Below are 72,089 nucleotides of genomic sequence, written 5' to 3'. Positions count from 1 at the left end.
GTCGATGCACCCCTTAATGAATCGATGCACCTTCAAATTTGGTCTTAGTGCATCGATGCTCATTCATAGTGCATCTATGCACATGTCAATAATAAACTGGTTTCATCCGAAAATTCCACAACTTTTCATTACATTTCCTCATATCAAACTCCTTTCGTACTACTAAACTCAACTATAACCATTTTAACTAACTTTTATCATTCCAACACTTTAGAATTTCCCATATCTCCTTCAAATTCTTAAAACTAAGAATCATACCAAAATTTCTATGTAATCCAAACTTATTTCTAACACTTATAACTTATTATTCATACCTATGACAAGTCAAATTCAACTTGTAAATCCATTTATACATCCTTATTCAAAATTTCACTTATCCACTTCCTATCTTTAATCCTTTATAACTTACAAATCTTTGAGTTTTTATGACCTTTTTCATCTCCATCATCTTTCCTAAATCTTCATTAATCAAACCCCTACTTTAAAGGATTAACCAAAAGAAATCAAACTCACCTTGAGCTTGAGACTTCACGTTTAGGAGAAAAGAAGAAGAAGAAGAAGATGAATGAATTGTCTGGAAACTTTTATTTCCCACAATTGTGCTCCACGTGAGTTATAAGATAGCCTAAACAATATTTTATTCATTCACTTGTTCAATGACCATTTTATCCTTTACTTTCCTTCATTTGCTAATTAATCCTATACCAACATCTTTCAATTAATTCATTCACTTTTCAATTTATTTAATTTGGTCATTGAATTTAAAAATATTACACTTTAATCACTAACCCGATATTGAGGATATTACAAATCTCCCCCTTAAGAAAATTCGTCCTCGAATTTTCATTGCACGAACAAATGAGGGTATTGATGCCTCATATCCTCTTCACGTTCCCACGTTGCTTCTTCTACCTTGTGATTTCTCCATATAACTTTGACCAAAGGAATAGTTTTATTCCTCAGTTGTTTCACTTCGTGAGGTAATATCTGTACTGGTTCTTCTTCATAAGTCAGGTTAGATCGGATCTCAATATCTTCTGGTGTCACGATATGAGAGGGATCATATATATATATATCTTCGAAGCATTTAAACCTGAAAAACATCATGTATATTTTCCATCTCAGGTGGCAAAGCTAGTTGATATGCCACATGTCTTACTCTCTTTACAATCTAATAAGGTCTAATAAATCTAGGACTCAACTTTCTTTATGTCCAAAGCAATACTTTCTTCCAGGGAGATACTTTCAAGAAAACCTTTTCTCCAACTTCAATTTCAATTTCTTTTCTTTTAAGATCAGAATAGGACTTTTGTTGATCGAATGCCATATTGAGATTATTCTGAATTTCTTGAACTTTCTCTTCCACATCTTGAATCAAATCCGACCAAGAACACTTCGATCTTTAACTTGTTGAATGGAAATAGTTGCAATAATCCTGACAGAACTTGGTGCTCAGCTTTAACTTTGACATATTAAACACTTAGACACAAATTTGGTGATGCTTTGTTTCATCCCTGACCACTAATACCGATCCTTCAATTCCATATACATCTTGGTTCCACCCGGATGCATCGTCAATGGACTGCAATGAGCCTCTATCAATAAATCTTTCTTCAATTTCTCATCGTATGGTATCACAATTCTTCTTTTATAATATAAATTCCCATCCGACTTAACCTCAAAATCCTTAATTTCTCCATTCTTTACTTGCTCTATTCTTTTCAAACACTTTTCATATTTACTTTGTAATTCTCCAATTTGATCCAACCACGTTGGTTTAAGCTTTAACTCTGCACATAGACCACCGTCTCCAATTAAAGATAATCTTGCATCCATAGCTCGTAAAGCTGTAAACATTTTTCTGCTCAAAGCATCTGCTACCATTAGCCTTTCTGGGATGATAGTAAATTTTCACATCATAATCTTTTAAGAACTCAACCCATCTCCTTTGTCTCAAATTAAGCTCTTTTTGAGTTATCAAATACTTCAAACTCTTATGATCCGTATACAAGTAACAACGTTCTCCGTATAAGTAATGACGCCAAATCTTGAGAGCAAACACTACAGCATCCATTTCCAGATCATGTGTCGGATAATTCTTTTCATGCAGCTTTAATTACCTCGAAGCATAGGCCACCACATTACCTTCTTGCATTAGCACGCATCCCAAGCCATTATGGGACGCATCACTATACACCACAAAATCTTACTGATTCAGATTGAACCAATACAGGAGCTTCTGTCAAAATTTTCTTTAAAGCTTCAAAACTTTCTTGGCACTTCTAAGTCCAGATAAATGGTACGTTCTTTCTCATCAACTTTGTTAAAGGTAGCACTATCATCGAAAAATTCTTAACGAATCTTCGATAATAACCGACAAGTCCAAGGAAACTCCGAACTTTAGACACATTCTTTGGAACTTCCCACTCTAAAATGGATTTAATATTTTGAGGATTCACTCGAATTCCTTCTACAGAAATCACATGTCCAAGGAACGTCACTTGATTCAACCAGAATTCATATTTAGAGAGTTTAGCATAAAGTTTCTTTTTTCGTAAAATCTGTAACACCTTCTTCAAGTGTGAACTATATTCTTCTTTGGACTTTGAATACACTAAAATATCGTCAATGAACACTACCATGAACTGATCCAAATAGGGTTGGAATATTCTGTTCATGAGATCCATGAAAGCAGCCAGTGCATTCATAACTCCAAATGGAATCACGATAAACTCATAGTGACCATATCTCGTTCTAAATATCGTATTTGGAATATCCTTCTCTTGAATCTTTAATTGATTATAACCAAAACGTAAATCAATTTTCGAGAACACTGAAGCTCCCTTTAACTGATCAAACATATCATCAATTCGGGGAAGGGGATACTAATTCTTGATGGTCACTTTATTTAGTCAATGCAGAGACGCATTGAACCATCATTCTTCTTAACAAATAACATTGGATCTCCCCAAGTGACATACTTGGTCGAATAAATCCCTTCTCTATCAACTCTTACAATTGCTTCTTTAATTCCAGTAACTCTTTCGGAGCCATACGATAAGGTGTCATTGCAATAGGAGTTGTTCCCGGTATTACTTCAATTTAAAATTTTACTTCTCTATATGGAGGTAATCCTGGTAATTCTGCAGGGAAAACATCAGGGAACTCTCAAACTATTGGAATCTCATTAACTCTTTCTCTTTAGCTCTTGTATCTATCACATTCGCAAGAAAACTTTGACATCCTTGTAGCAATAACTCCTTGGCTGCCATTGTCGATATCACATTTGCTAAAGGATTAGTATTTTCACCACTCACGTTCACTTCTGTTCCTTCTGGGCTTCTCAAAGTTACCATTTTCAATCTACAATCAACATTTCCATAATAACGAAACAACCAATCCATTCCCAGAATTACTTTGAATTCATCAAAAGATAATTCCATTAAATTAGCAGGAAATTCAATTCCCTAAATCCTTATAGGACATTCCTTACAAACCTTATTCACCCGAGCACTGTGCCCTAAAGGGTTAATTACTATTACCTCATTACTCGTAGCTTCTAACGGAATTCTCAATTCTTTTATTAATTTACTGGTAATATAAGAATAATTGGAACCCGAATCAATCAGCACCAATACTAATTTATCATACAGCTGGAAAGTACCTGCTATAATATCGGAATCATCACAGTCGTCACTTGTCTTTAAATTGTACACTCGTGCAGTAGGCCAAATTTCAGGTTGTAAAGAGGATTCAAATTGATTCCTCCCTCTACCTCTTCCTCGTCCTCGTTGTGAGGCATAAATATTTCTTTCAGGTGGTACAGGCTCACGAACCATTAATGGATAATCACAGATAAAATGCCTGACATCTCCGCATCGAAAGCAGACTCCAGAAGCCATTCAACATGTTCCAAAATGTTTTTTCCCACAGTGCTGACATTGTCTTACTTGACCTTGAGTGACTCTCCTAGTACCAGATCCCACTGACTGCTTTTGTCGAGCTGTCATCTGACTTGCTCCTCTAGCTGAGGATGCAATTGATTCTGATCTAGCTTGAGGTCAAAATCTTGAATCTCTTCCTCTTTTTGGTGGTGATGTGCTTGAAGAAGCACCAATCCTCTTAGATGTCTGAACTCTTGAGTCCCCAAATCTCTCGTTTTGAGCTCTTTCAAGAGCTTTAGCACGATTAATCATCTCTTGAAATGAGGACAAGTTCAATACTATTAGCATGTCTTTTAATCTAAATCGTAAGCCCTTCACAAACCAGTAACAAGCATCTTTTTCTGTAGTCACAAGCTCCGAAACAAACTGACTCAACTTATTAAATTCATATTCATATTCGTATACGGAGCGATTCATCTACTTCAAATTCATAAACTCCTACTTCATTTGCTTGATGAATTGATCTCCAATGTATTTGTTCTTAAATTATTCCGAGAACAGAGACCAAGTTACTTGATCACTTGACATCTTCATGGTGACATTCGTCCACCATATTCTAGCTTGTCCTCTAAGTAAAGACACAGTTCCATCTAGCTTCTCCATGTCAGAACAGTGGAGACCATCTAACATGCTTTTCAAATCATTTAACCAAAGATCCGCTGCATCCGGACCTTCCTCGACTTCTCCCTTAAATTCAGGAGCTCCTAATCCTCTCAACTCCTTTGCTAGATTTACTATGTGAGTTGATGGAGTAGGAGGTTGGAAACGTGTCAATACTGCATCTAACGTTCTAAAGAACACATCTTGATCATCTACAAGCACTCCATAGGGTGCCTGTTCTTCACCTTACCTGGCCAGGGCAGGTGAATTACTGCTTTCAGCAGGCCGATCATCCCTCGCTTCACTTTGAGAACTATTATGTTCAGACATCTATTAAGACACAACCATATCATTCTATTAGCAAAACAACATACTCATTACTATACCAGATCAGAAGTTATCACTATTTTATTGGCATGTATACATTATAAGACACTCTAGACTTCGATTTATAACAATTGACTAAACCATAGCTCTGATACCATTAAATGTAACACCCCAGCCCGTACCCGACCCGGATACGAATCTCAGATGTCACATTAACTTTTAGATCCATATTCTTACAAAATTTCAAAAACATTTGAATTTATATTAAGAAAATACGATCATATATTGTTGAATTGTGTTTGTTATAACCAATTTAAGAAAATATACGTTTTATGAACAGTGCTGTGAACAGTAATGAACAACGTCATGAACATTTCTACAGTGCATCGATGTATTGCTACAGTGCATCGATACACCAAAATTTCGAAGCAAAATTGTGCATCGATGCACTGCTACAGTGACTTTCGTAAAATGTACATAAAACTCATAAAAATTTAATTATTCATTACTATGCATTTAATTTACATAAATACGTTCAAAACATCACAAAACTCGATCAGAGCATAAATACTTAATTTACCTACTTTGTTTACATGCCAGCCTATTTATCACATGATAAAACATATTATCTAATCTACTTCTGATCTGACCTTCAAGTGGAGATATGTTGTTCTGCTGAGCTTATAATGGATCTCTCTACTTTTCGGTACCTACGTGTAAAACACTTACACGCTAAGTCATAGACTTAGTGAGGCATAATAATAATGATAATAAAATATGATGAAAATGTCATAATGAAATGCAATATCATGAAATCATACATTCAATTCATACAAATTGCATAATCATGTATCTTACCCATAATCTGATCAAATTAACCATCATGAATTCATATAATAGGTTCAATAGTTTCAATAGATTCAATAAGTTCAATAAATTCAATAGCCCATGATACAATACTGAGAATCTGAGGTATATGAGTACTGTGAGGTTGTACACTATGCTGTTACCACAGCTCGTATAAATTTGCACCGAAGTGCCACGTAAATGCACCGTAGTGCCATATAAGATTTGTCCCTAAGGACCACATATAAATTCCTTAAGAATCATATACATATACCAAGGATCAAGTAGGTGTCTCAAAAGACCTCATACATGTTCCAAATAATACATATATGTCCCGAAGAACCACGTAAAATTTGTCCCGAAAGACCGCGTAGACCCTCTACTCTTGGCATGCCAACTATACCTATAGTTCTCATCTGCATAACATGGGCTTTCACAATTCACATAGTTTATATCGCATAGACATATCATTTCCATACCTTTATCACATAGACTTATCATTTTCCATACTTTTATCACATAGCTCATATCACTTTTCTGCATATTCATGTTACATAATGCATATGATATGAATTCATGTCATGTATCATAATATGAAATGTAATCATGTATCAAAATATTAAATCTAGACTTATAACAAGCCTAGAACTGAATATAATACTATATTCATGCTATACATATGCACTCACCTATATTTCTTTGCCTTTTCCTCGATCGATCTTACTTATCACTTGTTCTGGAATTTGTTTAAGCTCGATATCTACATAAATATAATTTTCAAGAAAATTATAAGAAGCCTAGACCTTATAATTCGATACTAATAACTTGAGATAATTTAATAACCCAAAAATTCAATTTTCTTTTAGGGGTGTATCAATGAACTATAGATGCATCGATACCTAAATTAGGTTCAAAATTCCCATGCATCGATGCACCCCTTAATGAATCGATGCACCTTCAAATTTGGTCTTAGTGCATCGATGTTCATTCATAGTGCATCTATACACATGTCAATAATAAACTGGTTTCATCCGAAAATTCCACAACTTTTCATTACATTTCCTCATATCAAACTCCTTTCGTACTACTAAACTCTACTACAACCATTTTAACTAACTTTTATCATTCCAACACTTTAGAATTTCCCATATCTCCTTCAAATTCTTAAAACTAAGAATCATACCAAAATTTCATGTAATCCAAACTTATTTCTAACACTTATAACTTATTATTCATACCTATGACAAGTCAAATTCAACTTTTAAATCCATTTATACATCCTTATTCAAAATTTCACTTATCCACTTCCTATCTTTAATCCTTCATAACTTACAAATCTTTAAGTTTTTATGACCTTTTTCATCTCCATCATCTTTCTTAAAGCTTCATTAATCAAACCCCTACTTTAATTTGAAGGATTAACCAAAAGAAATCAAACTCACCTTGAGCTTGAGACTTTATGTTTTGGAGAAGAGAAGAAGAAGATGAAGATGAATGAATTGTCTGGAAACTTTTGTTTCCCACAATTTTGCTCCACATGGGTTATAAGATAACCCAAACAATATTTTATTCATTCACTTGTTCAATGACCATTTTATCCTTTTACTCTTCCTTTATTTGTTAATTAATCATATACCAACATCTTTCAATTAATTCCTTCACTTTTCAATTTATTTAATTTGATCATTGAATTTAAAAATATTACACTTTAATCACTAACCCGGTATTAAGGATGTTACAGTAGTCCTCTATCCTCTTGCGTGTTCTCCACATAAAGCTAACTTGTAGTGGAATAAGATCCCTTTTCGTTCCCCTTTTCCGTGGCATCTTTTAATTGCTTGGGAAGAAAAGTCTTTGGAGAAGTATGGGTCATCCCAGTGACAGTAGTGAACGTCTTGCATCAAGTTATTCTTGCCCTGGCTATTCAAGTATGGAAGCAAAACACCACTAACGAAAAAATTGACAATATCAACATACCACAAAAATGTCGTGAGAAATAATAATTTCCCATCATGGAATTTTTTTCTTAATCTTTATTTTATTCTGTAGTTTTTTCACAATTTCTGGCCTAGAAAAATGGGCAGCTATATGGGGTTTAGGATGAGTAAATTCAATGAAATCCAAAGGTTCAAATTTCATACCTAGTCTAGCTATGGGTAAGCTAAAGTGACTCATCCTCTTTGGAATATCATTAAGCTCATCTTCGTCTTCTTCATTGAGCTTCAAGTAATCACCAGTGCTTGAAAAATTGCCATGGCAAAATTCTACAGCTTCTCTTTGTCCATCAAATCCTGCTGGTAGGGGTTTTTCTTTTGACGTGACATTATTTCGCCTACCATCATTGGGTTTACTCATTGAACCTTCAGCTTTGATCTTCAGCGAAGGCGAGTCCTCTTGCAATTGAGATTCTTCATGCACAATCTTATAGATGGGTTCTTCGAGTGTTCCACCCAAACTTAGCATCTTTGTAGATCTGGGTGCCACTCCCTAAGGTGAATGTACTAAATTGCTCCTTGTATTTAGCCTTAGTGACTTCAGTATCACTATACAATCTGTTTGGTTGGTATTCTTGTAATGCCGTGGCAGTTTGACCCACTTGCATTTCCAAAGCTCTCAAGGAAAATTATGACTTTACAACCATGCCCTTGACTTTATAATAATTCTTCTTGACTCTTAATAGATGTGTCGTGATCTTGTAATAGAGCCTTTGTAGTTACCATAAAGTCTTGCATATTGGCCTCTAGAGAACTTGTATTAAGTGAAGATCTTGTCCCTTTATTAAAAGTATGTCATGGTATATTCGTTTGAAAGGCTAGGGGTTCATCCATATACTGATGCTGAGGGAGATGAAAGACATTACGAGTTCCTTGATTTTCCCATGAGAAATTGGGATCCTGACTCAATCCTTGGTTGTAGGTGTTAGAGAAGGGATGTTATTGCCTCCATTGAAGCTTCCCACATGGTTGATGGTCTTTTGATTGTTTAGGCATTCACATTCATCGTTATTGCCATGACATAACAGATATGCTGAGCTTGTAACCTTTACTTCTTTCACCTCATTAGAACGTTGTAAATTCTTCAACATATTGGTGATGGTATAGAGTTGGGCCGACACTGCATCTTCAGCTCGTAACTTGAATGTCCCAGATGCCTTTCTTCTAGTTTCAAACCTTGAAGAGGGAAATTGATAATCATGATTACCAATTCGATCAAGAATGTAAAAAGCCTCTTCTGGTGATTTGTCAAGCAAAGTGGCATTTTTCGAGGCATCTAGCATCATCCTCGTGCGTGCATTGGCTCCATTGTAGAACATCACGACTTGAGTCCAGTTATGGAATCCATGGTTGATATATTTGTGAAGCAATTCTTTGTAGCGGTCCCAACACTCATACATCGACTCGTCATCAGCTTGATGAAAAGATATTATGGAATTCCTAATATGGCTATTCATATTGGGTGGATTATGCCGTAGCAATTTTTTTTTGCACAAATCAACTCAAGACCTTATCAAACGAAAGGTAATCCATTGAGCCATGCCCTGGCGTGATCTTTCAAAGAATATGGGAATAACTTCAATTTTAGCACATCTTCATGCACACCTTGTTGTCGAAAGGAGTCACAGACCTCCAAAAAATGATCAAACATGTTACCTTGCATCCTCATGATGAGCATCACCAAACTGTCCAATCAAGTGCAACATGTCAAACATAACTGGTTTGAGCTTGAAGTGGGTTGCCTGAATCTTGGGAGCTATAATAGCATGTTTTAGGTCGTCCAAGGTGGGAGATAAGTGATCTCTACTAGTTCGTGGTCGAGCCGTATTCCCAACATTTGGAATTGTCGTGACATTTAGAATTGCAGGATCCTTCACCTGATTTTGAAAAACATGAGCCTTATATTCAATATGAAATAATGGTTCTTTGGGTCTTTAACGAGTCATACGACAACATAACACCTGAAAAAGGTAAACAAAAAAACAAGTAAATATGTACAAAGAGAAGAAATAAAATGGTGCAACAACTAAACTTAACATCGTCAATTGCCAATCCCCGACAACGACATCAAAAACTTGTTGCGTGTTGTGAGTACTATAAAATTATATGCAATTAATGTGCAAGTATACATAATCAAACAAGTAATACAATGATGAGTGAGTATCGTCTCGACAGGGATTGGAAGGATATTGAGTAACGTTTATGCACTACTCTAAAATATTTAAGAATAGCTAATGGTATTCACAAATGATTATGATGAGGCAAATGAAATGTGTATATATGGTGGAAGGATAGTAATGTGAATGAGTAACAAAAGGAAATGTCATAGAAAAGAAAATGGTAAAGATAACAACTAAATGAAATAACTGATAATCCTCACACAGGAAACTACTTCGGGAATGAGTGATGGGGAATGATTTAAGGATGCTAAAACTTATCTCTCTAGTAAATTTAATCTATCTAAGCTTCAATTGCTCAACGGAGTTTACTGAAAGTGCTCCCGCTATCTCTAGTCAAAGAAACCTAATAGAATAGAATGTCACAGCATCTCCTCTCAGTATCAACTATAGCAGCCTACGCTATTGATAAAAACTACCCTCTTAGTCATTGAAATCCTATCTAAGTCTCTCTCAAGCACTAAGGGATTATGATATAGTACTGCGATGATGGGTTTAAGCTTAAGTAAACTACTACACCCCATTGCTTATGTGGATCTTACTTGTGTTTGTCACGAATACTCCAAGCATTAATGACTAAGTTTCTCTCGAACACTTAGCCTTCACCTAAGTAATGGACACTCTCATACCTCATACAAACTTAGAAGATGAAGCATTCATAAGAAAACAAGTAAATGCGAAAGATAAACTTTAATCTACCATTAAAACAAAATCATGCATCCATAAAATCAACCCCACCAAATAAGGTTAGTTCATGGTGGGCTCGAATATTCCATGAAATAGAACATGAAAATCATTCATTCCAAACAACTTAACTAAAATAAATGAAAGAAAACGTAAAAGAGATGGAGGAAAAGCCTTCAATACGCTGCCAGAGCTTCCCTCAGCCACCACGAACTGCTTTAGCTCGTTACCTCTTCTCAGGCTCCTAGCACGCCACTCCTTGAGCTTCACCAATGGAGGAACACCCAAAAAAATGGATAAAGAAAAATGGTGGAAAAGATGATAATTTTTCTATCTTGGCAACCTTATCATTTTATTTCTTGTGTGGTTTTCATTTTATAATAAAAATATCTACGGTATTCTTGAGAATTGTGCATTCAAAATACCCATTATGCCCCCAATTTCATTCCTTGGTTGTGAAGTTTATCTCTACGGTGGTAACAGACCCCTTCAGGCGGTTACAAGCACCATAATCGTGCTTTGATAACTATCCTTTTGTGAAAATATATTTTTGTCCTTTTCTGCGCCATAAATGCCAAGGTATTTCAATCTGCTTCAGCAATGTGTGATGCCGCTACACTCATTCCCAGCTCGCCCATTTTTCTTGTTATTTCCTACACATCACTAAAAACCACACATTCCTCCTCATATAGCACCTTAATAAAATAAAATAACACAACCACCACAAATGCAATTATATGCAACTACATACATCTAAAATGACCTATGACAACTGATGGTTTCAAAGGGTCTGAAGAACTATGTGGAGGTGCCAATCATGCTCATCCTCTGATCTCGAATACACCAGAATATCATATATGAAAACCACCATGAACTGATCCACATATGGGTGGAAAACTCTATTCATGAGATCTATGAATGTCATCGAGGCGTTGGTGAGTCAAAACGGTATTACCAGGAACTTATAGTGACTGTATCTTGTTTTGAACATCATATTTGCTATATCCGCTTCCTTAACCTTTAACTGCTAATATCCGGATCTTGAGTCGATCTTAGAGAAGACACACGCACCCTTGAGCTGATCAAAGAGGTCATCAATTCTTGGTAAGGAATGGTGATTCTTGATGGTGAATTTGTTCAACTATTGGTAATTGATGCACTACCGCATTGACCCATCTTTCTTCTTAACGAAGAGAATCGGTGCTCCCCACGATGAGATACTTAGTCGGATGAAACCTTTCTCCAACAACTCATGGATTTGAACCTTCAACTCTTTTAGTTATGTCGATGCCATGTGATAGAGAGTAATGGACACTGGGGCAGATGTAACAACCTAACTCTTACCTGACCCGAATACAAATTAGAAGTGTAACGTTGACTTTTCAAACCCTTTACTTTTAGAAAAATCATTAAAATTTTAAACTTTCATTAAAATAAAGTGAACTAAATTACATAAGTATATTCAAAATATAACAAAATCGATCAGATCATATATGAATTAAAATTGATTACATGCTAACATAATTAATACAACAAAATGATGTATTGTTTGAATCACTTCTGATCTGATCTTTTGTAAAAAGTAGGTTGCCTTGTTGTATCCTAACTCTGATCTTCTTGCTTCTTGATACCTACATCATGAACTTGCAATTCAATCATATTGGCATGCAAACACATTCATCCTATAACTACTCAATCATAACACATATGATTATTCGTTAACAAATAACAACATGTCATCTTATAAGAAAGTAAATTCTTTTATATCTTTTATATGCCCATGTACATTACTAATAACTTAAGTTATGTGAGTGCATTAGGTTTTACACAAATGTTATCACCACAGCTCGTATAAGTTTGCATTGAGTGCTATATAAAATTATCCCGAATGACCTCATATATGTCATAAAGTACCACATATATGTCCCGAAGAACCACATAAAAGTTTCCCTAAGGACCACATATATGTTCCAAAAGACCAAATATATGTCCCGAAGGACCTCATATATATTCCAAATGATCACATATATGTCCTGAAGGACTACATAGAATCCTCGACTCTTGGCATGCCAATTATACCCACAGCTCTCATCTCACATAACATGGGCTTGAATATTTATATGTTTCATATGTTCATATGGTCTAATTCATCATATATTCATGTACTCATTTAACTCATATCATTTCTCATGTAATCACATATGTTCTATCTCATGATATATATCATATGTGCATATAATCACTTATCTTATATCATATAGTTTATGTTTTGTTCTATTATGTTCACATGGATCACATAACATATATCATAACATATAAACATATGTCAATTATGTGTGTACTCATAATGATCATAACATATGTATGTTCATAACTATGGACCATGAAATCAAGAATAGGAAATATACTTATCACAAGTCTTGTTTCCATAAAACAACATCTATACTCTGGTATGCACTCATCTTAGCCTCACTTAGTCCAATAAACTCCTATGACTTTTATCCTTATGAAACTTGCTTATGTTCAAGATCTACACAAATGTACATTTGTTACGGATATTAGAATTTTAATCCTTATGAATCGATCAACAATAACCTAAGTTAAAAGAAATACTTAATTTAAATTTCCACTTGAAGTAGTATCGGTACCCAAGGTATGGTACTGATACTTCCTTTACTGTGGTATCGATACTGTGCTATGGTATTGATATATTTTCCCATTTCTGGAATTTCATTTCAAAAACGGATCGATACTTTCCTAAGGGTATCGGTACCATGGGTATCGATACTACCCCTTAGGTATCAATACTCCTTGAATGACTTATCATATTTGGATTATGTATCAATACTTATTCATTTAGTATCGATACCCTCACCCCAAATATAACCCCTTTTTGTTGAAGTATCGGTATTGGATGAATAGTACTGATACCCTTGCCCATAATTCACCCATACCTACTTATACTTTCCATTTTGAACTCCTTTCATGCCACTAAACCTAACTCAACTTACTCAAACCATCTTATATTCGTATAACACATCATCATCTTCAATATTTCATCATAAATCTTGAAACCAATAATTTTACTAAATTCCCAACATGTTCTAATTTCATTTTAACACTTTATACTTCTTATTCTAACTGATGACAAGTCAAATTTAATCACAAACTTCACTTACTAACTCCTTTCCACAATTTCACTTAACCACTTATTATATTAAATCCTTCCTAACTCCTCCATCTTTTGGTTTTAAGACAACTTAAGCTCTCCTTAAGCTTAAGTATTATCTAAAGAACATAAACCAAGTTTAAATTTAAGAAATAATCAACCAATATGACACTCACCTTTTTCAAATGAGGTTCACGACTGAAGGATGAAGAAAACTCTGGAAATCTTGATTTTTGCCTTCCATAATCTCCACGTGGTTATAATATAATCATAACCAAATTTTTAATTATTTTCCTTATCAAATGACCATTTTGCATTCTTCTTTTTGCTTTTCAGTCCTACATAAAAATTCTACTTAAGTCCCTGAACTTTTTAATTTACCTAATTTAGTCATGAAACTCTAAAATTTACAATTTGGTCACTAACCTAAAGTTTGGGTTGTCAAATATCTCCCCCTTTAGAAAATGTGTCCTCGAATTTTCACTACACAAAGAGATGAGGGTACTGATTCTGCATATCCTCTTCACGTTCCCACGTTGCTTCATCTACTTTGTGATTCCTCCATAAAACCTTAACCAATGGAATAGTATTATTCCATAATTATTTAACCTCATATGCCAATACTTGCACCAGTTCTTCCTCATAGGTCAAGTTAGGTTGAATTTCTATCTCTTCTGGTGTAATAATATGGGAGGGATCAGACTTGTATCTCCGAAGCATGGAAACATAGAAAACACATTAATATTCTCCATTTCCGATGGCAAAGCTAATTGGTATACCACTGGTCCTACTCTCTTAACTATCTCATAGGGCCCAATAAACCGAGGACTAAGATTTTCTTTTCGCCCAAACCTTAGTACTTTCTTCCAAGGAGACAATTTTAGGAATACTTTATCTCTAACTTGAAATTCAATCTCCTTTCTCTTAAGATCAACATACGACTTATGTCTATCGGATGTCACTTTGAGATTGTTCTGAATCATTTGAACTTTTTCCTCCACTTCTTTAATCAAATCAAAACCCATAACTTCTCATCTTTAAGCTTGTACCAATTCAAGGGCATATGACACTTTCTCCCATATAAAGCTTCATAGGGAGCCATCTTAATGCTTGATTAGTAGCTATTATTATAAGTAAATTCAGCAAGTGATAAATACTTCTCCCAATCCATTGAACTCTATTACACAGGATCTTAACATGTCTTCCAGGATTTGGATAGTCCACTCGGACTGTCCATCTGTCTGAGGATGAAACGTTGTGCTAAAGTTCAATCGAGTTCCAAATGCTCCATTTAAAGTCTTCCAAAATCTCAAAGTAAATCTAGGATCCCGATCAGAAACAATCGAAACAGCACACTATGCAGTCGAATAATTTCCTTGATGTACTGCTCAAAATACTTATCCATGGAGAAATCAACTCGTACAGAATAAAATGCGCTGACTTTCTCAATCGATCAACTATCACCTAAATCAAATCTTTTTTATTTGAAGTCAAGGGTAATCTTGTCACAAAATTCATCGTCACATTCTTCTATTTCCATTGAGGAATGAATATTGGTTGCAACAATCCTGACGGAACATGATGTTCAGCTTTGACTTGCTGACAAGTTAAACAGTTAGAAGTAAATTTCGTAATACTTCTTTTCATTCCTGCCACCAATACCGACTCTTAAAATCCATATACATCTTGTTTCCACCCGGGTGCATCGTCAATGGACTACAATGAGCCTATTTCAATATATCATTCTTCAATTCCTTATCATCTGGAATCGCTACTCTCCCTCAATAATACAGAGTCTCATCAGACTTTATCTCAAAATCTTTAATTTCTTCATTCTTTACTTGTTCCAATTTCTTCAAAAAACTTTCATCTTTGTTTTGAAATTCCTTAATTCGATCCAACAAGGTTCGCCTAAGCTTTAATTCTGCACACAATACACCATCTCAATCTATAGACAACCTTGTATTTAAAGCTCATAAGGCTGCAAACGTTTTTCAACTTAAGGCATCCGCTACTACATTTACTTTTCCATGAAGAAACTCAATTATCACATCATAGTCCTTTAGGAATTCCACCTATCTTCTCTGCCTCAAATTTGATTCTTTATGAATCATCAGATACTTCAAGTTATTATGATCGTATAGAGATAACAACATTCTCCATATAAGTAGTGACACCAAATTTGAGAGCGAACACTACTGCAGCCAACTCCAAATCATGCGTTGGATAGTTCTTCTCATGTGGTTTCAATTGTCTTGTGGCATAAGCTACCACTTTCCCTTATTTCATTAGAACACATCCCAAGCTATTATGGGACGCGTCACTGTAAATAACGTAGTTCTTGCTAGACTCAGGTTGAACCAATACTAGAGTTTTGTCAAAATTTTCTTTAACGTTTCAAAACTTTCTTGACACTCAGGAATCCAATCAAACGTTACATTTTTCCTCATCAGCTTGGTCAAAGGCAAAGCTATCATCAAAAAGTTCTTAATGAACCTTCGATAATAACCCACGAGCCCCAAAAAACTCTAAACTTCAGACACATTCTTGGGAACTTCCCATTCTAAAATGGCTTTTATCTTTTGAAGATCAACCCAAATTTTTTCTACATAAATCACATGTCCTAGAAATGCACTTCATTCAACCAAAACTCACACTTAGATAGTTTGGCATATAGCTTCTTATCTCGTAGAATCTGCAACACTATCCTCATATATGTATTATGCTCTTCATTAGACTTTGAATACACCAGTATTCGTCAATGAAACAACTACAAACTGATCCATATAAGGTTGAAACATTCTATTCATAAGATCCATATAAGCAGCAGGTGCATTCGTTACCCCAAGCGGCATAACAATGAACTTATAGTGGCCATACCTCATTCTAAAAGTCATTTTCGGAATATCGTTTTCCTGAATCTTCAACTGAAGATATCCAGGCCATAAATCAATCTTAGAGAAAACTGAAGCCCTCTTCAACTGATCAAACAAATCATCAATTCTTGGGAGGGGATACTTGTTCTTTATAGTCACCTTGTTGAGCTGTCTATAATCAATGTAAGACGCATTTAACCATCATTCTTCTTAACAAACAACACTGTAGCTCCCAAAGGCGACACGCTTGGTCAAATAAATCCTTTATGTAATATTCGTGTAACTAAACTTTTAACTTACTCAACTCTTTTGGTGCCATTCTGTAAGGTGTCATTGTAATAGGTGATGTTCCAGGCATTACCTCAATCTGAAATTCCACTTCTCTATCCTGAGGTAATCTTGGCAACTCTGTAGGAAATATATAGGGGAATTCTTTAACTATGGGAATCTCTTCTAGCCTTTCTCCTTGGCTCTAGTATATATCACATTAGCAATGAAACCTGACATCCTTGTAGCAATAACTTCTTTGCTGACATCACTGATATTACATTCGCTAACAGATCAGTTCTTTCACTAAACACTATAACTTCTAATCCTTCTGAACTAATCAACATTACCCTCTTCAGTCTACAATCAACGTTGGCATGATAATGATATAACCATTCCATTCCAGGTATCACCTCGAATTCATCAAAGGGTAATTCCATCAAATTAGTAGGGAATTCAATTCCCTGAATCCTTATGGGACACCCTCAACACACTCTATTTACCCGAGCAATGTGTCATAATGGATTTGTCATTATCAAATCACTACTGGTGGCTTCTAACTAAATTTTCAAACCTCTTACCAATTTACTACTAATATATGAATAAGTAGAACCTGAATCAATCAATACCAAAACACATTTATCATACAATTGGAAAGTACCTGCAATAATATCTGGATCATCCTGGTCTTCATTGGTCTTTAGATTGTAAACACGAACAGTCGAGCGTACTTCCTATTGAGTAGAGAATTCAAGCTGATTTCTTCCTCTTCCTCTCTAAGACATCGAAGTAGATCGCTTCAACTGTACATGCTCTCTAGCCATCATTGGACAATCTCGGATAAAATGTTTGGTGTCCCTACATTGGAAACAAGCTCCAGAGATTATTCAACATACTCCAGGATGATTTTTTCCACAATGTTGACACTGTCTAGCTTGACCCTGACTAGATCTCCCAGTTCCAGACCCTATAGATTGAGTCTGTCTGGTTCTCATCAGATTTGATCCTCTAGCAGAGAATGCAACTGACTCAGACCTCGTCTAAGATCAAAAACCAATATCTATGCCCCTCTTTGATGGTGCAGAACTCGAGGAATCACCAGTTCTCTTGGACATCTGAGCTTTTTGTTCTCCAAACCTCTCATTCTGAGCTCTCTCTAGAGCTTTAGTATGATTAACCACTTCCAGAACGAGGACAGATACAAAACAATCAATATTTCTTTCAATCTATGATGCAAGACCTCGACAAAACATTCACATGCATCATTTTCGGTCAGAATTAGCTCAGCAGCAAAGCAACTTAATTTATTGAAGTCACATTCGTATTCATACACATTGTGATTCAACTACTTTAAATTCAAAACTCTTGCTTTATTTGCTTAATAAATGATCTTCTATGTACTTGTGCTTAAATTCCTCTAAAAACAAAGACCCTATTACTTGGTCATTGTCATTCTCAGGGTGACATTTGTCCACCATATTCTCGCTTGCCCACGAACCAATGAGACCACTCCATCGAGCTTCTCCACCTCAGAACAGTGGAGTCCATCTAGCATTATCTTCACATCATTAAGCCAAAGGTCCATAGCAACATGACCTTCTTCGGCTTCATCTTAAAATTCTGGAGCTCCTAATCCTTTCAAGTTATTCGTAATATTTATTCTCTGATTTCAGGGAATAGGAGGTTGGAAACGCGTCAGAATGGTGTCCAAAGTCCTGAAGAACATATCTTGATCTTGTACATGCACTCCTGAAGGTGCAAGTTCTTTACCTTGCCTTGGTAGGGTAGGTGAATTACTACTCCCTTCTGGTATATTATCTCCCGCTTCACTTTGGGAACTCTCGTGTTCAGAAATATAATAAGACATAATCATATAATTCTATTAGCAAGACAACATACTTGTTACTCTATCAGATCACAAGTTCTCACTATTTTGTTGGCAAGTATAATTTTAAAGATACTCTGGATTCGGTTTATGCCTAGAATCGGCTAAACCTTAGTTTGTTACCATTAAATGCAACACCCCAACCCATACCCGACCCAACTCGGATATGAATTAGAAGTGTCACATTGACTTTTCAAACCCTTTACTTTTACAAAAATCATGAAAAAATAAAACTTTCATTAAAAAGTGAACTAATTTACATAAGTATAATCAAAATATTACAAAATCGATTAGAGCATATATGATTTAAACTTGATTACATGACAACATAATTAATACAATAAAATGGCATATTGTTTGAATCACTTCTGATTTGATCTTCTGTAAAAGGTAAGCTGCCTTGTTGGATCCTAACTCTGATCTTCTTGCTTCTTGATACCTATATGTGAAACACTCACAAGCTAAGTCACAGACTTAGTGACGCATATAATACAATAATGTATTATCTACATCATGAACATGCAATTCAATCATTTCGGCATGCAAACACAACCATCCTATAACTACTCAATCATAACACATATGATTATTCGTTAACAAATAACAACATATCATCTTATAAGAAAGTAAATTCTTTTATATCTTTTATATGCCCATGTACATTACTAAGAACTTAAGGTATGTGAGTGCATTGAGGTTGTGCACAAATATTGTCACCACAACTCGTATAAGTTTGCACTGAGTGACATATAAAATTATTCCAAGGACCTCATATACGTCCTAAATGACCACATATATGTCCCGAAGGACCATATATAATTGTCCCTAAGGACCATATATATGTTCCAAAGGACCAAATATATGTCTCAAAGGACCTCATATATGTTCTAAAGGATCACATATATGTCCCGAAGGACCATGTAGAACCCTCGGCTCTTGGCATGCCAATTATACCCACAGCTCTCATCACACATAATATGGGCTTGAATATTTATATGTTTCATATGTTCATATGGTCAACTAATTCATCATATATACTTGCACTCATATAAATCATATCATTTCTCATGTAATAAAATATGTTCTATCTCATGACATATATCATATGTGCATATAATCACTTATCTCATATCATATAGTTTATGTTTTGTTCTCTTATGTTCACATGGATCACATAACATATATCATAACATATAAAGATATGTCAATTATTCATGTACTCATAATCATCATAACATATGCATGTTCATAACTATGGAGCCATGAAATCAAAACAGGAAATAGACTTATCACAAGTCTTGTTTTCATAAAACAACATTTATACTCTGGTATGCACTCACCTTAGCCTCATTTAGTCTAATCAACTCCTATGAATTTTATCTCTCTGTTGATCGTTCCTAACTCTTCGATCATTTTGAAACTTGCTTATGTTCAAGATCTACACAAATGTACATTTGTTACAGATATTAGAATTTTAATCCTTATGAATCGATCAACAATAACCTAAGCTAAAAGAAATACTTAATTTAAATTTCCACTTAAAGTAGTATCGGTACCCAAGGTATGGTATCGATACTTCCTTTACTACGGTATCGATATTGTGTTATGGTATCGATACACTTTTCTGATTCTGGAATTTCATTTCAAAAATTGTATTGATACTTTCCTAAGGGTATTGGTACCATGGGTATCGATACTACCCCTTAGGTATCGATACTCCTTGAATGACTTATCATATTTTGGCTTATGGTATTGATACTTATTCATATAGTATCGATACCCTCACCCCAAATATAACCCTTTTTTCGTTGAAGTATCAGTACTGGATGAACAATATCGATACCCCTCGCACAGAATTTATCCTTTTAACTCAAAATTCACCTATACATACTTATATTCCATTTTGAACTCCTTTCATGCCACTAAACCTAACTCAACTTACTCAAACCATCTTATATTAATATAACACATCATCATCTTCAATATTTCATCATAAATCTTGAAACAAAGAATTTTACTAAATTCCCAATATGTTCTAAATTCATTTCTAACACTTTATACTTCTTATTCTAACTAATAACAAGTCAAATTTAATCTCAAACTTCACTTACTAACTCATTTCCAAAATTTCATTTAACCACCTATTATATTAAATGCTTCCTAACTCCTTCATCTTTTGGTTTTAAGACAACTTAAGCTTTCCTTAAGCTTAAGTATTATCTAAAGAACATAAACCAATCTTAAATTTAAATAAATAATCAACCAACATGACATTCACCTTTTCCAAATGAGGTTCACGGCTGAATGAGGAAGAAAACTCTGGAAATATTGATTTTTACCTTCTATAATCTCCACGTGGTTGTAATATAACCATAACCAAATTTTTAATTATTTTCCTTGTCAAATGACCATTTTTCCCTTCCATTCCTCCTTTGCTATTCACTCCTATATAAACATATTCCACTTAAGTCCATGAACTTTTTTACTTTATTTAATTTAGTCACTAAACTCTAAAATTTTATAATTTGGTCATTAACCTAGTGTTTGGGTTGTTACAACAGATCATGGCATTACCTCAATGCCAAACTCTAACTCTTAATCTGGTGGTAACCATGGTAACTCTTCTGGAAAAACATCTGAAAAGTCTCTGACTATTCGGATGTCCTCAATCCATAGAACCACTACTCTGGTATCGATTACATGATCCAAAAAGGCTTTACAACCCTGATCTAACATTCTTTAAGCTTTAAGAGTCGTCACAATCATTATATACTTTTGTTTTTGCCAAACATTGCAATCTGTGTTTCATCTTCTTTCATGAGTTTAAGTGTTGAAGCTTGCACCTTAACCTTACTTCATGATATAACAACCAATCTATGCCCAAAATTAGATTAAAATCTCTTAAAGGTAGCTCCATAAAGTCAGTAGGGAAGGTTTCACCTTGAATTTCAACATGCCATCTACGGTGAACCTTGTCCACTAAGACATCTAATCTTAAAGGGTTATATACTCTGAACCCTATCTTAAGTTTCTCAATTGGGATACTCATCTCTTGAACTAGATCATAACAGATATAGGAATGGTTGGATCCTGGATCGATTAATACAGTGACTAGAAGAGAAAACATTGTAAAAGTACTTTGAAATAACATTTTCTATATCGTAATCCTCCTAGGCTCGGACTGTATACTGACGAGTAGTAACTCTGGGCTCTGAACTAGCCCCTGTTAGCCCACACCTCTACCAATCTGAATAAATGATAAGCTACCACCCCTATTAGATCCTCTACCCCTCAAAACTGTAGGAGTTGACCTCTGCGTCGAAGCTGGTGTCATATCTCAGCCTCCAGTCACTCTCTAATGAAATAGTCCAAAGAACCATATATATAACAACCTTTGGACCCCTGATGGCACGCCTCTGTATGCTTCCAATCATAAACTGAATAGACAGACTGAGATGGTGCCTTCAACAAACCTCTAGAGCTCACTACCGAGGTAGTGACTAACAGTCTCCTACGCTGATCAGATCTAACACCTCCTCTACTCACCTGATGAGCTGGTCTACTAGAATGGCCCTGTGAAGCTCTCTAAGAACTTTAAGAGTCTCACACTCTCTTCGATGACTGCGATGGCTTAGATGACTCTACAGCCCCCTGATCTGACTGTAAGTAGCACTCATAAATGTAACTTCTCTTCCTAACACCCTTTCTAAGGCCTTGTCCTGGTGGACCAAATCCGAAAAAACTCTGGGGGGTATTGACAGATAGATGAGTGAGGATATCATGGCGGAGGCCCTCCATAAACCTCCTACATAAAAAATACTATGACGATACTAACTCTGGTGCTTGCCGACTGAGTCAAAGGAACTCCACCTCATACACAAACACAGAACGGTCTCCCTGCTTTAATTGCAAAAATTATTGCTCCCAGGTAGGTCGCTCAGGCTCTACGGACATCTCAACTGTATCCTACCAGTCTATTGTGTCACCCTTTAGAAAGGAGGTGACTACTCATGCATACCCTCAGGGTTAGGCGTAGTTGGTGAAGGGTCCTTTGAGTCTCCCTCAACCACTGATCATATATTATTGGGTCATCATCTCCTAATCCATGAAATTTTATGGTCCGATACCTCTTGAATCTATCAACAGGGGACTCATATGGAGATACAATAGGTGGTGATGGTTTATTAAGTGGGGCTACTGGTGTCCTGGGTAAGGCTCTAGCTATGCTTCTCTGGGTAGCAGTCATCTCTCTAAAGAAAGCTACCTTCTCAACTCTCGTATCCTCAGACTCCTCAAAATCTATCTCGGGAACGAAATCATCACCGATATCACCCACGAGGGAAGCTCTACTATCATTTCTACCTCCTAACTATGACCAAGGCTCCCATCTATATCTAACTCTAAATATTTAAACAATAAGAGGAGTTAATATCGCTATTTTAAAAGCATAAGTACTCTTTACACCTATAAAGACATGTATACTCATAAACTTTTGCTAACTCTGACCTGCAGGTCCTAGGAACCTCTAAACCTGACACTGATACCACTAAATATAACACCCTAAACTAATATAACATATAGTCGAGCGATCAGAATGCCACGCGGAACCAATGGAGTGGCTAACCAAAATTTTCTTTTAATTTTTCCGTTTTTAAAAATGACCATTTGTAAACACTCATGCTAAAATAAATCAACTACAATTTAAATAAAACAGTTTAAATTACGAGCTTCCAAAATAATACTTAAATCATACAGACCATAGTTTAAAATGAGTTAAACTCATACAAAAATATATAAATCAGGGTTTACAATTATACATACCCTCTAAAGATGAACTCGAGATGTACTCTACACTATCTGGGTCTGGATCACTGCTGTCAAACAAGTCCTAGTACTGCTCCTTGACTAACCTACTTAATGAAACAAACTCCAAACGATGAGCTAACTAGCCCAGTGCCACACTAATAACTAAGTCATACTAAAAATGTTCATGTCAAGCTCAAGCTAATTGATAACTACAACTGTGAGTATACTCTTATACTACACTCTATACTCTATGGTAGACATCATGGTGTGGTTGAGGGTTTTGCATCTTAGAGCTCACACACCCCTCTAGTCTACCGAGGTTGGTTGTCTGGAATCTCTGCATCGGTCAACCCCCTCGAGTAGCCTACTCATTGAGTGTCAGACTTTGAGCCAAACTAGTTAGCTTTAAGTGCCTCACGCACTACCTAAGGATATATTCGGACTAAATCTATACTTTTGATAATGCTAGCATTTTCTAAAGGAACTAGGTGTCCTGATCGTTTCCTAATCATCATCCAAGGCTATTTTTATGTCATCCTAATTGATCTTATTTCTAAGTGTAATATTAATATTATTAATATTCTCACTTGCAGTCTTATTTCATGATAAAATGAAATGTTAGGGTACCCGAGTCTAATTCCCTTAGAACTGACATTTTTTCCCAAAACAGACTAAAAGTATCGATACTCTTATAAAAATTTCGATACTTTATATACGTATCGATACTTTTAAACATTCTATTTTGCTCAGTTTCGAAATTTTATGTGAACTTCGAAAATATGACCCAAAGTTTCGATACTCTTGAAAGAGTATCGATACTCTTGCCCATAAACTCACGAATCTACCCAAAACAAGGAACAAGTATAGATATTATCCCTATAGTATCGATACTCTACCTGTATAAGTCATAAATCAAGTTCTAAAAACTCTATTTTTCAATCCCAAAGACCTTAGTGAGGTAGCCAAACGTGCTTAAAGTTTCATTTAATCAATAATGGTCATAATAAAGGCTTTAAACACATTTATAACTCTAAAACAAGAATTTCATCATGAAAATGCTTATCATTTTCAATTTAAACATTTAAATTATCTTGAACTTCTAATAACTCACTAAGAGTATATAAGAATTGTAAAGGTGTTTTTTTGCTTCCTTGGTGGGTAGAACTCTCCTCAACTCAACAAATGCTCAACTTTTCTTTGTCTTTTGATTTGGAACTCTCTCCTACTTCCTTCACTAAACAAGATAAGAAAATAGATTACTAGTCCATCTAAAGGTTGGATACATTCTAAATAACTCCTTATAACCCAAAACATAGCTAGAATCCATAAATTCTCACAAACTTCTTAAAACACATTTTTTCTCCATGGATAAAAACTAGCGAAATGTAGCTTAAAATGAAGCTTGAAGAGTGAGGGTTAATGATCTTACCTTTTCTCGACCTAAATTAAACTTTAAGTCCTAAATCCTTCAACTTGAAGATGGGAGAAGAAAAGAGAAAAGATGGAAGAAGAAGATGAGTGTTGGGTGGGAATTGGGGAGTTATTCACTTTGACCTCATAAAATAAATGAGTTTTCAGGTTTTTAAATAAGAATTGGGTAATTACACTTTTAGTCCCACTATTTTCTATTTCATAAGACATTCATCTCTTACCAACTAACTCTTAGGCCCATACTCAAGACCAATAACACTAAACTGGGTCTTACTATCTTATACGGTCCAATTGGGCTCAACTTTAGGTTTCGGGTTGACTATAACTACTCTGAGATACGGTGTAACCCCCTCAGACCAATTCTGGTAACCAATCTGGAGTGTCTATTAGGGCCACCGGAGCGATACACTGTACAAATAACGAAAAATTTAAAACTTTTCTTAAAACACGTAAACTCATAAAATTATTTATGAGTGCAAAATAAAATTTATCAGTATTCGAAATAAAACAGATTTTCAGACTCATATATAAAACAAAATACAATTACATTCCCCCTAATCACAAGTACCATCCTCTGCAAGTAGCACCAGAAGAACTCCCTTATTAATGTTGATAGATGCACTGGTAGAATTCTTTTAACCTGCAATGGTGAGTAATAAAGTGAGCTTGGGAAAGCTCAGTAATACAGAACTACCAGATGATGCTACATGATATTTAGATAAATGGAAAGCCACATAATTTTCTCATTGAATCAAACGTATACTAGTTGCGGAATAATCTGGGGTTCCAATAGTAGTTCATCGAGTTGAAACCATAAAGATCACAGTTCATAGGAAGCATTCAAAGTATGACATTTTCAGGAGATCGAAGAGGATGTCTAGTGTGTTCCAATCAAAACAAGTGAAACGATATAAATCTTTTAAAACCATAATTGAACCCCCAACCAAACTCCATTATACAGTTCCCCATAACTGCATCCATAGGGCTTGCCCTTACCACACAGCAAAAGGGGAGCCAACCTAAGGATATACCTTGGGGCCTATGGGCCTACCCAAGGATATCCTTAGATCCGTAGGGTTATCTTAAGCACAAAGCAAAAAGGAAACCAACCTAAGGATATACCTTGGGTCTACCCAAGGACATCCTTAGATCTGTAGGGTTACCTTAAGCACACAGCAAAGGGAACCAACCTAAGGATATGCCTTGGGCCTACCCAAGAGTATCCTTAGATCTGTAGGGTTACCTTACGCACACAACAAAGGAAACTAACCTAAGGATATGCCTTGGGCCCTACCCAAGATATCCTTAGGTCCATAAAGACTTACAGCCGAATTAGGGTTGTGCCTTCATACTCCAGATTCCTATCCATATAAAAATCCCGTAGAAATCAGTTTTATTCGTAAATCATAATACATGGATCGTGATCTAGTAATATATCATAACCGAGATAATAAAATAAATCTTATAACCAATTTCCACCTGTACACCATAAGTTCTTAAATGATTAACCCAAGGGCGTGCCTTGGGCCCCAAGAACTTACCCAAAGATCACCTTAGGTCCGTAAGAAATTTCCAGCTCGATCAGAGCTGTACCTTCAATCTACTCATATAATTTCCCAGAAAAACAGTTCGAGTATATCCATTGAAACCTAAAACCATAATTCATAAACCAGTAATTTCCGTGATTACATAAATCAGAAACAATTCATATTTCTCGATAAAAACAATAATCATAATCATATACCATGTTGCCATGGTTAATAAACCAGTAAATTAATACTTACGTTAAAACTCACTTCAAAACATATAAAAATCCTCCTGTAGTATATATAGAACACACTAGAGGGTCCAAGTATTTCTCAGAGTCATTTTGTAATCATCAATATGGATAACAGTAAACTTATGCAATTTGATAGGATTCCAGGAACGAGGTCCTATTAAAGAGAATTGATTACTAAACGATCTAATTAGACCTTTAAGGTTGATATTTTAGAATCCCACTATGTTTTTATATGCATCCGAAATAACCAGAGTGATTTCAGTCGATAAAGAAGAAACAATATTCAGGGCAATTACCATCCATGACAATCGATCGAATTATCGAACAACTTGAGCTAAACAACTCTTAGAATTAATACGTGTAGATTGGTCAATTCATTGCCCTCCTGGTATTCACTCTATAATACTAACAATTCTTGTCCATATATGATCTTCAGAATCATCGTTAAATATACCTTAAGGAATCGAATAGGTATCCCTATAATTTTTACTTCCTTTTCACATTACAACAATATCAAGAATTGATGACGTATTTGATTCTTAGTTCATAACCCATAGCGACCATACATCATACAAGTTCATTGTATTTCCAGACTCATCAAATTACTTACTAAATTCTCTGTCATTAAGGTTACTTTGTTCATTTAGCAATCAATTCTATCCCTGTTACTTCAGAGTTTTTCAGAGTAATTCAGACACTTCTGAGCTTCAGATACATATTGTAGTTCCGTTCAGTTCACTTTGGTTATATACTAAAATCATTTGGTATTCGTGGTTGATTTATCTCACGAATATCCACTTCTTAATATCGAATGCGCTCTAGCGTTGAGTTGAGCTGAGTACTACAATAATTATCATCAATCCAAACTTGAGGAGACGAACAAACATTCAAGTGGTACCTATTCTATTCAGGTACTGACATAGCATTAGCGTTGGTCAACTCACTTAAGTTGAGTTCCATAACTTTTAAGGGTAGTACAACACCCATGTTTATTTGGATTCCTTAATGAATCCAAAACATTTACTTAGTCTAGGCCACAAGGTCATTTTGCTCATTTTGGTGCTCAATGTTTTTCCATTCATTTCAAAGCTTGAGGATATTTATTCATTCCTGAGCTTGGTGATATTCTTGAGTTATTTCCATTACAGGGGTATTTTGGTCATTTTATAGATCTAGGTATTTCAATCCTTTCCTTCTGTCTGACCTTATTATTTAATTCATATTTATCATCTATTTCAGTCGTTTCAAACAATTCTGACAAAAGAGCACCCTCAAAAATTATTCTTCAGATATTTACTCATAACTCGGAGATTTACGGCTTATCAGGAATTTTCTATATAAACGTGTGAACTTAATGATTAAACTAGTAATTCATCGATTTAGGCATGACTTCTTGAGTACTTTTCCATTCAAGGCCAATTCGGGTTATTTTTCCCTTTCAATGGTAATCTCGTAATTTCTTAACCATATAATTTCGGTATTAAAACACTTAACAAAGATAATTATAATTTAGAGATTCTAAGGTTAATCATTTTTCTGGATAATCTCTAAACTTTAAATTATTCCTTATCAACTTCTAGTATCTTGTACAAGTCATCTTGGTAAAAAAATTTCTCTAAAAAAACTAGTATTTTCCATACACATCAGTAGTTTCATCTGATCGAAATTTCTTTACAAACTTCTTATCCAGCTTTTAGTATCAATTCTTTTCTTTTTACAACATAAGAGTATTTTCGTAATTTTACCTAATCAAAGTATTCTCATAATTTATTGCTTAAACATATTCGATTCGAGTCCATCCATAAACAAAAAGGCATAATAATTCAATCATATACATCCATTCATTTTTCCATTTTCAACATGTTCTATAAAGCATAAAGAGGTAGTAATATATTACATCGATTTTTGTGCCATATTGATCGACCATAAAAATTCCATTCGAACACCCTCGATCTTGAAATCATCTTCCAATAATTCCTTAGATGCATATCAACAAAAATTACATAAAAATGGAGCTTAATTTTCGAAAAATTGATCGAATCGGGTGATAAATCAGTAAAAAACAACTTATCGGGTTCGAATTTGGTGAAATGGACCCCAAAAACATATTCAGGACGTCAAAAAAATCAAAATAGGTATACTCGGTCAAAGTCAAAGGTTGTTCAACGCCCGGTCAACGCCGGTCAAAGTTCTGGTCAACAGTGGTTAACGCCGGTCAACGGCAACGCATGTCAACAGTCGATCGTTTTACACAAATATCACCCTAACAGAAATTAATTACAAAATTAACACCCCTACGCGCAGTAGGGGGCAGATTTATAATTCTCTCCAAAATAAAATGGGTAAATCATGGGTTTAGTCACTAAATTTCCTGCACTTCTTAAAATGGTCTGCAAACTTTACGATTTTATAATTTAATCCTCAATTTTCCTCCCAAACTACCAATTAAATCAACCACTTTATAATTCTTAAAATTTAGGCCCTAAATTGGGGTGTGACAATTCCCCCTCCTTAAAAGAATTTCGTCCTCGAAATTCATTCATGTCACAGAATTACAGAAATGAAACATCCATCAGTTCTTTCATATCTTCAAGTAACTTTTACATAAATGTGAGTTCTTTACAAATCCTTAACCAGCTGAGCATACATTCTTATCAAAACTTTTCCTCTTTTTAAGAAATAATCAAAACAACTTTATCCTTGTGAAATCAATTCAGCCTTGGTTACGAGAATAGGCTCATAAAGCAGTAGCATATCCCAATTTCATTTTCGGAGTCAAATCAACATTTCTCGAATGAGTAACTCTCACATTACTCGCAAGGTACTTTACAGAATTTAGACAGACGTTATTGGTATTCCTTTATACAAGGGTAGAGCATTAACGGATAAAACTTAGGTTTTCTTGTTACATATAGGGACTCAACCTTAGAGTTATGGCTAAGAGAAGTACGATTGTAGTCTAGGGGCATGTACTGATCAGACATCTTTTGAAATTTGACCAGCCTGCCTATCTTGAAAATTTTGACTCAAACCATAGCTCTGATACCATTAAATGTAACCCCCTTAGACCGATGCGGGTAACCCGATCCGATCTGGAGTGTCACATTAAGGCCACCGGAGCGACACACTGTACAAATAGCGGAAAATTTAAAACTTTTCTTAAAACATGTAAACTCATAAAATCATTTATGAGTACAAAATAAAATTTATCAGTATTCGAAATAAAGTAGATTTTCATACTCATATATAAAACAAAATACAATTACATTCCCCCTAATCACAAGTATCATCCTCTGCAAGTAGCACCGGAAGAACTCCTTTATTGATGTCGATAGATGTATTGGTACAATTCTTTTAACCTGCAATGGTGAGTAATAGAGTGAGCTTGGGAAAACTCAGTAATACAGAACTACCAGATGATGCTACATGATATTCAGATAAATGGAAAGCCACATAATTTACTCATTGAATCAAACGTATACCAGTTGCAGAATAATCTGGGGTTCCATTAGTAGTTCATCGAGTTGAAACAATGAAGATCACAGTTCATAGAAAGCAATCAAAGTATGACATTTTTAGGAGATCGAAGAGGATGTCTAGTGTGTTCCAATCAAAACAAGTGAAACGATATAAATCTTTTAAAACCATAGTTGAACCCCTAACCAAACTCCATTATGCAGTTTCCCAAAACTATATCCATAGGACTTGCCTTCAGTACACAACAAAAGGGAAGCCAACCTAAGGATATACCTTGGGGCCTATGGGCCTACCTAAGGATATCCTTAGATCCGTAGGGTTACCTTAAGCACAGAGTAAAAAGGAAACCAACCTAAGGATATACCTTGGGTCTACCCAAGGACATCCTTAGATCCGTAGGGCTACCTTAAGCACACGGCAAAGGGAACCAACCTAAGGATATGCCTTGGGCCTACCCAAGGGTATCCTTATATCCGTAGGGTTACCTTATGCACAAAGCAAAGGAAACCAACCTAAGGATATGCCTTGGGCCCTACCCAAGATATCATTAGGTCCGTAAGGACTTACAGCCGGATCAGGGTTGTGCCTCCATACTCCAGATTCCTATCCATATAAAAATCTCATAGAAATCAGTTTTATCTGTAAATCATAATACATAGATCCGGCTGTACACCATAAGTACTCAAATAATTAACCCAAGGGAGTGCCTTGGGGCCCAAGAGCCGACCCAAAGATCACCATAGGTCCGTAAGAAATTTCCAGCTTGATCAGAGCTGTACCTCCAATCTACCCATATGATTTCCCAGAAAAATAGTTCGAGTATAACCAGTGAAACCTAAAACCATAGTTCATAAACCAGTAATTTCTGTGATTCCATAAATCAGAAACAATTCATATTTCTCGATAAAAACCATAATCATAATCATATACCATGTTGCCATGGTTCATAAACCAGTAAATTAACACGTACGTCTCATTTCAAAACATATAAAACCGTCATGTAGTATATATGGAACACACTAGAGGATCCAAGTATTTCTCAGAGTCATTTTGTAATCATCAATATGGATCATAGGAAACTTATGCAATTTGATCGGATTACAGGAATGAGGTCCTATTAAAGAGAATTGATTACTAACCGATCTAATCAGACCTTTAAGGTTGATACTTTAGAATCCCACTATGTTTTCATATGCATCTGGAATAACCAGAGTGATTTCAGTCGATAAAAAAGAAACGAATATTCAGGGTAATTACCATCCATGACAATCGATCGGATTATCGAACAACTTGAGCTGAACAACTCTTAGAATTAATACTTGTAGACTGGTCAATTCATTGCCCTTCCTGGTATTCACTCTATAATACTAACAATTCTTGTCCATAGATGATCTTCAGAATCATCACTAAATATACCTTAAGGAATCGAACATGTATCCCTATAATTTTTACTTCCTTTTCACATTACAACAATATCAAGAATTGATGACGTATTTGATTCTTAGTTCATAGCCCATAGGGACTATACATCATACAAGTTCGTTGTATTTCCAGACTCATCCAATTACTTACTAAATTCTATGTCATTAAAGTTACTTGGTTCATTTAGCAATTAATTCTATCCCGGTTACTTCAGAGTTTTCCAGAGTAATTCAGACACTTCTGAGCTTTGGATACATGTTGTACTTACGTTCAGTTCACTTTGGTCATATACTAAAATCATTTTGGTATTCGTGATTGATTTATCTCATGAATATCCACTTCTTAATATCGAATGCGCTCTAGCGTTGAGCTAAGCTGAGTACTACAATAATTATCATAAATACAAACTTGAGGAGACGAACAAGCATTCAAGTGGTACCTATGCAATTCAAGTACTGACATAACATTAGCGTTGGTCAACTCACTTAAGTTGAGTTCCATAACTTTTAAGGGTAGTACAACACCCATGTTCATTTGAATTCCTTAATGAATCCAAAACATTTACTTAGTCTAGGCCACAAGGGCATTTTACTCATTTTGGTGCTCAATGTTTTTCCATTCATTTCAAAGCTTGAGGATATCTATTCATTCCTGAGCTTGGTGATATTCTTGAGTTATTTCCATTATAGGGGTATTTTGGTCATTTTATAGATCAAGGTATTTCAATCCTTTCCTTCCATCCGGTCTTATTATTTAATTCAGATTTATCATCTATTCCAGTCATTTCAAACAATTCTGACAAAAGAGCACCCTCAATAAATTATTCTTCAGATATTTACTCAGAACTCGGAGATTTACGGCTTATCAGGAATTTTCTATATAAACGTGTGAACTTAACGATGAAACTAGTAATTCATCGATTTAGGCATGACTTCTTGAGTACTTTTCTATTCAGGGTCAATTCGGGCTATTTTTCCCTTTTAAGGGTAATCTCATAATTTCTTAACCATATAATTTTGGTATTAAAACTCTTAACAAAGATAATTATAATCTAGAGATTCTAAGGTTAATCATTTTTCTGGATAATCTCTAAACTTTAAATTATTCCTTATCAACTTCTAGTATGTTGTACAAGTCATCCTGGGTATAAAAATCGGTTATCCAGATTTCCTAAATAAAACTAGTATTTTCCATACACGTCAGTAGTTTCATCAGATCAATATTTCTTTACAAACTTCTTATCCAACTTTCAGTATCAGTTCTTGTCTTTTTACAACATAAGGCTATTTTTGTAATTTTACCTAATCGAAGTATTCTCATAATTTATCGCTTAAACGTATTCGATTCGAGTCCATTAATAAACAAACATGCATAATAATTCAATCATATACATCCATGCATTTTTCCATTTTCAACATGTTCTATAAAGCATAAAGAGGTAGTAATGTATTACCTAGATTTCTGTACCATATTGATTGACCATAAAAATTTTATTCGAACGCCCTTGATCTTGAAATCATCTTCCAATAATTCCTAAGATGCATGTCATCAGAAATTACATAAAAATGGAGCTTAATTTTCAAAAAACGGATCGAATCGGATGATAAATCATTGAAAACCAACTTACCGGGTTCGAATTTGGTGAAACGGACCCCAAAAACGGATCCAGGATGTCTAAAAACGTCAGAATAGGTATACCCAGTCAAAGTCAAAGGTCGTTCAACGCCCGGTCAATGCCGGTCAAAGTTCTGGTCAACAGTGGTCAACGCCGGTCAACGATCAACGCAGGTCAACGGTCAACAGTCGATCGTTTTACACAAATATCACCCTAACAGAAATTAATTACAAATTTAGCCACCTTCTAAAAATGTTTACAAAACTAACACCAGCGTTTTATGCAAATATCACCCTAGCAGAAATTAATTAAAAAATTAACACCCCCTACGCGCAGTGGCGGCACGTGAACAGTGATACAGTGTCGGAAAATTCCCAGAAAAATTTCTAAAAATTATTTTAAGGCATTTTGAGACACTTACCAAGCTCGGTTCACAATTTTGAACGACGGAGAGCTCGATTCCGAAAATCGAAAACTTTGACTTTCTAACCCTTCCACGCGCCGACGACGACGGAGAAACGAAGGACACCAGTGGACTCGGAACAATGCAAGGAACACGATGGTGCGGGAGGTGTCAAAAACGGATGGTCGGATCGTCGTGAATCGATGAAAAACCAACTGAAATTGAGTTAAAATCAACAATACTTCCGATTGAAATTAATGACGAACGACGTCGATTCACAATGAAAGGTTTGAGGGGTTTCGTTTATCGGTCAACAACGAACACGATGGTGGTTTTGGTTCGTCGATCGGAGATCGGACGGCGAGTAGATCGGAGTTGAAAAGAGGGTTATTGGAGGAGGAAAACTGGGAAAATTTCTGCTAAACATATGGGGGAGAGATTTATAATTCTCTCCAAAATAAAAATTGGTAAATCATAGGTTTAGTCACTGAATTTCCTGCACTTCTTAAAATGGTCTGCCAACTTTACGATTTTACAATTTAATCCTCAATTTTCCTCCCAAACTACCAATGAAAACCACCACTTTATAATTTATAAAATTTAGCCCCTAAATTTGGGTGTGACATACGGGACGTTACAATCACCTCATTTATATTATGTGAAACCTTTGGTTGGCTTGGAATGCTTATGTTTTTAACACCTTCAATGCTAGTAATGGTTCGGTTGTTGAATGTAGCAAACAGCTGATCATTCTCTACACTCTTGCATATGTTGATAATTGTGTGTCTCACTTGGGGGACACTGATTCTCGTCTGGATATCGTGTGATGGTCAACTCCATAGAACAATGGATTAAAATAAACTCGGAGGGGCTCGTTGTGGTGATAGTGGTCATGTGATATGTGTTGGTGTTGTGCACGATGAACACTGTGAGTGGCGATTTGGTTATTCAAAGTTTATTGGTATTTGTTCAGTGTTGAATGTCGAACTTAGTGGGGCTTATCTTGCTTTATTTTATTCTTGGGAGATAGGTTGTCGATAAAATTGTTTTTGAAATTGATAGCTTAGAGGCAATCCGAGTTTTGAAGGATGGCTTTAATAGGTCACATTTCCTAAAACGACATTTAGATGAAATCCATAACCGTAATTGGACTATAATAATTTAGCATATTAGCCGCGAGGGAAATAAGGTGGCTAATGCGACGATGAAGAGTGCTCGGATTGATACTCTGGATAGTTTTTTTTATCACCCCATTACGCCTTCTTGGATTCATACATTGTTACAGGACGAGCTCAATCCTATTTGAGTTTATAGTTTTATTTTCTTGTGTTGTTTTAGTGTTAGTATATGTACTATTTTCCTCCATTTATGTTAGGGAAGTTTTTAATGAGGCATATACTAATATTTCTCTGTGTATGATTTTCTATAAATCATACACTGCACCAAAAAATTAATTATTTTTATTATTTTTGAGTTTGGTCGAATATTTTCACTCTAAACTCAAATCTGATATGACTTTATACTTTAATAATACCTAACTTGACCCAAATTTAATTTTTTATATAAAAAAACTCGATTCTCTTAAGTTCAAATTAAAATGTAATAAGTTTGAGTTAAATGTGTTAAATGTTTGTGTCAAGTAAATTTGTTTCAATTTAAAGGTTAGTAAAAAAATTAGGATAAATTACATTGTAATGAAAGCAAACTTTTTGTTAAAAATAATTATAATGAAGAAAACTAAGATAATACATATTTTTATCACAAATAATAAATATTTTTTATCAATTCAAGGATTTCAATGTTCTATTTATGTGTGTATATATAGTTACATTTTGTATTGAGAATATAGAGAATATATTGCATGTGTTGTTGAATAGACTTTTCAGCTTGGTTGATGTCTATTCAAACTAATTTTTTTTTGGATAAATTATATAAATGATTATTAATGTTTGAATAAATTTTAATTCTCATCGATATTTTAAAAGTAATAAACTGATCACTAATATTATTGATTTATAACAAATTGGTCACTCAATCATTAACAATTGTTATTGAAGTAACGAAATGCTAACGTTACACGTTATTATAACTTTTTGGACATTATTTTATCACAGGAGATCATTTTGACCGATTCTCACCTCACCTCTTCTTTTTCTTCAACTCACCATTTCCCTTTTTTTTTCTCCAAGTGCATCCTTCCCAAATCCTTAAGCTTTCATATTTTATCATCTCCTATAATACGAAGCTCAACTGTATAACTTCCAACATCACAGGTGAAAATAATTGCATTGAATGTAAGTCCATGTCAGACATCGAACTCAACTGAAAGGTTGTACTATTGTAATATATTTCGTGTTGGTATTTTGATTGTTTCATAAAATTTTGTGTGAGGGTGAGAGTTATTGTAAAACATTGGTCAATTATATATGTTGTTACTTATGATATTTTACATGAGCAGTGGCAAATTTAAAAATATTTTTGAGATGAACACACATACGTTATTAATATAATTTTTTTCGTAATGAGTACAAATTGTTTTTAAGATGAATACAATCAATAAAATAAACAATTAACTGATAAAAATTCAGATTCAGGGTAAAAATGTACCAACCTAAACTAAGGTCGGTGAATTCGCCATTGATTCCCTCATTGTAGCCGTTGTTGAAGGGGTGGAGGTGGAAGATTTCCTAGTCTTTAGGAAGGATATATAAGTCATTTAGTAGATCATCTCTCGACGAACCTGGGGAAGAAACGATATGGTGCCGGCCAGAGCAATAGGGATATCGAGCGGAATCCAGCAGTCGGAGTTGGAGTCAGCAGAATCAGACGACGCCAAAATAAGAGGAGTGAAGTAAGCGGGTAGCTCATAAGATGATACCTTATTGTGCAACCAAACGGATCGTCTAGTTCTGAATGGGAAGAAGTAGAATGTTCATACCAACTGAATTTCTCTTTTTCTTTATATTCTTATTTTGTTTAATAGGTTTCCCGCTTTTTATTTTCATTAACATTGACATTGACAGTTTGATGACGTAACTTAACGGGCCTTTTATAGATATAATTTAAAAAAAGCCCAAAATAGAAACTATATTTTCGTAAAATTACTAATACAGTAGAAACTATGCTATAGGCTTTGACGTGGAATTTAATAAAAAAATATAATTCACTTAGTGAGATTGAGCTACAAATTTCTCTCAAAGGATAATACTATTTTTATCTTTTTAAATAACGGATAAATTACTTGATCAACTATTTAATTTTGAGAAGATTCTATTCTAATCAATGATCTATTCATTTTTTTAATAAGATAATTTAATTATATATAAATGATGTCAATTAAATTACCTATCATTAATACTTGACGGAGTAGTTGATGTGATAATTCAAATAATTTATATACTAATTATACATGTAGTCCTCATTACTTATAAATCCTATCAAATTGATCCTAATTTTAATTTAATTTAATAAATTGATAGAATGTGTAAGTAATGAAGACAAAATGTATAACAATTCTTTTAATCGACACCTTATCTCATCCGTCAAATATTAACGTATGTAACTTAATTGAAATCGTTTGAATTATTAAGTGATCTGGTTGAAAAAAAAATTAGCATATCAATAATTATATTAGAATCCTCTAGGGTTAAGGGGTCATCCGTGTAATTTATACTTACATAATATAAGTTTGGGCTTCATATTTTAAAATAAAATTCAAGATAAACTGATTGATGATTTTTTATAATTAGAACAGAAAATAACATTAATAATAACAGAAAATTAATTATCAAATTAAAATTAAAAAAGTTAAGTCCGGATATTTAACAAAATATCTGGATATGGCTTTGATTCACTAAGGCCCAGAAGAATCAAGATCTAATGATTTGTTTGGAAGATTATTGGGTTTTTTGGGCTAACAGAGCACATAGGTAAATTATTTGTAAACATAGAGTTAGTAAACGTTTATTTTTAGATCTACGGTACTTTTTATAGTGTTTATGAAACTCGTCATGTCGAGATGAAGAGTTACAAAAAAATATTTTTTATTAAAATTTATCACATCGAGATAAAAATTTTAAATAAAAATATTTTTATCAAAACTCTTCAATTTGATGTGACGAGTTTCATGCATTATAGAAAATACTGTAGATCTCAAAATAAAAGTGTTTGGTCTATTTCGTAAAAATTTGGGCCTTTAAACTCTAAACTTGTATTAATAGATCTTTAAAATCTGTTTAGAACAACAGCCCATTCCCTTATATTTATATAGAACAGAAAACAAAGAAGGTATTTATAGAAGCCAGAAAATTTCGAGAGCAAAAGCAGCGAAGAAGCAGATATGGATTTTAGTGTTCTCAACGAAGCCCTGGCCTCCAAATCCTTCGATAAGGTCGCCGATATATGCGATGCCCTCATGCTTCAGGTTCCATTTTAAATCTCCAAAATCCTATGATACAAGCCTTGAATCGACTTTTTGAAATAAAAGCTTTGTTTTATGTTGTAAAAAAAAACTAATGATAAAACCAGGTAGTAGCGGAGGGCGTTCCTTTCCGAGACGAATGGCCTTTTGCAGTTCATCTTTTGGGCCACATCTATGTTGATGATGTGTAAACTTCTTTTTATTTTTTCTTTCTTCCTTTGTTTAATTAATGAATTTATACTTTTGGGAATATATTTAGTTTCTTTTTCAAAATTTTAGTTTGGGATTTTTGTTGGTTTTCAAGAATATATAGACTTAGTGTAGGATTTTGAATCTTGGATGTGGATGGTTTTACAGTAACAGTGCGAGGTTTCTTTGGAAATCAATACCTGCTACGATCAAGGAGAGCCAACCGGAGTTGGTTGCGGCCTGGAAAATAGGTCAAAAGCTCTGGACAAGGGACTATGCTGGTGTCTACGAGGCTATTCGCGGCTTCGATTGGACTCAGCAAACACGAGTTCTTGTTGCTGCTTTCTCAGGCAAAGCTTTCTCTAATCATAATTTTCGTTGCAATTCAAGTACTTGTGTGTGTGTGTGAAAAGATGAACCAAACCCCGAAGTAATTTTTAAGGAAACCCATATTTGTTAATTCAGATATTATGGCATGAAATAGGAGCAAAATCATGTAGAATCTTGTGACTTCATATCGTAGAAGGTTTTATTGTGTATTATAAAGATTTAGGTAATGTAGCAGTTGAGATAATGATTTTCTGTCTGTTTTGTAGAACTATACACTAAGAGGATGTTTGAGCTTCTGCAATCTGCTTATTCAACTATAAGCATCCAAGATGCGGCTCAGTTTCTTGGAATGAGTGAGGAAGACGCCACAAATTGTAAGTATACACATTGTTTATTGTGTTTATGTTCTGAAGTTTCCACTATTTTAATAATTTCTAGATGTTTTCATTAAGCTTCTTTTATTAACCGAGTAACCTTGTAGTGTAAAGAGAAACATATATTATCCGAGAGGACGACTTATGGATGTAGTTTAGGCTAAGAATTCCACGTTTTGGCTTGAATCCCAGCAGCCTCACTAAGTCCTAATTATCTGAAAGCAAAATTGGTAGTGGAAAGAGACTGTCTTAGTACAGGCCGGGGACATGTCTGCTTTATATAATAAATCGGTGACAACAATGTCAAAAGCTTCTTCTACTTATGGATTTATTAGAAATCGACATCTTTAGGCTTTTGAAACTTTTGCCTTTCAAATGCTCTCGAAACGTGCATAATGCTTTGAGACTCTCAAACATTGTGGCAAAGGAGAGCTATCTTTTTCAATCTCCCTTTTGTTTTATGAAACAAGATTGATGACTATGAAAAGCTAAATACCCATTGAAAAGCAATGAACTTTTTCTGTTTATAGGGTTACTCCAGTCTAGGATAATGATAATCATTTGGATTTCCATCCAAGTCCAGTTGTGCTGATAGTTTAAGTACCATTTAACTTTCCCCACACTCAAGATCGTTAACCAGGTCAGAAACTACGGTGCAATGGTTTATGTGGTTAGTAAGTCATAGGTTTTTGTCTGCAAAAGAGGATTGTAGATTCTTCAAGGTTTCTCTGAGCCTCCGATAGAGTCTTTCGAGGGTTGTTTTAGCTTCTGTTATGGCTTCAAAAGATCCAAGACAGTAATATTTGCTCTTTCCAACACTTTTGGGTTGTTTACTTGATGCTTACAAGGTTTTCCATGCATCCAATAGACACTTTTTAGGATTATTTTAACTGATTTTGGTTGTCACATGCAGATGTACTCCGGCAAGGATGGACAGTCGATCCTACGTCACCAATGCTAACTGTGACGAAACAAGCTATTGTGAAAGAGCAGAAATTAGACCCTGGCAAATTGCAGCGACTGACAGAATACGTCTTCCACCTTGAACACTAAAATCATATTTACTTCTGAGTTTTGACTGTTTTGTTGACTTCGAATTCTTTAAGCTAGTTTATGCTTCTAATCTTTATGAGAATTTCGGGAGCTTCTTATAACTTCATACATATTTGATGCCTTTTTGTTTTTAATGTTTGAAACAATTTCACTGAATAATCATGCAGCAAATGTTTGAGCACTTTGCTCTCTCACAAACTAGTAAGGAATTATAATTAAGATAGGTCATATTATTCTTTATTGTGCGTAATTAATCCTTATATTTTTCAAAATTTAAAAATTTGATCTTTAAATATATGGATTTAAATTCTATTAAGAAACCCTATTGGATAGCACCAGAACCAGAATTATACAGCAAGTAGCGAGTTAGTTCTTAACAAATCCTCTTGCATGTCACCTCTCTCTAAATTATTGTATTCATTCTAAACCAATTCAGCACAACAGTGCGATGTACGAATAAATTGCTTCTGATAATACCACTTCGTTTTGGGTGACAATCTAACCAGAATCTTCTACTCCTAAATGGCTTTTATGGTCGGCTATTGAATTTGACTCTACCCTTGGCGCTCACCTGTTCGGCTTCACTGTCATCTGGCCACGCCTCATCCTTGTGTTACAGAGATTTAAGTTGCAGTTGTAGCTCCGTTTTCGGTTATATTATATTTTTCATGATTACAGACGCAATGAATCGTAGTATAACATTATTATCATTATATAACAATCGTTATTTTAATAACGGACCGTCATTTAATTTTCTTACTTTTGGTTATTGTGCTTTTATACAATCCTCGATTGTTTATCCATGTCAGAAAATTATGACCTAGCAGCATGTAGAAAATTTTACTTACCTACTTTTTTTTTGGAGATTTCGATTCGAAATTTAAACATGTTGATTTTTGTTTTTTTTGTCAGAATGAAACCTTCTTATCACCTGTATGTGCTTTGCTACAGTGTGTCTTAATGTTAAAGATTTATTGCTGATAAAGAACCCTTTTCTATTTCAGAAAAAAGAAAACTTTAAAAAGGAAAATATCTGTCCATAGAGCAACTTTGATTTGGTACACAATCATCAAGCAAAACTACATACAACCAAGTATTTGTTTATTAAGCACAAGACAATGCTTGAGCACTTTGCTGACTTATAAACTCCTACTTACCGACATAATACTAATTAAACAACCATAATTGCAGAAAATAGTTATCTTTTAGAAGGCTTTCTTTTTTCTCAAAATACAATTCCGGTGCTTCATTCAAGCTGAATATCGGAATCATAAGCTACTCCAGCTTCCCAGTTATTGGGGAGGGCGTTTGATGCCTCCACCCAATACACCCCGGCGCTGCCACTCACTTGGAACCTCAAACTGATGTATCCCGACGACGGTGGGCTCGTCGTGTCGAAAACGGCTCCATACGCCCTCCTCATAAATATCCACTCCTTACAATCCTCCTGCGCCGTTCACATTCGATTTTCATACGCATCAGTATCGTCACAACAAATTCTAATGTTTCAGAATTAATGAATTCATTTTGAGCGTTTTAATTACCTGCCAAATTTGCGCCGCAAGGATCTCGCTTCTCCCGGGTTGGTACAAGATCACAATGGCCAAGTAATCGGGGTACTTGCTATGTTCATGAACCTTGAACTGCAGCTTGTAACCTCCGTAGCGGCAGGGGATTCTCTTGTATTCGACATCAACGACTCCGCAAGCGTACAGCTCGTCTGCTTTGTCCGATTTCGCCAGCCTACCGTAAGCGCCAGGGCTGAGGATGAAATCGGTTTTGTCGCCTTCACCGTAGTCGGTCACCACGATGTTCACCCCATCATCAGTGCAGAGCTGAGGGTTTTTGCACCTAACCTGATAGCAAGCACCACAACCACTTCCCTTCTTGTAGAGCCTGTACGAAACCCCAGCCACATTCGCATCATTCACAGTCCTTCCATACTCTCCGTACCCGCAAGCTCCTCCTGAAATTCATCACAGTTGAAACATGACATTTATATCTGATATCTCTCTCTAAATAACGAAGGAAACAAATAAATAAACAAAAAATATATTATATAGGAGCAATGTACGTACTTGGAGTCCCTAAACAGTCGGGGCTGCCATAATAAGTTGCTCTGGACTTCACGAAATCGTCCTGGGAGTAACACAGTGTAGACGGAAGCACCATGATCCACACAAAGCAACAATGAAACTTAAATGAATACCCCATGTTTTCAGCTACAAAAGCAATCAATTGGAACAAAGAGAAGACAGAGATCATACTGAATGAGAAGGTGAGAAATCGGAGTGCCATATTTATAGAAGGGAAGAGGGCGCTGTTGAGCAAATTGCCATGCCTTTTCTCTTTCAGAAATTAAGGCTAAAGGGTTTAATGGGGTAGGATTAAAGATGAATTGTACTCACAAATTGCTATATTATATCATTTGTTTATGCTGTAATTGCTTTTCATCCATTATAGGTATAACAGTGGAGAAGAGATGTTTTTGGTATTCTTCGTCCTCCGTTTCTCCTTTTTCCACCTATCGATCAAAAGAAAATCAACGGAAAGATGAAATAAAAGAATCCCACATTCTCACCTGGTTTAACCAGACGTAGAATACGATCTTTAAACCCACAGTATTTTAGCTAAACTGGAGTTTTTCTTATTGTTCTAATTTTTTAAGTTATAAAATGAATATTATTTTTTTTATTATAAAATAAACATTACATTTTAGTTGTTTTAATTATTTTTAGGGGATAGGATGATATATTAAATTAACTAGTAATATCTCGTTTGATCTAAAGTGTAACTAAAATTTTGTGTTATTATTTTTCCAACATTCCTAAGCAAAATTCTAAAAAAGTAAACTTTTAGTGTGTGTATGTATATATTTATAATTTATTTTTAAACTTATAAAAAATATTTTTCATTTTGAGAATCTTTTTACAAGTCATACAATTTTAATAAAACCCGTCATATTTCTCGTTACTTATACTCTCACTCATGAACGACACATATATCGGAAAATAACTTTCAAAATTTTAGGAGGAAATAAAACTTATAAATTTCTAAAAGGTAAAAATACATTATCAATAAAAATACATAAAAAATATAAAAATATGATAATTTAATATTTTCAGGGGAGTAGCTTAGGGTTCATTCTTACTTTCACCCTCATTATAACGTATAACAAAATTTAATGTTCGATATTTTGTATATCCTATAACCATAATGAACATATCTCTATACTTTTTAAAGCTTTTAAGAAATTATAATGATTTTAAAACATATGCTCTATTTAATCTCATAACTATATAATTATGCAACGAAAGATAATGTTTATTGTGGCGTGTTCATGCAAACATCGTGTTGTTGTCATTTTGTGGCACTGTTATAATATACAACGTTATATGTATAAAATTAGTGACGCTTGCTCAAAAAACACCGCTAAAAGTGTGTACTAAAGTTTTTGTTGACCATCTTTTAGTTGTATTATATTTTTCAACAGATATTTTAAATTTAAAATCATCTTACTAAATAAATAAATAAAAATACTATTTTAAGGTTGAATTTCCTTTCATTTAAGATATTTAGCCGAACAATAGTTATTTAAAATAAGGGTAAATTACACCAATCATCACTGAACTTTACTCTCTCTCATATTTCACTCACTATACTTTAAATCCGTTCAATTTCCTTGCTGAATTTAACATATTAGCATTTTTGGTCATTCAACCGTTTTTTCACTAAACAATGTTATAAATGAGTTATTATATAGATGCAAAACGTATCGTTTTGGTGAAAATTTTGTTTTTTTAAACGGCGTCGTTTTAACGTCGTTAAATATTTAACGGCTGAGTTACAAAAAATGCTAATTGTATTAAATTTAATGAGGAAATCGAACGGATTTAAAGTATAGTGAGCGAAATAGGAGAGAAAGTAAAGTTCAGTGATGATTGGTATAATCTACCCTTAAAATAATTTGACCAAAAGGCCTAAAGAAATATATTTTAATATGGAATAAATACCATAATTAATTTATAAAAAATATAAAAACAAAAACAAAAAGAATTGCTTAGATAATCAACTATTATCTTGAACATAAGCATATGCAACTGGAACAATGTTGCAAGTCAAAGACATCAGTCGAACAAACTAAAAAATTTCATGTTTGCCACCTTTCGAGTTCAAAAGATTAGTGCACGAGGGTCGAGGGTGCCTAGCTGAAATGTTATTAAATTAAAATTTACTAACATGGAAATCATGAAAATAAAGGATAACATTATAATGGACTTGAATTTAATACTAAATTTTAACAATGTTAACAACTGAATTTGAATATTTAAATCTAGAAAATATACATTAAATTCCTAAAAATAAATGTAAGAAACTAAATTCCAAATATACTAAGAGTATAAGGATTTGGACCATATTCTAACCTACAATAAATCTGGTAACATTAATAATTCTTAAATATAAAAAAATATATGGACTTTGAATTTTAATTTCAACTACTAGTGACCGAAACAAAATGAAATAATAACTTTGGTAACTAAAATGAAATTTTTATATAAAAACACAATAATAATTTAGTGGTTAAGTAGGTATTTTACTTGAAATTTATATACTAATGAAAAAAATCAACATCAAGTCTGCTCCTTTTTATGTATCATTTTTTTTTATAGAAACACATCAAGTTTTATTAAAATATAAAATATCCATAATTACAATGAAGATATACGAGCATAACCGTAAACATAAACTAAATTATAATTAAAACATTTTACTATAATCATTAACATAAAAATTAGTCACCTAGATCACACAATGACCATAAAATAAAAAACCTAACCAATAATCGAATAAAATAAAGATACAAACAAATCTGACTGCATCGGCAAACGAACCACAAAAGGGGATGAAACTATTGAAAAACCACCGACAAATCGTAAATCAAAGTTAAGCGACGTGAGAAAACTATCCATGAGTGCAAAACACATATTCAAATCAATACGAGGGTCCAAAGGAGGGAATATCAACAGGATAACAAATAAGAGTCATCTTTATCAGTCATGACGATGTCAAATTTAAACATGTGAAAAAAGATAAACGAAAAAACAACAAAAATTGTAATCTACCAAAAGGTAAAGAAAAACATATCATAAAGGCATAGATAAACGTGACATAAAGACAGAGAACATGTTACAAAAATATAATTTTTCTTATTAAAAAACTAAAAAAACAAAGAAAAAATATAACAGGTGAACGGCAACCAACATCAAAATCGGTGTCGTCGTCAGTTAAATAAAATTAAAGAAAAAATTAGATTAATTAATAAAATTGACACAAATTGTAAAGAAGAAAAAGAAAGGAAGAGAGAGGAGGAGGAGGAAAAAAAATTCTATGTATCATTTATTTAATAATTGACAATGTAGAATAATACAATTTTTTTAACCATGAGCTCACCAGTGAATCATCTCTAATAAACTGACAAGTTTAGCATGTATTGTAACGACTGCAATAAACCCACCACTTTGGTGGGTTTCATTGTAACACACTACCACGACAGCTAAACCAGTAAGAAAGTAGCAAAATGGCTTAAACTACTGTCATTTATGGTGGAAAATTTTAAGTGAAAGACTTCACATTATAGGGTGGAAAGTCATCACTTCAATGTTTTCGTGGGTTTAAATAACAATTGATCTTAAAAAAACAAAACTCTTGACACGTTTAAATTGAAGTGGGCATGTACAAGGAACAAGGTTAAATTACAATGTTTGAACTTTCTATAGGATTAGGTGTGTAAATGTAGGTGATAGGGAAGCGGTGGCGGATTAATAAACGTTTTTCTTGTTGAAGAATCAAACCTAGAAAGCTCTAGATTCGAAGAAGAATAATAGGGAATGAATAGGGGAAGGTGGTGATAGCAAGTAGAGTTCTTTAGGGTTTCTTTTAGGTGCTAGAAACAAGGTAAAAAATAATATTAGAATAATATAAACAAAAGATAAAGAACTTAAAAATAAAGTATGATAATCAAGAAATCAAAAGATCTCCCTTGTGAAGGTAGATGGCAAAGGTGATGATGGTGAGGATGAATTTGTGGAAAATAAATGGATAATGTTCTATCGAGCCCTCCTAGTCACAATGAAAAGATAAACAAGATAATATGGCTCTAACAAACCCTCCTAGTCGCGATAAAAAGGTAAATTGGATTGTAAAGATTAATCTCCCTCACAAGAACTTGAAAGAACTCCAGAAGAAAAAGCTTCGAAGGCAAAAGGTAATTAACTTGCAAAAACGAACTCTCGTTGTATTACTAATCAAAGAAATATGTGTTACAAAGCTGAATGAAACCTCCTTTATATAAGGGATGAGTTCTAAAGGTCTTAAATAACTAATGAATAAAATAATAACAATCTAAATATGCCTTAACTCTAATTCCTAATAAAATAATAATAACTAAAATTAATGTTTTAACTCAACCTTAATTCCTAATAAAATAATAAATCTAATCCTAAATGATAATTCATCATCCTATATTAAATTATATTACAAACAATCAATATAAATATTGAAAATTCGTAACATTTACAAAATCACGTATTAATATCGTATAAAAATTTCTGCATGTGTTATCTTCACTAAAATGAACGTATCTTAAGTTCCCGATATCAGATTGATGCGATCAAAGAACCGTTGGAAAGCTAAGAGACAGATGGTTGTATATACAGAAGACATATTGACCAAATAAGATCAGGATCCCATTCAAAAAGTCGTCGCAAGTCTTCTGTTGTTCTAATTTTATTTTCCAAGACTTGGGCGAGTGGATCATTTGGAATAGTTATTACTTCTTCTTTTAATGTGAGCATTGCGATGCATGTATCAGTAGGTTCTATTAGTATAGTATTTTATTTGGGAAGTGGGTTGGTGGCTTTTCTTCCTTGTTTTCCATTTGGCGATTGCACGTCAAATTGTGTTGCAAATACCATGGTTTTATGGCTATGGTGGTGATTGATTAACACCTGGTTTCCAGTTTTATTGGCTTAAACAAATGGTTTTATTGGCTTTGATTGAAGACTGAAAATGCACAAACAACATTATAAGAAGAGAAATATGTATATATAAATATGTGTATGAAAGTAATTGAAATGATAGAATGAAGTTGAAGTGGATTGTAGATGAAAAAAGTGTGGTGGTGATAGTGGTTGAATGTATGTAACGAAAATGGTGAAGGATGTTTGTGGTTGGCGTGGAGAATGATAGTAATTCAAAGGATGGATTGTGACCCTCTAACTATATATGACTTAGGAACCAACAATATAATAAAGATGGAATCGAAGTGATAGAGGGTGGAACGTGACCTACTAGCTATAGTAGAGCTAGGAACCAACGATATAACAAGATGAAATGGATGAAGGCTTCAAGACTGATAAGAAACCGATAGAGTTCTAATCCAAGAACTAAAATGAAAGCAATCTTTCAAAGTATTTTCATAAATCAAATTGTGTGTCTACAAATGATCCCAAAGGTGCCTATTTATAGTATTTCTAAGAAGCATATGAAAAGACTCAAAAGATGATAACATTCTCATCAATTTAGCAATAAAATGCACTTGAATGCTTTGTCTTCTTATGTTCAAAGTTGGATGAATATTATAGATCCTTTTGGGGATGAATCTAGATAATTTTAAGCTGAATATGGCCTTAATTTCGTCCAAGAAGGAGGGGTGACTCTTGGGCTACCTTGCTTTTCTTGCAAATGGAAGAAAAGAGGTTAAATGAAGTCATAGGATGAATGTGGACATCCTACATGTCCAAATCAGCTTGTCTCTTCAAATTCCTTGCTGATTTTATCACTTAATTTGATGATTAAATGAAATAAAATCATCCTTCATTGCTTGTTCCTTGGTAGCATGTGAATAACCTTTAAAGAATGATAAGTAAGACTTGAATAGGTGAATTATGAAGGATTGAATGCATTGTCTCTCTAAGAATATGAACAGCCTAGAAAAGATGAAAAGAATTAATCCTTGAATTGCTTTGAATAGAAGCATTAAGATAGCCTTCAATTGCTTGTCTCTTGGTAGAAGATGAAAGGACTCTTTCTTGGCTCAAACTCATCCAAATCATCCTTGTATAAAATTCCCGTAATGAAAATTCCAGCATGCACTATATTCAGTAAATCGATCATATCGCAAGCTCCCGATATCGGATTGAGGTGATTCAAAAGGCGTTGCAAAGATAACAGATAGATAAATAATTTCCAATTGGTTTCTGAACCCAAAAATGTCTGTATCGCATCCAGAATTAGAATACATTCTGAATGATATTCTTGCATCGGTTAAGATTATTCAACTTTCGTCTTGCACCAAAACACAAAGATAAACTTTATTCAATCATAATCTTTATTCAACTTCATGATTAACTTTGGGATGATAAGAGTTAGTTTGATTAAAGAAATAACTTTGGGATAATTTGTAGACACACAATTTGATTTATGAAAATACTTTGAAAGACTGCTTTCATTTTAGTTCTTGGATTAGAACTCTATCGGTTTCTTGTCGGTCTTGAAGCCTTCATCCATTTCATCTTGTTATATCATTGGTTCCCAGCTCTACTATAGGTAGTGGGTCACGATCCACCCTCTATCACTTCGATTCCATCTTTATTATATTGTTGGTTCCTAACTCATATATAGTTAGAGGGTCACAATCCATCCTTTGAATTACTATCATTCTCCACGCCAACCACAAACATCCTTCACCATTTTCGTTACATCCATTCAACCACTATCACCACCACACTTTTTTCATCTACAATCCACTTCAACTTCATTCTATCATTTCAATTACTTTCATACACATATTTATATATACATATTTCCCTTCTTATAACGTTGTTTGTGCATTTTCAGTCTTCAATCAAAGCATTGCGAAGTTCTTACTAGAATCACGATCGGACATTCACGTATATGACTCGAAACGTATAATCGGGATCGTATCAGTAATGAAAGAGTTGCAGATGTTCAATGCTCCCCAGAAAACTTTAAAGGACAAGGAAAAAAAAGGTATGCCAGGTGTAAAGCAGAGGTTATAGTCAAATGAGCAACAATGGCTCGATGATGCTCATTTCCATGTGTCTTTTGTTGCAGATTTTGGGGGTGACTAGACTGAAAGAGCAATAATTGCAGACCTAATTATATCAGAGATGGTGAGACAATAAAACCAATAAGTGATTACTTTTTATGTTCCAGAACACACTTGTAGGAGAAATGTACCAGTTCGACCTGTGATTCGACATTTCGGTATATGCGAGTTCAGGTTGGAATCCATGGTTTTATAATTAATCAAGGGTAGAAACTACGTTGTGGGAGTGGAAGTGGAAAGAGGGTCCATATTTAGGCATAATACGTGTAAAGGTTTATTCTTGTTGATCAAGTCACCGGGATCAGACGGAGGAAAGCAAGTGAGCACTATAACATTTTGCAGAAGTTTACTGTTATTATGAAACTTGTTAAATAATTAAAGGAAAAAACAATTCATATTGAAACTGAATCAAGATTCAAGGCAACATCTTACTGCCATTATTTTGGTTAAAAGGGTTGTTAGGGGAGCTTGGTGTTCATACTACGAGGTCAATTTTACAGATTTCTGCAAATCTAGTTTTCCATGAAAGAATCAAACGTATTAATTTTGTTTGTCATTTTGTAAAAGACAAGATTAAAGAAGCTCTTATTCAAACTGAATATGTTTTTACTTAGCTGATGTTATGATAAAAGCTTTGAGACATGAATTCTTGATTTTCAACTTGGGCTCAAATTTCAGCCATAACTTGAGGACGAGTGTTGAGAATAGAAAATTAGTTTAGAGTTTGTTAGTTAATTCAGCTAAAAGATGAGCACCTTCCGTCTGGGCTGAATTTGGTCGTTTTATAACGAGGAGGTTGCTCGTAGGCTAATGCATAAAATGTTGCATTAGCTTACTGAAATGATTAAAAAATTGGATAACAAAGTCATGTTAGCTTGACAATGACAACATTCAACCAGGCAATGACATTGACAAACTATACTAGTAAATTCTTGCTTGCTTGCTGAGTCATTTCACTCAACTTTTATACTGATTTCAACTGATATGACATAAAAACAAGTACATAGGTTTGCTGTTCATGTTTTAAGTTCGGCAACTACCCTGTTTCCTCTTATTGAGTCCACCCGGTTTTTAAGCCTTTCATGTTGAAAAATAGCTATCAGCAGAATTCCATATGCTGTTGCTGCAGATACATAAATAAAGACTACGTAAAAGTCTTCGCCTCGTTGAAAGTCGGGGAGTTCGACGGAGATGGAAAGGCACCAACGATCCAAGCGTGATATGAAAGAAGCAGAAGCAATGTAGATATTTAAAGGGTTGTGGAATATGGGATACCAATTATAACAACCAGAATGGTCCATGCAGGCAAATATAAGGCACAACTGTCGAGAGTGAAGAAATGGAAAAGATAAGTTAGGCTCATGATTATATGTCCTGCTTGATGTGGCCTTTGATCCTGGCCCAGGTTGGTATTGGTGTTGTGGTTGGAAACGCTACCATTGTTTGCTGCTGAAGGTTTGTAGTCGTCTTGCCAGTACCCACCTGGAGAGTTGAGGCCAGCCTTGTAGGTGGCTGTTGCAATCAGGATCGCCACAACGATCGAGAACCCTAGAACGAATCTCGGTAGATTTATTTTGAGAATCGTTTCCGAAATATTTGTCACGTTTATCGATTAGAGTTAACTCCCTGCTCAAGTAATCTCCTATAGTCAAATTTGTGGTAAGATCGGATCCCTTTTTAGCTTTAGCTCTACGTAGGCTACTACCGATCTCTGAGTTCTGCATTGTTCCTTGAAGGTGAAATATGTCCATAGCTGTCAAACCATTGGAGTTCTTGACATTCACATTTACATTCTTAGCCAACAGTGTAACGGCCTGCGTAATCATATAAAAAGTTCAATTAATTAACTATAATTGTGTTTCGAAATCATTTATAGCAAATAATAAATACCTATAAAGCTTGCCTCTGGCTGATTAGTAGATGTGGCAATATGCAAAGCAGTGTTACCATCTTCATCCTTCTTGTCATAACCATTTTTTTAAAACATTTAATTTTAAAAATAATTATGATTTTATTTTGAAAAATTGACGGTTTTGAATTAATTTGAAATAAATTGAATAGGAGTCGCCATCGACCTTTGGGTTAGGTAGGTCGAATACTTAAAAACGTCTTTTAAAACAATTTTAAGGAAAATCATTTTTTAAGACAAAAATTGGTATGTGTTATCTAAAAATTCATTTTTAAGGGTTTGGAAGTCGATTACGTGTGGGGAATGATAAGCACCCCACAACGCCCAAAATTTGGTACTTAATCACTTATATATTGTCGTGGTAGTGGAAATTATAAATCGAATATAAAATTAGAAAATGATCAATTTTTTTAAGTTTAATTGATTTGCTTCGAATTATTTGTTAGGGAAAATCCTTTAATTCGAAAAAAAATATCGAGATTAGCTCATCCTCCGACGGGAAGACTATCTCTTCTATCTCTTGCCTAAAAAGAATATTCCCTCCTCGATTTATCAAAAAAAGTAAATCAAATATAAATGGAATATCCGCATTTTGCATCAAATAAATAACTATATAAAAAACACATTGCATAATTTGAATTAGAAATAAATAACTATATAAAAAACACATTGCATAATCGTTCACAACCAATTCCCAAAGAGCAAAGAATATATGCATACATAAATAATACGAACAAATATATAATATCCATACATGGTAAAATGTAAGGAAACAAAATCTAACTATGAAAAAAAATTAAATTATAGAAGTAAAATAAATAGATAATAAAACACAGTAATTAAACAAATAAAATTAAAGTACAGAAAAATAAAGAGACAAAATTAAACGATTAAAAAATTAAAGCAAATAAAATGTAAATACTGAAATTAAATAAAGAAAATAAAAAAGCATAAATTTAAAAGTGCATAAAGTTAAATAGCATAAATAAAATGAAATAAAAATAAAATGTTAGTAGTTAGTAATTAGCGGTTAGAAAGGTTAGCGGTTAGCAGAGTTAGCGGTTAGCAGAGTCCTAACCATAATAATGTGGATCATACCCCAGATCTGGTCATCACAAGGTCGAATCAAATAATTCAAACAAATTAACAAAATAAAATAAAATATAAAAAAGTTAGTGGTTAGCAGAGTCCGAACCATAATAATGTGGATCATACCCCGGATCTGGTCACCACAAAGTCGAATCGAATAATAGAAACAATAAATAAACAAATAAACAATGGTTAGAGTGCAATAAAATAAAAACCAGTAGTTAGCAGAGTCTGAACCATAATAATGTGGATCATACCCCGGATCTGGTCACCACAAGGTCAAATTGAATAATAGAAACAATAAATAAATAAATAAACAATGGTTATAGTGCAATAAAGTAAAAGTTAGTGGTTAATATGCAATAAAATAAAAGTTAGTGGTTAATATGCAATAAATAATATAGCAGAATAGTGACCAAATTAAAATAAAGCAAAAGCAGCATGTATATTTGAAATAAATAAATAAATAGGTGAGCAGAGCAAAAAGGCTAAAAAATGGAGGGTTGACAGGTGGTTTTCCCCTTTATAATGACCAAAATGTAAATAGCTCTAAAAACCAGGGACCTATGAGTGATTTACCCAAAAAAGATAAAACAAACTTTCCCCCTCCTTTCTTCTTTACACGCACGACCGACCACAAGGGTCCCTTCTCACCGGCCAAATGCCGACCATCATAAACCGGTGGTCTTCACATACCCCAACCAACACCGAAACAAACGGGGAAACCCGAACCAACTCAAAAAGAACCAAAATCCCTCGGACGAAACCCGAATGCCCTATGTGGGCACCGTTCGTCCTCTCCGACCACCATCTATGGTGGTCGGGACGCTAAACTAACCCGAACAACGACTACCCCCACCAGTGACGTAGAACTATGACCAATGCCTACACCCTCACCACCTTCACGTAATGAGTCTAAAAAAAGAAAAAAATGAAAGAAAGAAAAAAAAACTGAATGAGAAAACCATAGACCTTTTATTTATTGCTTTTAAACTTATAAATCTGGGGGTGTTGAAATATGCTTTTGGATTGACTTTTAAAGCCCTCATAATAAAAAAAGGTAATATTATAAGTTTGGTCCCTGGATAAAATTAGGGTATTACAGTTACCCCTCTTTGCTTGTCTATTGTGTAAACAATGACAAAGCAAAGACAAATAATGGTCTAATTTTGTCTAGCTACAACGTTTGTTTCGTATTTGGAGCTCCAATTCTTTGTCGGAAAACAGATGACTGAAAGATGACATTGTTCCTTCATGTTGAGGACGTCGGGTTAATCTAGAGATAATTTGGTGACAATATGGTTCCTACTTGATGAGGAAGTCTGATTGTCTAAGGATGACACTGCTCCTACATGATAAGGAGATCTGGTCAGTGGATGACATTGTTCCTACGTGATGAGGACGACTGGCCATCTTTAGGGATAATGGAGATAACATGGTTCCTACGTGATAAGAAAGTCTGGATTTCAAAAGGTGATGCAACACCTACGTGATGAGGAGATCTGGTCGGTGGATGACACAGTTCCTACGTGATAAGGATGACTGGCCATCTTTAGGGATAATGGAGATAACACGGTTCCTACGTGATGAGGAAGTCTGACTATCTAAGGGTGATGTGGCTCCTACGTGATAAAGAGATCTGGTCGGTAAATGACACATGTGAACACTAATTTTCGTCCTACCATTATTTTTATTATTTTATTATACATATATAATATATATATTTTTTATTTTACAACCCAAGACCGCAACCCATGACCCGCTGGAGCCGAACCAACAACCCGTTCCAGCCACATCCGAAGACTCCTCACCACTCACGCAACCACTGTCGGAGATTTCGACAGTACACCACCATCGTCGATATTTCCGACTCACAACCAAAAACAAAAAACAGATCAGTGCTTAAGTCACAATAGGAGTCTAAAATCAAGACTATAAATACGTGTTAAGGTGTAACAGAGAGGGGACACGAAACACAAGGAAATTACACGCGAAAATAATCAGAAATACAAGAGGAAGCATTTCGAAACAGGGGGCATTCGAAAACAGGGAAAACGAAATAAATCGAAAAGCAAGGGGGCATTTTCGGAGAAAAAACAAAAAAATACAAGGGAGAGCATTTGAAACTAAAAAAAACAAAAGAACAAGAGATTACCTCGATCTCAACTGGAACCGTGGCTGCCATTGCTTCACCGGACCAATAATCATTACGATTTTCGAAGGTAAGGTTGTTTTTCTAAATATGGTTGGAAAACTCTCGGTGTCTAGATTTGTTGTAAAGGAATAGATGAGAAGTTGAGAGGGGGGAAGGAAGAATGGCAGAAAAGGAAATGAAAGAAATGTGAGATTAGGTTTTCCCCCAAAACCTATAATGGGGTATTTAAATCAAGTTCAAAACATTGTGTTTTGGGTGCTTTAGGGTTTCCAGAAATCATTGTAGGGGTTTATTTAAGCGAGAAAGGCTTGGTCTTTGTGATATTTTACTTTGGTCTTCACTTACATTTTACTCTATTCGGTTTTGAGCCCCTTGTTTCTTACTGTTTCATTTTAGTCCCTTATATTTATTATTATAGTCACTTTAGTATTTATATTTTTTACTGGTGATTTTACGTAGTATCCAGTTTAAGTCCTTGTAGTATTGCAATAGTTGTAATCAGGTCATCCTAATTAATTAACTTTTTTTCGGGTTTTGTATATGTTCCATATTTCATTTTAATCATATTTATATTAATGATTTTAGTTATTAATTTTGTGCACTATTACTATTGTTAGGAATGTAATCTTAATCCCTTTAAGTCAAAACTTTTGCTGTGGAAATAGTTTATGCATTGTTTTGTTCAGGAAACTTAACGAAAATGGAATTCAATGGTTTTATTAAGTGGTTCGCACATGTATTCCTTTTATGATTATGTTCCAACAAAGCAACATTTATGATTATGTTCCAACAAAGCAACAATTATTTTTTCTTTCATTTTAAATTAACATTTTTTATTCTTTTTATTATTCATTTATTTATTTATTTATTTCCTTTAAAATTTAGATTTTTTCAAACCTTTTTTTCAAATCGTTTCCCCTCTCTTTTATCTAGTATTTTTTATTTTTTATTTATTTTTTCCCCTTTTGATTTATTTAATATTCCTTTATTGTTTCCTATCTGACATTTTAACTTTTTAAGGTAATTTCATTCGATCAAAGGTAAGTACTTCGAATCGGGTTTTTAAATTTTAATTTTCGCAATTAAGGAAATCGACAAATTAATTGGTACCGAAAGGGCAGTACAAGGGTGTTAATTATTCCTTGACTGTAACCGACTTCCGAACCCGACACATTTATGGTAAAGCGCAGATCATGTAAGATGGTGTCTGATCCACCTAAATGTTTTTAAAGTGACCGGTGGTGACTCTAACCCAATTATTCAAGTCGAAGCCCAATTCCAGACCCAACCAAAGAAAATTCCGATAGCTTGTCGACTCCGTTGGGGACAGGTAAGTGAGTCAGGCCAGAATTAATTTTCGGTTGTCTTTTTAAGCGAAAATAGTAAATTTTAATTTTAATTTATTTATTCGATTCCAATTATTTATCTTTGGTTATTTTTCAAGTAAATAGTTGTACTGACGTTTTTCAATGATTTCAAATTTTTGAAAAAATTTCATCTCTGGCTCTATACCCGAGCTCCAAACCCTTTTAAGTGGGGTGAAAGTGACGCCTTCATGATAATTTATTCTCCGTATGGGCCTAGCAAGTAACCTTCGGGATTCATATACCTTATGTCTTCGTGTGAATTTATTCTCCATATGGGCATAAGGGATTGTATTCTCTCGAGTTTAACTTAGTTCACATAAGCTAGTAATGAGCTTAGGACTAAGGTTCTAGCAAGCCCAAGGGGGTACCAGCAAGGAGAAGTCGAGTACCTTTTTAGAACCTAAACCGGGAGATTACAGGGAATTAGAGCCCACCCCAAAACCTCATTTCAAACCCTAGGCTGCTTTGATATTATTTCTTGCTTTATTTCATGTTCAAAGCATGTGAACTAGAAATATATGCGGTTAGGACTGGTTCAAAATAAACTTTCGGGATAGAGATCATGTCCGGGTAGGAATAATAAGCATGTGGGGTATATATCATGCGGGGTAGGACTTTTATTTTCATGATTATTTTTATCTTTACCTCACTAACTCTTTTCATTTTTGTTCTCTTTTGTTTTATTTTCATCTTTTGCATCATTCATTAAAAAGAGGTGTTGATCCACCAAAAATGTGTTCGTTAGACGTAAATAATTTGCATTAATGGACAAAGGGTTTATAATACAAGAGATGAAAAGCTCAGAAGTCCAGCTATGGTCAGAGAATACTCAAAATGGACCGAGATTTACACTATGCACACTAAAATTCGACTTTTTGAGCTGGCAAAGGTTGCAGGGGCAAGACGAGAAAAAACTTATTGACTTGGAGAGTCCCTTCAAAGACAAAAGGCCATTGTTGACAAATCCAAGAAACAAACAAGTGAATTTCAGATTTTTCCCTTCGATTGAGGGCTCCAATGGTGCTTTTGTTAGGAACAGGCTCAACAGAGAGTGAAAGCCGAAGATGCAGTCATTCAAGACTTTTTGGGGCAAGCAGCTCGTCACTTGCATGGTTTAGCCAGAGATACCGAAGCGATTCGATAGGGTATTCAACTTAACATGTCAGAAGCTGTTCGGGGTCTATACCTTTAAAATGTTTTTTGTCTCTTAAGACGTAACACTTTTGTCCCAAATAAGGATTATTTATAATAACTGGCACATTTTTGGATTAATGCCTCGAACATCTCATGCATCATGCATTTAGATAGATTTTGCATTTTGTTATTTTCATTTCTTTGCATTCGCATTAACTAACAAAAGAATTTCTCATCAAAAGGAACAAATACTAGATACACCACCTCAAGCATTGGACACACCCCATCCGCATAACACCCGCTTGAAAAATAAGAAGATGGAAGCAAAAATTGCTCAACTCGAGGAAAATATGCTGAAGTACAAAAAGAACTAGAAGATAAGATAAACCAGAGCAGTCTGAGTACTGTGGATACAATCATGAAAAGCCAAGAGTCCTTGGTCGATCAAATTATGGCAAAGTTATCTAGTCTACATCAAGCGAGTGCACCTGGGGCAGGTTCATCAGAAGGGGTAGCTATTCCACATACCCCACAAGTGGTTGTCTTACCCGAATCTGACTGGATTTTCAAGGGGATTGATCCACTGTAAAAATAAAGACCTCATCTACTGTAAAGATACAAACTATTGTATTTAACCCTGAGAACAATCTGGGTTATTACCATAAACCGGATGAAGAGGAAAAAACAAAGAAGATGGAGGAGAAAATAAAGCAATTGGAGGACCAAATAAAGGTAGTTAAAGGAGACCATGACTACCATGGAGTCAATGCCGCAAAACTCAGTCTATTCCCAGACTTGGTTCTTCATCCAAAATTCAAGTCCCCAGAATTCGAGAAGTTTGACGGGAACAGTTACCCAACCGCTCACATCACCATGTTCTGCCGAAAAATGACAGGATATGGAGGAAACGACCAACTCCTGATCCATTTCTTCCAGGAGAGTCTGTCGGGATCAGTCATCCGGTGGTACAACCAGCTAAGCCGATCACATATCAAGACCTGAAAGGACTTGGCCAAGTCATTTCTAGAACAATACAAGCACATCAATGACATGAGGTCAGATCGAGTTATGCTACAAAACATGGAAAAGAAGCATAACGAGAGTTTCAGGTAATACGCACAAAGATGGAGGGATTTGGCTGTGCAAGTTCATCCATATTTGGATGAAAAGGAAACCAGAAAGCTTTTTATATAGACCCTGAAGGCTCCATAATTCAGACACCTAGTTGCAATCATACAGGAAGCTTTTCAGACCTAGTTATGGTCGAAGAAATGATCGAGTCGACCATAAAGCAAGGAAAAATTAAGGATGGGGAGGCCACTAAGAAACCTCTTATGAGTGTGAGGGATGGAGAGATTAACAACATCAACCACGTCAATAAAGGTGTTACAATCTCCAGCCCAAAATCAACAGCAACTGTACCGTCAAGTACTTCTAAACAAGATTTCAGAGAACCTAGGAAGGAAAAGGAGCATTTCGATGACATACAAAGAGCTTTATCAACAACTTTTTGACACCCAAGTAGTGTCACCATATCCGATGGAACCCATAAAGCCCCATACCCCAAGTGTTATGATGAGAATTCTCATTGTGAATATCATGGCGGTGTCTCAGGACACACTATTGAGAACTGTTACACATTCAAGATAATCGTACAGAGAATGCATAACAAGAACTGGATTGACTTCAACAACGTGGGGGCATCAAAGTGAGGAAGATCATTTTATCATTTGAGGCATTTTGTTTGAATTTGTTTTTTTCATCTTTTCTCAAGTTTTTGTAAGGACATTTATATAAAGTTATGTTACTTTAAAGATGACGAACAATGAATCAAATTTGCAGACTCGAAATTCTTTGATTATCAACTGAATTAAAACTCTATAAATGATTGGATATATAGATCTTTGACAAAGTAACATGATTAAAAAAGTGGTAAAACAAGGACTTTGACTTTACCCCGAAATATACGCTCGAACACCATACCTTTCTCTTATAAGAACTGATATAGCCTTCTCCTCATAAAAGAATGAAAAGAGGTTTGGTATTTAGATGTGCATAGGTGCGGACAACATGGGGCATCTTTTGCATATGACATTTCTATACTTTTTGTTTAATACGTTCAATGATGATCATGATATTTATAGATGGAATAGTCGAGTAGGTAAATCTAGTTTAGGTTAGTTGCCTGGAAATTGAACTCTAAAGATGAAATTTTTTACTTTCAAAAAACACCTAGACTATAACAGGTTCTTCTTGATTATCTTAAGAAATTAAATCCGTAAAGCTGAGCTATTCCACTAAGGTAATTGGTTATAGAGGAAACTCGAAAGCCTTGGCTTTATGAATAGATTGTGTTTAAACCATGATATTACTCAGACACTTGGCAACTCGGTGTTTGCTCCACTGCTATTGTCAGGCCAAAGACTTTGTAATGAGATGAAATCTTCAATTAACCTGATAAAAGTAATTATAATTTAAGTTGTCCCTCTAAAGCAATTGGTTAAACACCTCAGCTTTATGGATTCAACTAGCCAGACAATGGAAAATTAAATCAAATTTATCTAAGCAAGAAATTTTCGGTAATGATGGACTAAGGGAGTTAAGGAACACCTGTTATAGTCAATTTTATACGAGCACTCAAGAATTTCATTTTTAGACCAATATTTTTGCACTTCCTTTGTTAGAGGAGTTTACAAAGCTTGAACAAATGAAAGATTTAAGAGGATCGAAATTGAAGGTCTAGTAATTGATTATACTAGTTGCGTCATTTTGTCCGCATCCAATTAAAATGCCAAGCCGAGAAAAAGGCATGTTACAATAACCAAATGACATTTCTTGATGGCTGAAACCTTAGAAAATAGGAAGCCAACCTAAAACCAACTCATCAACTTGAATATTTGTCAAAGAACTATAACTTTGAAAGCATTGAAAGAGCTATTGATTCCTTTAAACTCATGTTTATGATTTGATTCGATTACGAGCATGAATTAAAGAGCAATATTTTACAGAATTCATATATCCTTTTTTTCCTCCTAAAATAAGAGAAAGGAGAAAAACATTTTCGAACAAGACAACCTCAAATGTGAAAGGCTACAACTTAAGAAGAAATGGGGCATGGTCGACTCTAAGGACCAGATCGACAGACAAAGCACGAGACCCTATCTAGGAGATAAAGTATAACTAATTCATGTTGCATGCATGTTAGACATACTTAAGAGCATCACATTCGTCATTTTATTTTGCATACATAATTTTTTTCATCTTTTAGAGTCAAATTTCAACTTAAAGAAGAAATATGCTCTATTCAAAAATAGTTTCAGAAATTCATAGTGGTTACTTAACTCAGCAGTGAGGAGCTACACCTCAAACAACTTGACATATTGAAAGATAGACAGATCTCAGAATCAACTTTAGACGGGTTCAAGAGCTAATTCCGAACGAATCAGACGGGTTTTAGAACCAATTCAGAGTAGATCCAGTTCAACTTAACTCAACGACGAGTGGCTAGTTTTTTTCAATTAATGTTTTCAAGCCAGATTTTAGTTCCATGACGGGTGATATCTGATTGACAGAATATACCACATGGCTTTCCCGTGAAGGGGAGTCATCCAAAGATCATCTCACTTGGTTCGGACCCGTTAAGGGGAACCACCTAAACAATTATGACCGACTTAGACCCGTGAAGGGGAGCTATTTTTAAAGGAACTATTGGCAGCATAACTCAAAGTGAGAAGGGCTATCTGTCACCAAAAGTCCTTCGAGTTTGATTACACTCAACTCAAAGGAATATTAAATTTACAGCATAACTCAAGGCGGGAAAGGTTATATGTCAACCAAGACCTTCGAGTTCGATTACACTCAGCTCAAAGGCATATCGAATTTACAACATAGCTCAAGGCGATAAGGGCTATATGTCAACAAAAGACCTTCAAGTTCGATTACACTCAACTCAAAGGCACATCAAATTGATAACATAGCTCAAGACGAGAAGGGTTATCTGTCAACCAAGGCCTTCTAGTTCGATTACACACAGCTCAAAGGCACATCAAATTCACAGCGTAACTCAAGGCTAGAAGGGTTATCTGTCAACTAAGACCTTCGAGTTTGATTACACTTAACTCAAAGGCACATTAAATTTACAGCATAACTCAAGGCGAGAAGGGTTATCTATCAACCAAGACCTTCGAGTCCGATTACATCCAACTCAAAGGCATATCAAATTTACAGCATAGTTTAAGGCTAAAAGGACTATCTGTCAACAAATACCTTCGAGTTCGATTCCATTAAGCTCTAGGGCATGTCAAATTCATAGCATAACTTAAGTCGAGAAAAGCTATCTTTCAACAAAAACTGTCAAGTTTGATTTCATTCATCTCGATGACACATCAACCACACGGTAGCATCGAGAAACTACTTTCTGGTTGAAGCCGAGATCTTCAAGTCAAGAAGAAGATCCGGGGCAATATTTCAGCTTAGTATAACATAACTCAAGGCGAGCAGGGTTATCTGTCAATAAAAACTTTCGAGTTCGATTCTATTCATCTCGATGACGTATCGACTACTTTCCGGCTAAAGTTTAAACCGAGATCTTTAAGTCGAGAAGAAGACCTGGGTTAGACGTGCCTTAGTGACAATAAACCATTTTCCAACCGCATAGCTTAAGTCGATAAAAACTATCTGTCAATGAAGGTTTTTTAGCACGATTTCGTTCAGCTCGAGGAACTATCAACCATATGGTGGAGTCAAGAAACTATTTTTCAGTCGAATTTTTAAACCAAGGTCTTTAAATCGAGAAGAAGACCGAAGTGGACTACAATTTGGCAATAAAAAGCCGCATTCTGATTCAAATTCCGAACTGCGACTTTAATTCCATATTATTTCAAGATGGACTCGACTTCGCGATGGAGAAGCCATCCGCAACTCAATTCGACAGGGAGTTATTATTAATTGAAATATCAGAGTTAATTTTTAACTCCACCGAACGAAAATTTGTGTCCTTTTATCTTTGTCCTATTTTTCGTTCCACAAAAAAGGACAAAGAGGGGCAACTGTGAACACTAATTTTCATCCTACCATTATTTTTATTATTTTATTATACATATATATTATATATATTTTTTATTATTTTACAGCCCAAGACTGCAACCCATGACCCATTGGAGCCGAACCATCAACCTGTTACAACCACATCCGAAGACTCCTCACCACTCACACAACCACTGCCGGAGATTTTGACAGCACACCACCATCGCCAATATTTCTGGCGCACAACCAAAAAAAATAGATCAATGCTTGAGTCACAATAGGTGTCTAAAATCAAGACTTTAAATACGTGTTAAGATGTAACAGAGAGGGGACATGATACGCACAAGGAAATTACATGCAAAAATACTCAGAAATACGAGAGGAAGCATTTCGAAATTGGGGGCATTTGAAAACGGGGAAAACAAAAAAAACTCGAAAAACAAGGGGGAATTTTAGGAGAGAAAACAAAAAAAATACAAGGGAGAGCATTCGAAACTAAAAAACACAAAAGAACAAGAGATTACCTCGCTCTCAACTGGAACCGTGGCCGTCGTTGCTTCACCGGACAAAAAATCATTACGATTTTCGAAGATAATGTTATTTTTTTTTATTCTAAATATGGTTGGAAAACTCTCGATGTCTAGATTTTTTGTAGAGGAATAGATGAGAAGTTGAGAGGGGGAAGGAAGAACGACAGAAAAGGAAAGGAAAGAAAAGTGAGATTAGGTTTTTCCCCAAGACCTATAATGGAGCATTTAAATAAGGTTCAAAATATTGTGTTTTGGGTGTTTTAGGGTTTCCAGAAATCATTGTAGGGGTTTTTTTATACGAGAAAGGCTTGGTCTTTATGATGTTTTACTTTGGTCTTCACTTACATTTTACTCTATTCGGTTTTGAGCCCCATGTTTCTTACTGTTTCATTTTAGTCCCTTATGTTTATTATTATAGTCACTTTAGTATTTATATTTTTGACTGATGATTTTACGTAATATCCATTTTAAGTCCTTGTAGTATTGCAATAGTTGTAATCAGGTCATCCTAATTAATTAACTTTTTTCGGGTTTTGTATATGTTCCATATTTCATTTTAATCATATTTATATTAATGATTTTAGTTATTAATTTTGTGCACTATTGCTATTGTTAGGAATGTGATCTTAATCCCTTTAAGTCAAAACTTTTGCTATGAAAATAGTTTATGCATTGTTTTGTTCAGGAAACTTAACGAAAATGGAATTCAATGGTTCCATTAAGTGGTTCCCACATGTATTCCTTTTATGATTATGTTCCAACAAAGCAACATTTATGATTATGTTCCAACAAAGCAATAATTATTTTTTCTTTCATTTTAAATTAACATTTTTATTATTTATTTGTTTATTGATTTCCTTTAAAATTTAGATTTTTTTAAAACTTTTTTTAGAACCGTTTCACCCTCTTTTATTTAGTATTTATTTTTATTTTTATTTTATTTTCCCCTTTTGATTTATTTAATATTCCTTTATTATTTCCTATATGACATTTTGACTTTTTAAGGTACATTCGATCAAAGGTAAGTACTTCGAATCGGGTTTTTAAATTTAAATTTAAATTTTTAATTTTTGCAATTAAGGCAACCAACAAATTAATTGATACCGAAAGGGCAGTACAGGGGTGTTAATCCTTCCTTGACTGTAACTGACTCCCGAACCCGACACATTTATGTAAAACACATATAAGGTAAGATGGTGTCCGATCTACCTAAATATTTTTAAAGTGATCGGTGGCGACTCTAACCTAATTATTCAAGTCAAAGCCCAATTCCGGGCCCAACTGAAAGACAGTTCCGACAACACGGTTCCTACTTGATGAGGACAACTGACCATCTTTAGGGACAATGGAGATAACACGGTTCCTACATGATGAGGAAGTCTGGCTATCTAAAGGTGACGCGACTCCTACGGGATGAGAAGATCTGGTCGGTGGATGACACGGTTCCTACGTGATGAGGACGGATTACGATTTGGTTATTCGAAGTTTATTGGTACTTGTTCAATGTTGGATGTCGAACTTTGGGGGGATTATCTTGCTTTATTTTATGCTTGGGAGATAGGTTGTCGACAAATTTGTTTTTGAAATTGATAGCTTTGAGGCAATCTGAGTTTTGAAGGATGACTTTACTAGGTCATATTTCTTGAAATGACATTTAGATGAAATCCAGAACCGTAATTGGACTATAATAATTCAGCATATTAGCCGCGAGGGAAATAAGGTGACTAACGTGACGACGAAAAGTGCTCGGATTGATACTCTGGAGAGTTTTTTATCACCCCATTCCGCCTTATTGGATTCATACATTGTTACAGGACCGTCCTACTTGAGTTTATTGTTTTGTTTTCTTGTGTTGTTTTAGTATTAGTATGGGTACTATTTTCCTCCATTTATGTTAGGGAAGTTTTTAATGATGCGTGTACTAATATTTCTCTGTTTATGATATTCTATAAATCATACATTGCACCAAAAAAAATAATTATTTTTATTATTTTTGAGTTTGATCAAATATTTTCACTCTAAACTTGAATCTCACACGACTTTATACTTTAATAATACCTAACTTGACCCAAATTTAATTTTTTATATAAAAAACTCGATTCTCTTAAGTTCAAATTAAGTAATAAGTTTGAGTTAAATGTGTTAAATGTTTGTGTCAAGTAAATTTGTTTCAATTTAAAGGTTAGTAAAAAAATTAGGATAAATTACATTGTAATGAAAGCAAACTTCTTGTTAAAAATATTTATAATGAGGAAAACTAAGATAATACATATTTTTATCACAAATAATAAATATTTTTTTATCAATTAAAGGATTTCAATGTTCTATATATATAGTTACATTTTGTATTGAGAATAGTCTTTTCAGCTTGGTTGATGCCTATTCAAACTAATTTTTTGGGGTAAATTATATAAATGATTACTAATGTTTGAATAAATTTTCATTTTTCTCATCGATATTTTAAAAGTAATAAACTGATCACTAATATTATTGATTTATAACAAATTGGTCACTCAATCATTAACAATTGTTATTGAAGTAACGAAATGCTAACGTTACACGTTATTATAACTTTTTGGACATTATTTGATCACGGGAGATCATTTTGACCGATTCTCACCTCCCCTCTTCTTTTTCTTCGACTCACCATTTCCCTTTTTTTCTCCAAGTGCATCCTTCCCAAATCCTTAAGCTTTCATATTTTATCTTCATATCCTATAATACGAAACTCAACTGTACAACTTCCAACATCACAGGTGAAAATAATTGCATTTAATGTAAGTCCATGTCAGACACCGAACTCAACTGAAAGGTTGTACTATTGTAATATATTTCGTGTTGGTGTTTTGATTGTTCCATAAAATTTTATATGAGGGTGAGAGTTATTGCAAAACATTGGTCAATTATATCTGATGTTCCTTATGATATTTTACATGAGTAGTGGCAAATTTAAAAATATTTTTGAGATGAACACACATATGTTAATAATATAATTTTTTTTCGAAATGAGCACAATTTTTTTTTAGGATGAATACAATTAATGAAATAAATAATTAATTGATAAAAATTTAGATTCAGGGTAAAAACGTACCAACCTAAACTAAGGTCAGTGAATTCGCCATTGATTCCCTCATTGTAGCCGTTGTTGAAGGGGGTGGAGGTGGAAGATTTCCTAGTCTTTAGGAAGGATGTATAAGTCATTTAGTAGATCATCTCTCGGTGAACCTGGGGGAGAAACAATATGGTGTCGGCGGTAGCAATAGGGATATCGAGCAGAATCCAGCTACCAGAGTTGAAGTCAGCAGAATCAGACGACGCCAAAATAGGAGCAGCGAAGTAAGCGGGGTAGCTCATAAGATGATACCTCTATTGTGCAACCAAACGGATCATCGGGTTATGAATGGGAAGAAGTAAAATGTTCATACCAACTGAATTTCTCTTTTTCTTTAAATTCTTATTTTGTTTAATAGGTTTCCCGCTTTTTATTTTTGGGTAAAGTATAGTAATGTCACTGAACTTTTCTAAAGCTTTCATTTAGGTCGTCTAACTTTTAAAACTTGCAACACAATCCTCCAACATTTAGTCTGTTTGTAATATGGTCCCTGACGTAACCTGTCGTTTGACACAGTTACACTACCATTAGTACGTTTACAATATGGTCATTGAATTTTTCAGGCGTTTGCATTTAGGTCCCCTAACTTTTAAAACTTGCAATATAGTCCTCAATTTTATTATAAACCCCAAATTCCTTTTCAATCTCAAATTTCCTTTTTCGTTTCTCTCTTCTCATTTCAGCGTAACTTTTCAGTCGGGGATGCATGGGAAATTCTAATCTAACTTTGAATTCTGTGGAGGTGTTGACTTGAATAAGGGTCCATAGAGAGAAGACCCGACCAAGGGACTATCGGGACCATCAACGATTCAAGGTGTAATGTTAGATACATGTCATCTCAGGTGAAGCATAGATGTTCGATGAAATGCTTGTGAGAAAAAAATGGGGATAGAAATGCAGAGTTGACAAATACTACTAAGATAAACTAAGTATCATTATTGAAAGTCACCAAAAAAGCTGGAATTATTTTGTATAAATGACATATAATAATTTCTTCGTTTAATCCTTGTGGATAAAGATTTTCCAACAGATGATCAAATATAATGAAATCCCAAACAACGCCTTCACCTCTCAGTCTCTTTCGCTAACATGCACTCTCGATTGATTTTTGTTCTTCAGTTTTCCGGCATGTAAAATTGTAAACCCAAGTAGTGCACTGTCTTTCAACTTTTTATTTACAAAGAAAAAATGGAGGAAGAATTGTTGGAACGCAACACCGATTGCATTTATTTCTTAGCCTCTCCCCTCACTTGCAAGAAGGTATTTATTTTCTCTTTTGGGTTATCCGAAAGTAAGCTTTTCCTCTTTCGCACTTTCCCATTTTCATATCGCATCGTGTGTTGTTTTTGTTGATTTTTTTATTTTTCTAGAACTACATGTCAAAGATCTGATATCCAGTGTTAGTTTTGAACCAAAAGCATCTAATTTTCTTTCTTTCTTCTTAATAAAAACTTTTAGTACTCCTTATGAAAGATATTTAGTCCATCAGAATAGAAATGAAAGAGGGTCATAGGCTAAATTTTTTTATCTTCTTATTTGTTTTTTTTTTAATCGGGGAATTGGTTGTGAGTATCGACATAGTGAAATCGCTAGGCTCAATCTCAGAGACTGCTGGTACTACTTTATTGGGAATTGTATTGATCCTACCTGTGGTTTTCGGTGTTCTGTGAGCTCGTATTCTTATTAATAAGTTCATGTTGATTATAGGACTGATATATCGTGAACAAATTGGATTTTTTACATGTTTTGGAAATTTTACAATTGAATCTGTATTGAATTATAGCTTTAAAAGACAATTATGCATGCACACAACTCGAAAGGCATCATGACAGGGTAGTATATTTGGAGCAGTTACTTGATATGTTGTCCGATCATTGCACATTTACACTTTCATTTCTGGCATATATATGTTTGTCACAATGTCCTCTATGTTTTATAATGTCTTTTATTGCTGACATGCCATGAATTTACAAGAATTATGGGGTCCTATGATTTTAGTTTCATTATCTGCTTTAGATTCTCATCATGTTTGGCTATTGAGGAACATTAAACATGGAGCATTAGAAGCAATTATATGTTAAAAGGGTAGGCCATTAATGCATTTGCACCTGGTAATGTTGTATTTGACATCTAATTTCTATCTTAAACAACCCATTTGACGCCTTAGCTTTTGGAGTGACTATGACCGAACCTCTTTCCCTTTATTTATTAAGTCCTCCTTTTGAATGAGTTATTAATTGATATTCTTGGTTTATTTTAGTTATTATTTGGCTTTATGTTGTAATCCTATGAACTAAAACTCTTTACTATTTTCGCGGCCGTTGGATGTGCATGCTCAAGTTCCATCCAAACCTATTGGATTGCCATACCAAAGTGTGCCAGCTACGAACAAGATAAATTGGCCTTGTTACTTTTACTTCAACAGTTTATGCAATAAACGTGATAGGTGCACTTTTCATGTTCAAAGTGCAGAAACCGTTGGATGTGCATGCAACAAACCTCAAATTTATATTAAAGTAAACACTGTCAAATAGCAAATTCATATTCAAAATTCCAAAACATTTCAATTACATTCTATACCCCGAATTCCAAAATACTTTAATTACATTCTAAACCCTAAATCAAAGTATTTTAGAATTTAGGGTTTAAAATATAATTGAATTATTTTGGAATTTGGGGTTTATAATGAAATTGAGGACTGTGTTACAAGTTTTAATAGTTGGGGATCTAAATGCAAGCGCCTGAAAAGTTAAGTGACCATATTGTAAATGTACTAACGACAGTTTAACGGCGTCAAACAACCGGTTACGTCTGAGACCATATTGCAAACGAACTAAATGTTAGAGGATTGTATTGCAAGTTTTAAAAGTTGAGACACTTAAATGAAAACTTTAGAAAAATTCAATAACCATTACTATACTTTACCTTTTCTTTTTATTAGCATTGACATTGACCGACGTAACTTAACGGGCCTTTTATAGATATAATTTAAAAAAAGCCCAAAATAGAAACTATATTTTGGTAAAATTACTAATACAATAGAAACTATGCTATAGGGTTTGACGTGGAATTTAATAAAATATAATTATGAGAGGATTCTATTCTAATCAATGATCTATTAATTTTTTAATGAGATAATTTAATTATATATAAATGAACTTACCATTAATATTTGATGGAGTAGTTGATGTGATAATTAAAATAATTTATATACTAATTATATATTTAGTCTTCATTACTTATAAATCCTATTAATTTGATTCTAATTTGATTCTAATTCTAATTTAATAAATTGATAGAATGTGTAAGTAATGAAGACAAAATGTATAACAATTCTTTTAATCTACATCTTATCTCATCCGTCAAATATTAACGTATGTAACTTAATTGAAATCGTTTGAATTATTAAGTGATATGGTTGAAAAAAATTAACATAATTATATTAGAATCCTCTAGGTTTAAGTGGTCATCCATGTAATTTATACTTACATAATATAAGTTCGGACTTCATATTTTAAAATAAAATTCAAGATAAACTGATTGATTATTTTTTATAATTAGAATAGAAAATAACATTAAAAATAACAGAAAATTAATTATCAAATTAAAATATAAAAAAAATTAAGCCCGGAGATTTAACAAAAGATATGGATATGACTTTGATTCACTAAGGCCCACAAGAATCAATATATAATGATTTAGTTGGAAGATTATTGTTTTTTTTGGGCCTAATAGGGCACACAGGTAAATTACTTGAAAAATAGAGTAAGTAAAAGTTTATTTTGGGATATATGATATTTTTTATAGTGTTTATGAAACTCTTTACGTCGATATGAGGAGTTACAAAAAATATTTTTTATTCAAACTCGTCATTCGTCACTTAGAAGTGACGTGTTCGAATAAAATATTTTTTTATTAAAATTTATCACATCGAGATGAAAATTTAAATAAAAAATATTTTTATTAATATTTTTTTACTTTGACGTGATGAGTTTTATGCACCGTATAAAATATCGTAAATCTTAAAATAAAAGTGTTTCTGCTTTATTTTAAAATTTTCGGGCTCTCCTATTAGGAAAAAACACCAAATTATTGGGCTTCTAAACTCTAAACGTGTATTAGTAGTAGATCTTTAAAATCTGTTTAGAACAACGACACATTACCTTAAATTTATATAGAACAGAAAACATAGAAGGTATTTGTAGAAGCCAGAAAATTTCTAGAGCAAAACCAGCGAAGAAGCAGATATGAATTTTAGTGTTCTCAACGAAGCCCTCTCCTCCAAATCCTTCGATAAGGTCGCCGATATATGCGATGCCATCATGCTTCAGGTTCCATTTCCTTTAATTTCCTTTTTAAATCCCCAAAATCCTATGATACAAACCTTGAATCGAATTTCTGAAATAAAAGCTTTGTTTTATGTTGTAAAAAAAAACTAATGATAAAATCAGGTGGCAGCGGAGGGTTTTCCTTTCTGAGACGAATGGCCTTTTGAAGTTCATCTTCTGGGCCACATTTATGTTGATGATGTGTAAACTTCTTTTTATTTTTTTTATTTCTTTCTTTGTTTAATTAATAAATTTATACTTTTGAGAATATATTTAGTTTATTTTTCAAAATTTTAGTTTGGGTTTTTTTTGTTGGTTTTCAAGATTATATAGATTTAGTGGATGTTTGTTTGTCTCTTAATGAAACCATTCAACGCTGAATGTTAAACCGTTCAGCATTCAGCGCGTTTATTTCGCACCTCTGAATGATTCAGTGCTGACTGATTTAACAAAACAGTGCTGAATGATTTAGCACAAAAGTACATTCTGAATGATTCAGAGCTATTATCAAACAGCATGTCACATTCAAAGCTAATTTATTCAGAGTCTCTGAATCATTCAATATTTTAATCATTCAGCGCTTAATCATTTTGAAATAAACAAATAGTCTCTTAGTATAGGATTTTGAAACTTGGGGTCCGTCCGTTTTCCTGTATGTGGTTCCCATAAAACAAGACGTAAAACATTTTACGGTCAACGAAGAACTTAAAGAAAAACGGTAAAATAACTTACCCTTTGGAAAAGGGTAAGTTGTTTTCCAACTCCCTTGCTCCACACCGAAAACAATTCGTTCTCTCGTCCCTTGTTCTACACCGTAAAATTAATCGATCCAATGGCCTCCTTCTAACCAGTGAGGCGGGCAGTCGTCTTCTCAGGTATCTCTCTTTTCATCTTCTCCCTTTTTATCTTCATTGACCTCCTTTTCTTGTTTCATCTTCCTTGACTTCTATTTCCATTTTCACCGACGAAGCAGAAATCAAAGACCGAACTTGCTCTTCTTCATGTTGGTAAAGTCTATCGGCGGTGCATCGAAAAACCTTTCTAAGAGGTAAGTCTCTCCCTCACTGTTTGAATTGTTTTTTCGTTGATTTGGTTTTAAGTTTGTGGGTTGATTGAGTAGTTTATTTCTCAGTTCATTTGGGGAAATAGGTATTCATTTTGGTTGATTATTTTGCTATGTCAATGGGTTCATTGTTTCTGCTATCTTGTGAGATTGATTTGGGAAAATTGGGTACTAGCAGCTGAAGAATCATTTATCGAATGATAGGTTGAAATATTTTAGATACATACAAGATACAATTCTCAATATTTAAAAATATACAACAATTTTGTATGAAAAATTAATAAGTTCAATTAACAGATTGGCATTCAACGGTCATCCCCCATATTTAAACTAAGCAAACTAACTCAAATAAAAATGGTAATATGAAAGAGACAAAGCCAACGCAAACGAATAACCCTTAGCTAGCAACTAGCAAACCATTCAATTGTTCAGCAGCTTTGTTAGGGGGGAATAAAAGGCTTTATATATGGAGATGTACAAATAAAGATGCAAAACCTCATTTAAAACATTAAGACACATGTAATGTTTGGTGTTTACCATGAACATAGCTATCAAGGGGTTTAAAGTGATTAGGATAAATGTGTTAGTTAAATACAGTGGTTGTTGAGACTAGTGAAAGGTATTGGTTGACAGCACATATCACATAGTGAACTAAACCCGAAAAGGAGAAACTAAAAAAGATAGTAGGTGAAGGGAGGAAAAGACAACAGGTCATAGTTTGAATGAATCATAATCAGTTATAAGTGAAGTTAACACCAGCAAGTTGGAGCTGATAATGCTTCCCTAAACTTAGGATAACAGCTCCCACCCAAAAAATAATAATAACAAACACCCAAACTCTCACAATTTAAAGTTAGTAAGCTGTAGATATACATGTCAATATCTTGAATTAGAAGCATGTCTATAACAAACACAAATATAACATCATGGGAACTTACTAACAAGCACCATTTCATATCTAAATGCACATTAAGGTGCTAAATGTTTCAGAACTTGGACCAAATATAGAAACAATTTTAAAATGAATAAATTTCCAAACTCAATCATATATTGTAATAAGCTCTTACAATACTACATAATAATATAATTATAGTTATTGTTGTATACCATAATTTGGAGCTTCTTTTTATGTATATAATTTTTTTAACAAAATGTGATAGTACAAAAATTCATGTTAC

General features: G+C 34.2%; 2 protein-coding genes, 1 long non-coding RNA gene and 1 pseudogene across 3 annotated transcripts in view; 2 read left to right on the top strand and 2 right to left on the bottom strand.

Annotated features, from left to right (window-relative positions):
• Nucleotides 1–37,986: 37,986 nt before the first annotated feature.
• Nucleotides 37,987–40,249, top strand: LOC120163497 (COP9 signalosome complex subunit 8-like). The gene is made up of 5 exons (XM_039173424.1): nt 37,987–38,126; nt 38,231–38,310; nt 38,481–38,662; nt 38,909–39,016; nt 39,930–40,249. The coding sequence occupies exons 1-5, from the start codon at nt 38,043–38,045 to the stop codon at nt 40,067–40,069; spliced, it is 594 nt and encodes a 197-aa protein (XP_039029355.1). The 5' UTR covers nt 37,987–38,042; the 3' UTR covers nt 40,070–40,249.
• Nucleotides 40,250–41,085: 836 nt separating this feature from the next.
• On the bottom strand, nt 41,086–42,450 carry LOC120163496 (expansin-like B1). Its single transcript, XM_039173423.1, has 3 exons — nt 42,148–42,450; nt 41,614–42,035; nt 41,086–41,516 (listed from the first exon to the last, which is right to left on the bottom strand). The coding sequence occupies exons 1-3, from the start codon at nt 42,365–42,367 to the stop codon at nt 41,316–41,318; spliced, it is 843 nt and encodes a 280-aa protein (XP_039029354.1). The 5' UTR covers nt 42,368–42,450; the 3' UTR covers nt 41,086–41,315.
• Nucleotides 42,451–50,215: 7,765 nt separating this feature from the next.
• Nucleotides 50,216–54,052, bottom strand: LOC120163507 (annotated as a pseudogene).
• Nucleotides 54,053–70,553: 16,501 nt separating this feature from the next.
• LOC120163498 overlaps nt 70,554–72,089 on the top strand; it is a 3,781-nt gene continuing 2,245 nt past the window's right edge. The window contains exons 1-2 of the long non-coding RNA XR_005519662.1: nt 70,554–70,723; nt 70,822–70,896. This is a non-coding gene — a long non-coding RNA (uncharacterized LOC120163498). The remainder of the gene's footprint in view (nt 70,724–70,821; nt 70,897–72,089) is intronic.

The sequence above is a fragment of the Hibiscus syriacus genome, unplaced genomic scaffold, assembly GCF_006381635.1.
Source record: "Hibiscus syriacus cultivar Baekdansim isolate YM2019G1 unplaced genomic scaffold, ASM638163v2 tig00111458_pilon, whole genome shotgun sequence".
Classification (NCBI taxonomy): Eukaryota; Viridiplantae; Streptophyta; class Magnoliopsida; order Malvales; family Malvaceae; genus Hibiscus; species Hibiscus syriacus.
This window is presented reverse-complemented; position numbering and strand designations above follow the sequence as displayed.

Coding starts and splice junctions, on each gene's coding strand:
- LOC120163497 (XM_039173424.1), top strand. CDS start 38,043: ATGGATTTTAGTGTTCTCAACGAAGCCCTGGCCTCCAAATCCTTCGAT. Junction 38,663..38,908: donor TCTTGTTGCTGCTTTCTCAG/GCAAAGCTTTCT, acceptor TCTGTTTTGTAG/AACTATACACTAAGAGGATG. Junction 39,017..39,929: donor TGAGGAAGACGCCACAAATT/GTAAGTATACAC, acceptor TGTCACATGCAG/ATGTACTCCGGCAAGGATGG.
- LOC120163496 (XM_039173423.1), bottom strand. CDS start 42,367: ATGGCACTCCGATTTCTCACCTTCTCATTCAGTATGATCTCTGTCTTC. Junction 42,036..42,147: donor CGACTGTTTAGGGACTCCAA/GTACGTACATTG, acceptor GATGAATTTCAG/GAGGAGCTTGCGGGTACGGA. Junction 41,517..41,613: donor TTGCGGCGCAAATTTGGCAG/GTAATTAAAACG, acceptor TGAACGGCGCAG/GAGGATTGTAAGGAGTGGAT.